General features: G+C 34.5%; 1 protein-coding gene, 1 long non-coding RNA gene and 1 pseudogene across 2 annotated transcripts; all 3 read left to right on the plus strand.

Moving 5' to 3' along the window:
• The first annotated feature begins 13,858 nt into the window (after positions 1-13,858).
• Positions 13,859-29,575, plus strand: LOC114259851 (putative serine/threonine-protein kinase PBL16). The gene is made up of 6 exons (XM_028199882.2): positions 13,859-14,400; positions 16,164-16,474; positions 16,575-16,710; positions 27,778-27,914; positions 28,302-28,425; positions 28,983-29,575. Exons 1-6 carry the CDS (start codon positions 14,334-14,336, stop codon positions 29,378-29,380), a joined length of 1,173 nt encoding a protein of 390 aa, XP_028055683.2. The 5' UTR covers positions 13,859-14,333; the 3' UTR covers positions 29,381-29,575.
• An 11,618-nt stretch (positions 29,576-41,193) lies between these two features.
• On the plus strand, positions 41,194-46,665 carry LOC114275131 (NAD-dependent protein deacylase SRT2-like; annotated as a pseudogene).
• A 10,209-nt stretch (positions 46,666-56,874) lies between these two features.
• LOC145807661 (uncharacterized) lies at positions 56,875-58,002 on the plus strand. Its single transcript, XR_014350930.1, has 3 exons — positions 56,875-57,056; positions 57,204-57,246; positions 57,813-58,002. It is a non-coding gene; the product is annotated as an uncharacterized LOC145807661 (long non-coding RNA).
• The last annotated feature ends 14,087 nt before the right edge of the window (positions 58,003-72,089 follow it).

Here is a 72,089-nt window from a genome sequence, read left to right on the forward strand (position 1 = left end):
TGATTTTTGGGGTGATTTGAAGCCCTTTTTTGGTCCAAAAGTTGCTGATTTGCTGCTGTGCTTCGAGGGTGAGCTTTTACCTCTTTTAAGCTTTGTTTTCATAGCTTGTTTTTCCATATTTGCATGCTGTTTTAGAGTTACCTCTCAACTAAAAAAAGTCATGTTTTTAAGTCCCTACCATGTTTGTTTGAGGTCATTTTGGTGTTGGGGGTGATCTACCTCCTTTTGAGCTTTGTTTTTTTGGGCCACTTTTGTTGACCTCCGAGCTGGTCTTTTCTTGGCCTTTTAGCCACTGAATTCTAGAGGAATTTCAGTGGTGGAGATGGGGTTTTGAGGTCCCAAATGGGTGGGGGTTGTACCCCCCCTTGCTTTTGTCGGTTTGTGTTAATGGCTCACCAAATGAGCATGTGTTTCCATCTTCTTGAGCCCTTGTTTGAGCATGTTTTTGTGACTTTTTAGACCTGCCTTGACTCTGTTTTTGCTTGGTTTGGTCACCCCTTGCATGCTTCTAATACTTGTAGTGTAATCCTACTTGAGGCTCACCAAAGTGACATGTTTCTCAAGCATGATTTGGCTCCTCTTCAGCATGTTTTTTGTGGTATTTTGGCATGTCATAACTCTGTTTTGCATTGGTTCAGACACCTCTTGCATGCTTCATGTACTTGTAGTGCAATCCTCTCTCTAGCCTTAATGTGTATCATGTGTTTAGACTATCTTTCTAGTATATTTTGGCTTAGCTCTGAGAAGATTTTGTCCATGTTTTGCCATGCTTTAGCTCTGTTTTAAGTTGGTTAGAGCATCCCTCATTTGCTTCTTGCACTTGTAGTGTAAATCATGCTTATTGGCCTACTTTGCTTGACATTTTACCCTTTCATTCTAGCATGTATTGCTTGTGTTTAAACATGGTTTTGGCATTGTTATGGCATGCTTAGGGACTGTTTTGAGGCATCCTTGGTCACATGACATTGTTGCATGCTTGTTGAATAGTTCACGGTTTGCATAATATGACATGCTCATGTTGCGTTAGTCTTGCTTGCATGTTTGCATCCCATCCCTCTTGATCAAACATGATGGAGGTTGGGGCCCCTTTGTATGTTTTGTGTGCATTTCATTTTACATTGAAATTGCATACTTGGCCTTTTGGGCCATCATGCATCGAAATGCGCAATTGATACCCCGAGGGTCGAGGGCCACGCTCCCTTGAGTCCATAACATGATAGGGAGTGTGTCCATGCATACATTTGCTTGAAAATTCCATGCCATAAACTCTTTGCCCTCTGCTGCTGTCAACTGCAGGTTTCAGCAAGAATATTTGGCCGGCCGGCAGTGTTGAGTGCCGACCGACAAATAATGTTTGGCCGAGAGCACAATATTTAGCCGATGAGAGTATTCCCATGGCCGGTAGTATATTCTTTTGGCCAGTAACATTCCACAACGCTCAAGGAGCAGTTCTGGGGACTTTCAGAATTTTTAGAGGGGGCAAGGCAGTGTAAACAGAGGCAACAGTGCTACGGCAGCGAGTTTCCGGGCGAGACGAGTCAAGCATGCATCATTCACGCATCCCGAGGCGGGGCTGTGGCCACATTCTTTCTGCATTTAATTTGTTAATTAATTAGAAATTCTGTAATAATTAATTATTTATTCGGACTGTAATATTTATTCGGACCCTCCGAGTGAGGTCAATTGTGTAATAAGTGTGCGTGAGTGTGTGTATGTCTCCCAACCCCACGTCTTTCTTCCCTTTTATTTACTAGCTTTCGATGGTTAGTCTAGGGCATGCTTCAATTAGCATATAGTATGATAGCATGTTTGCATCCATTCATTCATGTTACATGCATCGGGCTCGGTACATCATACTAACTGCACTTGTATTTCAATTCCAAGTTGAATACCTGTTAGTTGCAGCATTTTCACATGCCATCTTTAGGATAGCCGAGCCTATTGTAGTTGCATCTTGCATGTGTTGCATTAGCCATCTCAACATGAACTAGGATCATGCACATGATTACTAACTAGCTTCTGTTCTAGCTTGGAGTACTCGGTAAGCATTTATGCTTTAGCATACCGCATGCGTGTGAGTGTTGCCATAATAGCATGATTACCATGAGGTTAGCTGCTTATGTGATATAACTGCTTGAATGCCTGTGGATGGAGGTTGAATTAACTAAATTGGGATAACGCATTAAAACTGTGAGTTTTAAGCCGACTAAATAGTGGCAAAATCATCTTTTCTAAAGCCCACCTGAGGGTGGCGAAATCTACATTTTTAGCCTACTTGCAAGTAGCAAACCATTTTCAAAACAAGCATGAAATGTTTTGTTCCAATTTAGGTGATTTGGTCTATACTTGTTTGTTGTGCGCATAACATAGTAATTCTAGGCTAATAACCGGAATAAGAACACATAACGTTTTCAAAAACGGATATCATGGTTAGTAGAGGCCGATCTTCGAATCGGGCGAGAGGGGGTGCTCATAGCTGACCTTCCCCAATCGTACCCAAGTTCCCGACCCGAGGCAACTTTGGTAATGACGGACACGTGGCCTTAGGCAAACGAGTCAGGGTTTCCTAAATTTCCCAAAATAAAATATTTAGGTGGCGACTCTGTATCTGGCAAAGCAGTCCATGTTTAGCACTTCTTTCAGAAAATCTGTTTTCAAAAACGATTTGCCAGATTTGGACTCTTTGATGATTCATCGGTCTTGCATCGCACTTTGCGAGATTAGATACAGGATCGTGACACCAATTGAGTCCGAACTGTAGCATGAGGCCCGAGGGCGCGTCTACAGCAACTCATTATCTAATAAAAATAAAAGACAAGAATGACGTGATCGCCTACAAATATGATTGGTTCAAAGATTAGGAAGCATATTTTATAATAAATTCAACAGAAGCAAGGGTAAGATGGCTTTTCATAATATTTCACGAAACTACAAAGTTAGTAAGAGTTAGGTTTAAATTAGTTCATTATGGAAGAACTATCTTTGCAGTAACACCATCCTTAACGGAAAAAATAATTGTTCCAGGATTTGTCTTATGAATCAATACACGACTACCTAGAACAGGTAGATTCTGAAACATATTTATTTGAAAGAGGATGAAAATTTTTGAAAAAATATTTGATGGAGCAAGATCTAAAAGGATAGGATGAAATGTTTGAAAGGTATGATGCGAATTATGATCTTAGTGATGTTATGGGTAATAAAGAATGCAATGGATTAACAAAATCATGGGCAGTGTGGCAAAGTCAACGGCTGAGAAGACTAAACCTTTATGTGGCTATACCACCAGATGTCTCTTATTTATAAATTGAAAAATCTTAAAATTCCTGAGATATTGATTAGTGATTATGTATCAATTTTAAACAATAAATAATAATCCCAATCAAACAATTAAAGACAAATCAACACAGGATTTAAAGTGGAAAAACCACAATTGAAGTGCCTCCAATTGTGATTAAAAAAAAAAATTACGGGCAAAAGCCACATAACAATCCATTAAGAAAACAAAAAGGAATTACACAAGTGTACCTTCAATTACTTAGCGAATCTACGGCCGAATTGAACCGACCCCTTTGTACCTTTTCCATTACTGTCTTCACCTCAAAATTGTCTTACCTAACGTTGAATCCATAATGCGATGTTGAATCCATGACGATGAGCCACTCTGGAACCTACCAAAACTTCAGACCCAAGTTCCACATAATTCACCGAAAAACAACTCTCTCTTTTGTGAATAAACAAAAATAAACAAACCCTTGATTAAGTTTGTATGAGCACGAAATAATCTTCTCGTATAATCCTGTTGATCAAGTTTGCACTCCTCCAAACGTCATCGCTTTACTACCTGAAAACACAAACGTGAGCTAGCCGGCGGGTGTGTGCCGGAAACCTCTCCGATGCCTAAGTCAACAAATAGACAATAAGGACAAAAGCTCTGTGTATTTGTGAGTAAGAATTGTGATACCTCTACATAGGTCCTGCTATGAGCTTTTATAGATTCTACCTGGTATAATCCTAGTAGGACTTCAACTCTCTTTAGCAGAGTCCTCCTAGGAGTCACTAAGATAATGCTTTTCTTTTTACCGCCTCCTCACTACTTAACCAAATGAGATGGCCCAACCATGGTCTTGATAGTAACACAATCGAGCTAGCACTGCCTTATCTTACACTGGTTTTAACCGCGCTCACCTAGCTCGGTGATACCTTGGTCATTCTCTAGCTCGGTTCTTCTTCCCCTATATCTCGGTCCAGAGCACCCAGACCAGGCTAATGGCAGACCAACCTGGCCAAACTGACAGGATCAAGGACTGAGCTATGCAAGCCATTACATCGGCCCATAGCTCGGTCCATTTCTAACCGGTCTTAGCTCGACCCAAGTTTCACACAAATTACCCTCTTAAAGTTGATATGAAATTCACGAATCCATTGATCACTCTTAAATCATCAAGGAAACACTCAGAAAGCACCCTTCAATATAAAACACTTTGTATCTTGTTCCTCTCTGAAAATCTGGACTACTTAAAAAACCTAGAAACAACGAACAGTGCACTTTATAGAAAACAGTGTTAGGTTTTTATTCTTGGCAATCCCATTTGACAAAGCTCCTTTTCAGTTGTACTTGTATTCGCACTTTTATTTCAATGAGGTTATGAGTTTTTAGATGTGAATCCAACCCGAATTGTGCCTTACAGAGAAGTTTATGGTGTTAATTCTTTTGTGTTTGCCACTTCGCTGACTATGACGGGGATCGAGCTGCCGTTTGTATGCTTGAAGTTGCTGTCCGCTCAAGCGACTGTTTGTATGCTAGAGCGGAGAATGTTTGGTTCTAGAAGTTTGATCACCTGCAAAAATACTGGGTGTTGTTTTTTCCCGCCCAAGTGAAATTTCCTGTACTCGAGCGTCGATCTGCTCGAGCGGCCATTCCTACCCTTGAGCGGAGATTACGGAACAGATTGCTAGAAATATGTGTTTCAGTCAGATTTTAGGGTTACAGCTTCCAGATCTTCTTCTTGGATGTTAGGGTTTATATCTAGGGCTATTTTGCTAGTTTTCTTTGATGTTTGATTGAGTATTCAACTCATGATTTAAGAAGTATACATCAAAAAATTGTTTGTTTATTCTATACAAAAGATAGTGTTCTTCTTTGGGGATTCTGGGGAATTCGGGCGTGAAGCTTTAGTGGATTCCAAAGTGGCTCATCGTCATGATTCGACAATGGTGTTGTGGATTCAATGTTGGGCAAGACAGTTCCAAGGTGAAGACCGTGGTAGAAGAGGCATATAGGGGTCGGTTCAATTCAGGCGTGGATTCACTAGGTAATTGAGAGTGCACTTGTGTAATTCCTTTTGTCTTCTTAGTGGATTGTTTTGTGGCTTTGGCGTATAGTTTTTTTTATCACAATTGGAGGCGCTCTAATTGTGGGTTTTCTACGTCAAAATCGTTGTGTCGATTTGTCTTGATTGTTTGATTAAGATTGATATTTACTACTTAAAATTGATACATAATCACAAATCAATATCTAGGGAATTTCTAAATTTTTCAAACAGGGTCGCGCAGACCGCTCGAGTGCACATTTCATTGCTCGAGCGGTGTGACGAAAGGAGGTGCAACTAAAGGCGGTGCGAAATATATAGGTTGACCGCTCGAGTGCAACTTTCACTGCTTGAGTGTTAAAACTTTGTTCCCAGAAGTTCAGCCACTCTACAAAAATATTGGATGATCTATTTCTTTGCTCGAGCGCACAAATGACAGCTCAATCCTTGACATAGTCAGCGAAGTGGCAGACATGAAAGAATTAAGATCACAAACTCCTCTGCAAAGCACAATTCGAGTTGGATTCACATCTAAATACTCATAGCCTCATTGAAATAAAAGATCGAATAAAATTACGACTAAAGTGAGTTTTGTCAAACGGGATTGCCAATAACAAAAACCTAACATAAGTAATATGTGATCACCATGTGACCACACCATATACTTGCTTGTCTTTTGTTTGTCTTCTAACAATAATAAAATATAATATGTAAAATATTTTATGTTTATAGATTAGGTTGAAATCCAAACTTGAAATCCACAAAGTACCTATATAAAGGCCTTATGGAAAAGAAAAAAGGGACACAGATTACTTAAAATATATTTGAAATTAAGAAAGAAGTATGGTTCTTAGACTTTCTTAGAGCAAACAATACTTTAGCAATCTAACAGTCTACAAGCATCCATTTCCTTGTAAATTTTTGTTCAATAAATAATTTTTTTTCTTCATTTTTAGAAAAAAGTGTGTTACTACGATATGTTAGGTTATTAATCTTAGATCTCTTACATAATCAAAGAAACAACTTCTGAAATTATGGTCTGAGGTAGGAAATGAAATAGATTTGTGTTGAGCCTAATCTAAGAAAGGAAAGGTTGAGGTTATAGTCACCTCTGTAAACTGAAAGCTTGCCAACGCCAGAACCCTACACTGATTACGTTTAGGTAATGGTCAAAATCTTGAGATACTGTTCTTATTTTGGAAGCACAGTGAAGCCTCAAATCAAAACATCTTAAAATTATAAAAAATAATAAGTTTTTCCTTTTTATGAGTTTTTATCACCACTTTTATATTCAGGATTTGTCATTAGATCGTAATCAATTAATAGTACTAATTGTAAATTGTCAACAACGCCGTAATTTTTTATAAAATTTACTAAACACTGGTGTTGCTAAATATATAGAATTTATGAGAAAAAGAATTGATAAAATATCTTAAGAAATCGTATATTATTAACAACAAGCAAGTTTAGTATCCTAAAAAAAATAAAATAAAAAATTAAATTAAATAATTTCTACATCATTGCCACTTACCAAAACCACACCCTTTGGGCACAGTTGCAATACTAAAAATTGGGGCAATCCATAATTTCTAATGTGTAAGGCCATTAAAATAGAATTTTGATGTCAGAACAGCATAAACGAAAATTCTATTTTCATACATTTAATTATCTCAGTGAGCATATTCTCTCAGTACACACACTTATTAATTTGATTATTAATTAATTTTATCAATTCATGCACTAAAAGTAACAATTATACCTTTCACTCATAATCATTGTACACACATCACTTAACTCTTATTTCTACACACTTGTTGAGTGACCCTGCTTCTAGATTTGTAGATCCATTGTAGACGTCACATGAAGACTATTCAAGACCACATGTGAAGTGAAATGAAGTGAATACAAAGTCCTCTATTGAAGGCTTTCATTGAATACCCTATTGAATGTCCATTAAAAATACCATTGAAAACTCTCCAAAATATTGTTGAAGATGAGGCATCTTTTCATTTTGCTATTGCATTTACCATTTTCCGATCTCTGTGCACTCCATTGCCATAAAACCCTCTTTTTTGTTTGTTTGTTTGTTTTTTATGTTATTTTATTCTATTTTTATGTTTTTCAGTTTGGAGATTTCGGCACTGGTTTTTTGAAATTATATATTTAATTCAAAACTTAAATTCCGAATAAAAGAGATTAGTTTGACAAATTTGTGCCCAAAAAAAAGAGCTTTCGGCAATTGATGTTCGAATATAATGAAATAATTTGGCATTGGTTGTTCGACTGAAAATCGCGAAAGGAAAAAAAAAAGTTATGCACGAAAAAACTAATATTTTCATCACTAATAGAGTATAAATCTAGAGATTAAAACAATATAAGAGTTGTTATGAGAGTATTGATTTGCAAGCAATAGAGGAGGATAGAGTATATAGCAAGCAAAGTGAAAACAATGAAAAAATTAGGGTTTAGTTTTTTTTACTCAAAAGGTGTACATTGAGATTTCTTTTGTTTTTAAAAGATGTGTATGAGAATATTTTTATATAATATTATGGGTGCTAGTGAATGTCTATTATAATCATTTTAATTTGAGATATAATTGTTATTAAATAATATTTTATTAAATATATACATTAAAATAATTAGATGTATGAAAATAAAATGGGTGATTCTACTTACACCACTACTTTACCTCTTTACACCCTCCATATGATTTTTTTTCCCCCTCCAATTTTATCCATGTGTGAAATTACCTTTAAGGACAAAACACTAAAATTAAATATATTTTGTTATCTCCTTACACCCCTTGGTCTTCAATCCGTGCTCCTCTTTTTCCTTTCTTAATTTTTCTTCTCTCTTATACATCTCTTTTCAAAAAGTGAGAATCATAGTATTTTGATCATTAAAGAAAGCAATGGATGAAGAAACGGTGGTGAAACCATAAAAAAAGTGAAATGTTGAATTTTTTTTTATTTATCTGATAGGTTTTTGTTTCATTTTTTCGGACTGATGTTCGACTTTCGTTCGGTGGTTTGAAATTAAACAAAATAAAATAGTCCGACATCACATTGCCGAATAAAAAATAGAAGTCTAGTAACAATTACCGAATAAAAGATACATTTCTGGTAACTCCAAACTGAATTTTTTTAATTTGTTCGGCTTCTCATTACCATGTATGTATTTTCAGTTTCATTTTTTTACATTTTTTATTTTTTTGCCTGGAAGGATTATACTTATAGTCATTGTAACAATGCAAATACTACAATATTAGTGGATTCTAGTCATGAATTCATTATAGACGAGGTTTGTTAAGTTTTTTTTTTTTTTTTTTTATGAATACAATTTTTTTCCTATTTTTAATTTGTATTGAGTTTTATTAATAATTTAACGTATAAATGTATTTATTATCTTTAGATTTTTAGTAGTCGTGAAGCATTAATTAAATGGACTTCTGACGTTGGAAAGAAGACTAGATTTGTCATTGTTATAAAAAAGATTAGATGCGGGAGGCAATGGTAGAAAACCAAGACTTACATTTACTTGTAAAAGAAATGGTTACTATAGAGACAACAGGAAAATCAAGAGAGGAACGATTGAGGTTGACAGGTTCTAAAAAGTGTGAATGTCTATTTCTAGTAAGGGGGAAAAATTACCTACAAATTATCAAGACGAATTTTGATAACATATTTGATTGATAGATGCAAACAATGATAGATTTTATGGATACTTTATGGATAGTCATACACTTGATGTTTTCATGAATAATTTTATAGATACTTTTTATGTATGATTTTATGGGTGCGTGCTTGATTTATGAATTTTTTATGTATGCTTCAAGGAAAAAGTAAATCTTTCAATGTACAACGATGGGGGCCTAGACAACTCTATTTTAGTTTGGCAACATGACACTAGAGTAATCCCATTTGTATATCTATGTATCACTGAACATGCACTTCACAAGTGGCTCAAATTAATTTCTTGTTATCATCTAATTGGACTACAACACAATTCTGGGAAAAAAAATATTGTTCGGTAACATGGCACTTGAGTAATTCAAATTAATTAGCGTTGTATTACCGAATATGCCCACCACAAATTAAAAAATCATTGTTTGGAAGAAAGTATCTCTGTAAATATATAGTAACAAAATGCTCAAGAGATCTATTTTTTCCGGCAGCATAACACCGAAATAATATAAATTGTTTAGCACCGTATTACAAAAATTAGTAGTGTAAAGAGATGAAATAGTTAATTTATGATTAGTTTTAAAAATATATTAGAAATGAGAATTATATTTTTTTTAATGATATAATGAGATGAAAAATATAAAAAAATTAAATAATAGTACTGAGAGGGTGATTTATGCTCCGGTGCTGGGCCGAGGTGTGGACCGAACAAGTTGAGGGCCCAGCAAAGCATTGGGCCGAAATGATCGACTGTTCACCCGGAGTTGGGCTACCAGAACTTGGGCCGGGCAGAGTTTGGATTGTGTGCTGCCCCGGACCGTGCAGAAGGTGCTCGGCCAGGAGGCGACCGGTCAGACCGGGATGCTCGGTCCGAGGATTGTCGAGACCAGACAGACCGAGAGGCCGGCGCTCGGAAAGGCGCGGTCAGCCGAGGTAGTTGATTGACCGGCGGGGAGGCCGACCAAAGGAGGAGCCCGGGTTAAGCTTTGCCGAGATGCCGCCTAGCCCGGTCCTTCATTCGGTTATCCGGCCAGGCGCTTAAGGTATGAAGCATGGTATGACCGAGGTAGGGCAGCTCGGCTGCCGAGCTCCAGCTATGCTGGCAGGCAGTTGAGAGCAGGTGATGAACGGCATGGTTTATGCTGACAGATGGGATAGCAGAGCCACGTGTCAGGAGATGACAGGGAGTGGATATGGGGCACAGAAGGTATGTAGGCATGACTGCGCCCCCCCATACGGGACACACGAACACATCTGTAAGGATTTCTTACACTCAAACACTCTCTCCCTTCTCTCTATTCCCTCTAAGGTGTGTGCTAATTTGACCGTCGGAGGGTGTTTCCGGCCACACACCGCCGGGTAGCTCACCGTTATTTGCTCGCAGGTGATCGGATATCGACGGAGCTCGGAAGAAAGGAATACGGGCACACCGGAATATTTGCTCCCCGTACAAGTACAAATAGAATCACCCAAATAAAATTTATCCAGTATAACACTTTCCTTTCATTTTTCTGACCTATTTTTCCTTTCTATTATATGTTAAACTGTTCAGTCAGAGAAAGAAATTGTGGGAGAGAGACGACAAATACTGAGAGATGTCAGGCTTTCTCTAACATTGCCGAATGGTCTTTCCATCTTATTCCTATCGTTAACCATCATCATCATCGTTAAGTTGGGTACATGTCTCATTACTACAATTTCAACCGTCATAATTGTTTTGGCTGCTATGAATATGTTTAAGTAAAATTTAGCCTTTTTATAACAGAAACTCTAGGGTCATGTTTGATTCACAAGATTAATAGTGAAGTATTAATAATCCTATTAAATTAGTGTGGTATTCATCATCCAATTGAATTAATATCCATTAGATTAATAATCCCACCCATACCCCATTACTAATAATCCTATAAATTTGTTGGATTAATTATCCATTGGATTAATAATCCTAAACTAAAATGTTAAAACAAACATAGGATAATTGGGCCCACAGATTAATAATCCCAATCCCATGCTCTAATCCATCCAATCAAACATGCCATAGGTGTATAGACGACAAAATATATATTTAAATATAGAAATTATGCATTCAACGGTCAGTCAGACGATGAGTTAGCACTTGTCGATTATGATTGTTATGATGTTTTCTGATCGTTCAGGCGATCATCCGGTGGAATAATTTCTACATTTGGTTCCGTATTTGATTCTCTGTATGCGTAGTATTACTATTTTTATAATGTAATAAAAGTTCGTGTGTTTTAAAATAATTTTTTTAATTAAATAAATAGTTGTGAAGAAAAATATGATTGATTGTTTGATTCAATCATTTGCTTGTTGTGACTGTTCATTGTAAGATATATTGTACTTTTTTTATAGTAAAATTTTACTTTTATGTGATTTGTTTGTGAACTTGTAGTGAAAATATGTTTCTTAATTGATTGATAGTAAAATTTTACTATGAATCAGAATAGAATTTTACTATTTTTGTTCATTTTGACTTTTTATTATTATTGTTTATTTAATAATTTCATAGTCAACTTGAATTTTATTTAATAAATCTAGATGAAAGAATTATAAAAATATTAATTTTATTAAAAATTGATATATAGATTAATATACTATTTTAAAATTTAAAATATTAAATTACTCACTAAGAATATTTTAATAATAGTGTTGTGTGTTAAACTTTTCAAAAAAAAACTTTTTTATACATATTCTTAATACATTAAACTTTTACTATAAATAGTTTTTGATCAAATTCCCCTATATATAATAGAAGTGGTCATGTGTGTGCATATCTGCCTATGTAATTCGTATTAGATTTAATATGTATATTGAATATAGTGTATAATTATCCATATAATTACTATTGGAATATTTAAAAAAAAAATTGATAAATTGAGACATCAACGTTAACTCCCATCTTCTCTTTTAAGTAGATAGAAAATAAACAGATAAATTATATATAAAGTATAAATAGTCAAACATATATAAAGTATACGTAGCCAAGTATTGATGAGATGAGATTACCCATTGAAGTATAAATTATATATATTAAAATAATGAATGGAAATTAATGATAGGCAAAGTGGTTGCAAAGTTGCAATTGTTTTTGTGAAGGGGTAGTGGTAGTACATCACATCTATATATATATATATATATATAGAGAGAGAGAGAGAGAGAGAGAGAGAGAGAGAGAGGGCGTGGGAGTTGAGATAAAAGGGGATTGGGTGGGGAGGGGGGGGGGAAAGAAAGGTGAAGGAGATGGGGGAATAAGCAGGATGGATGGTAAAGGATGGTCAGGGGTGGGGCTATGTATAATTTAGCCTCTGTTTGGCAAGTTGGTTCTTGGGTTTTTTTGGCTATTTTAGTCACAAAAAACAAAATAGGCTATTTTAGCCATAACAAACAAAACATCACATCCAACCCATAATCATTACATTCTTCTCTCACAAAAAAACTCAAAAAAGTCAAAAAGCCAAAAAGCCCTTCCCAAACCAAGCTTTTAAGCCCAGGCTAAAATAGCCAAAAAAGCCAAAAAGCCAACCCACTTCCCAAACGGAGGCTTAGTGGTATTAATTGATACTACTGAATTTTTAAATTTTGTTAAAATATATATGAAATTTTGTTTAATAGTTTTAGATTTTAACAAAATGACCTTAGTATTTGGAGTTATTTATTATTTAGTGGTGTCAATTTTAACAAAATGACCTCAGTGAATCTAGATCAATATCACATAAATCACATATATTTGAAGCTATTTATTGTTTAGTGGTGTCAATTTTAACTCAGTGTTCGTTCATTTATTTGCTCTATCAATGCTTCATTCTCTAACAATTATTGTTATATTATCATTAATGCATTCGTTCATATGTTCTCGCTCTCTCTCTAAATTAGGGGTGTGCGTGGGTCGGTTGTGGCCACGAAATCTCAAATCCGCCATCCGTCCTTCAGATTGGCGGGTTGGAGAAAATTAATCCGCATTCGTCCGCCAATCCGGCGGATGCGGATAAAGCAGTTTGGCGGATGGATGCGAATCGGTTTAGCGGTTTGAAATTTTATAAATTTTCAACATAGTTCAACTTGTGCACTTTCTCAAAAAAAAAAAAAAGTATTACAATTAATGACTTAAAAAGTATTACAATTACTGCATGCCTTATCCAAAGAAGGAAAGTTTGAAACTTTAGAATATCACAATCACTTCATGCCTCATCCACATATTACAATTACAGCATACCTCATCCACATAAAGTATTACAATCTGTGATTTTTCAAATATAAAAACAACAATCTGTGGTTGTTCAAATATAAAAACAATTCAAACCACAAATATCATGAACAGAGCAATAGTTGAGATTGTATGTCTCTGTATTGTTACATTCATATATGTTTTGAAAACTAAAACCAACCAGCATATTTCATATTTTTTATTTATTACTTTTAGAGTTAGATTTAAAAACCAAAAAATATAGATAAATAATACGTTTATTTTTTTCAATTCAAAAAATATATTCAAGTCAACAGAATATTTGAACTCGTTTTCAATTGAAAACACAAATAAAATATTTAAACAAATTAAAAATACAAAATCTTATAAATTACTAAGGGTACTCGCGATTTGGCGGTTCGGTTGCGGCCAAAGGAACCTCAAATCCGCCATCCGTTTGTCAAATTGGCGGATTGAAGAAAATCAATCCGCAACCGTCTGCTCGTCATCACGCATCCGTCCAAAATGCGACAAATCAATTCGATTCAATTAATTTTGACGAATCAATATATCCGTTGTCCACCTGGACCACACTTAAAAAAATTCCAAACTACGCCCCTCGTGGGAATTAAAATGGGCCGGGGCGCACTGACTCAACAAAAACAAAGACTAGGAGCACAAAAGGGCAGCCATTTTTATATCAAAAAAATATTAAAAAATCTGCCTAAGAAGCTGCCCCCACCTCAACACTCACTCACTCACCCCATCATTGCCATCAAGAAAGCGCTCTCTCTACTCTCCCTCCCTCTCTCTCTCTCTTCCAACTAAGAACCACAATACAATCACGCCCACACAATTCCCACAAACAACAGCATTCCTTCAATATTTGTCATTGTCTCTCAAAGCACATTTGCCATTTCATATTAGCGTTTTTAGTTTTATTTTTATAAATTTTAGGGGTTAATTTGGTTTTTTCTTTTCTTCAATGGGTTTGGTGTTGGTTGGTTGTAAAATGATGAATGAAGTGGAACATGAGTTTTGATGATGGGTTGTTGTTGTTGCTGTGTTTGGTGAGTGAGTGAGTGAGTCAGGGTTCAGCTTCAGCCTTGAGCTGTATTCTGCTTTGAGTGCATTATGGGAAATTGCTGGTGTAGATGGCAGCCTCCTTCAATCTACAGAGTCTCATCCAACGCCAAATCAGGTCTGCTTCCTCTCTATATATAAATCCTTTTTTTTTTTTTTTTTCTTTTTTTCTTGTTTTGATTGATCGTTGGCTTCTGGATTTTTTGTATCCTGTTATTACACAGACGGTTCTATGTCGTTCAGGTTTTTCTGAACTCAATTAGTTGATGATATTGATCTCAACTCTCTGCATGAAGCGATCATACTCTCTTTTTTCTTTTTCTTTTCTTTTCTCTGTTTTTTGGACTGTTATTCTTGGTTTGTTTGAGTTTTTATTAATTCTTCCTTTGCCCAGATTATTTTGATTTCCATTTTGGAATTTCCAAAAAAAATAAAATAAAAAAGAAAGATAGTAAGTATTTTGATCTTTGAAAGTTGTATCTTCTAATTCCTTTTTTTTTTTTTTTTTAATCCTTTTTTTATTATTTATATATATATATATATATATTTTTATCCCAATATAGTGGGTGGGGTTCTTTATTCTTGTTTAGGCGTACAAATTAGACAATCTAAATTACTTTTCAAAAGTTTCCTTTTCACTTTAGAATGTTGATCTTTTCCATTCACTTTAGTCTTTCGAAAAAAAAAAAAAACTTCACTCCGAGTTGTAATTATAACATATTATCATTATATATAATTTTTTATAATTTCAATTTGACTCACTCCTACCATTTTTTCAATCTTTATAATTTGAAGTTTTATATTGATCTCAATCTTTCTCGAAACTCACTTGCTGGATCAATTTGATATATCGAATATTCAAGCTCTAATTTGTCACAATTATAATTATAGGTACTAGATTGAAATTTATCTCGGAAATTATAAAGACTAAATTGAAGTTATCCCAAATTATGAGGTTCAAAATGCAATTTATCTCTAAATTTAATATAATTGTTGCCTGAGAATTATTTTGTACTTTCTTTTTTCTTTCTCCTTTTTCATTTTCTTTATGTATCCATGGCTTTCCTTTTTACCTCCTTGATAATAGTTAATTATTATCTCTAAATTTTTATATACATATTTTACTTGGAATTCTTTCTTTTCTTTTTCCTTTTAACTTCCTTTACACTAGTTATTATTAACTCTAAATTGAAATTTAACCTTTCCCATTTTCGAATAAAAAAAAATGAAAAAAAAAAATTGTTGTAGAATATTTTATTACATAACTAAATTTGTAGTTCCTTAGATTGATGAGATCATAAGGTGATTGCTTTAATTATTTCCTGGCATGGATAGATATCTGACCGTTGAATTTAGTAAGCTTTGATTCTGGGCACTTTTGAAGTTTGATAAATTTCTTTTTCTTCCAATAAAAGTGGAGTGAACAAAATTAATGTGATTTTTGCCCTTATGTTGTGTTTAGTTGAGAAATTTGAAAAGAAATTTAGAATGAAAAAGGAAAAAAATAAGTGAAATGTAAATAAAATATACCTATATTTCATATAATTTTACACATTTTTTTTATTTTTCTTTCCAAATTCCCAACCAAACCCAGCGTTAATATGGACTTCTTAAGAGCCTATTATGTTCTATCTTTATCAGGGGATGGACTTATGTTCATAATGTAATCATGGGATTTAAGAGTCAGTTCTTCAATAAGCAAACCTTTAAATTTTACAAAGTTTATGCTCTAGGTCAAATGGAAATGCTCTTATTCCCCAGGACTTTTAAGTAAAAAAGTGCATAAAAATAGCTAAAGTTTTGTTCATGGCGGCATATGATAATTGGATTAGTGATGTTATGCTTTGTATCGCCCTTCTTCTTCTTCTTCTTCTTGGTCAGAGTCTCCAAAAGAGCAGAGCCCTTCAGTGGAAGCAAGGAAAGATGATGATAGTAAGCTACCATCAAATCCTGAAGAAGTAGAACACTTGCGTCGTAGTGCAGCGGCAAATCCATTGATTGTGTTCACTTTTGATGAACTAAAGACAATTACCGGAAATTTTAGACAAGATCACATGTTAGGTGGAGGAGGGTTTGGAAGTGTTTACAAAGGGTTCATCACAGAGGATCTTGGGAAGGGGCTTCAAACTACTCCAGTAGCCGTTAAGGTTCATGATGGTGATAACAGCTATCAAGGCCACAGAGAATGGCTGGTAATCTCTTAAGCATACTGTACATTTTTATTTTCCTTTATTAATTATTTTATTTTATTTTATTTTTTGGGTTTGCTGAGAAGAATATTGTGGAATATAGGCTGAAGTAATTTTCTTAGGGCATCTTTCTCATCCAAATTTGGTGAAATTGATCGGATACTGCTGTGAAGATGAACATCGGGTACTGATATATGAGTACATGGCTCGGGGCAGTGTGGAAAACAATCTCTTCTCAAGTACGTATATTTGATCTCTCTTTTACCATGGAAGATCCATGAACAGGATCTCTTTTTTCTTTTTTTCTTTTTTCATTACATTAATTTGTAACCAAGGGAAGTAATTTTTATTATTTTTCCATAACAAATATTTGAGAGACAAAGTCAAGGAGTGACTATTCAAAGCATGCAAAACAAATTCATATCTCCTTGGTACACACTTATCTTACCCTCCAAAACATTGCTCTTTTCTGCTATTGAGAATGAGAATAGCCGTTGAGATAGCAATTATCGCTGGGCCAACCTACAAATTGGGGCCATTACGTTTTGTGTAGTGGCAAATGTTGGAATCTAGGATCTATGCTTAAAGATGCCATTTCCATTTGATCACTAACTCTTTGTTTGCATTTGAAAGCAAATTGTAGGAAAGAGCAACTTAAGAATGGCTACTAGAGTCTAGAATTACTTCTAGTAACCTACTTCAGATTCCTTTATCAAGGTAAAGAAGGTGATTGTGAAGGCAGGGCACGACCTTAATTGTTATTTACCTTCACTGGGAAAGTACATGAATTGAAGAAATGTTAAGTGATAAAAACAAGATACAAATATGACACAACTGTTAGGAAATTGACTCTTCCTAACCAGGATTGAGAAGATACAAAATAACAAACAAAAAAGATAGACGAATCAAAGAAATCACACACGCACACACACAAGAACACAATGATTTATGTGGTTTACTCTAGAATATGACTACGTCCATAATTGTTGCGGTTTTTACTATGATTAAAAAATGATTACAATTCTTTACAATACAGGAGGCGCCCCCTCATCTATGTGTAAGCATAGAAATTTGGGCAACACAGAAGTAACAAGAAATTATCAAGACCCAACAGCAATGTGGACAAACCCTCCATTGGAATCAGGGCCCAGTGTACAGTACTTATTAGGGTCCAAAAGACTCAACGACGATATGGACATATACCAATAAGATAAGTTCTTAAAATTTGGTATGTAGAGACATAAAGGACATTGTTGTCACACCCCAAATCCGGGCATGACCGGCCGTGGCCCACAGGGACTTAGCCCAAGGCACACGTAAGCCTAAACACGAATCCAATCACATTGAACAACTGAACAATAGTCCAATAATAAATCACCAAAACTCAATCCAGACATGTCACAATTATAAACGGCAAAATCAACCGTAATCAAAAACCATCCAAACTTATGGGATATAAACAACCCACATATCAAAAATAATCCTAAATGAACTTCGATAAGAATAAATATAAATATGCACAAACTTGACATAACACTCTAAACTAAAGGAATGCCCTAGAGGTCCATGCAATTGAGTCCCCGCTATGCCATGAGTCCACTCTAAGTCCTTCTAAGACCTGGAAGTGATAAAAACTAAGTCAGCTGATAGCTCAGTGAGTAGCAACATGGATAGTAAATACAGTTTTGAAAACAGGGTTCAATTCCAAAATAAGATATATATCACAGAAACTAGATTGGCATACAGTTTGGTAAATACAATCTGTTTCAAAAAGAAGGTTCCACAAATCAACACTTAAAATACTCATGTCTCGCAAGAACATGATAAACGGCATTTTTCACTTAAAACAGATTATAACATGAACACCAATAATTTTTTTTTGGGTACCAATAAAAACAAATAATCTGCCACACAATTCTCAAGGCTATAAGCCCCATTGGATCCAATACCGAACTAAGAGTCATCCTCAGGGTGGCACCTGGGCCTTTTCTCAAAGACGATCCGATTGAAGGTCACCTAGTTGTTTTTAAAGGTCTTTTCCTTACAATCGTTGAGCACTAGAGTCATCACGGCCCAACCCGGATCTGTTCCCTAGTGGCCAGAGTCACCACACACAGTGGAATAATTTCCCTGGACTAAATACACGCATGGTCCCAATAATCAATACACATCAGTTTCGCAAAACATGGTAGTTCATCATTATAAATATGAGACCAAAACAAATAGTTTACAGTATGCCAAGTTCACACATGTTTCAGAAATAATTTGATTCAATTGATAATATAATAATTTATCAAAACAGTTTAATCATGAAACAACAATTTAATTTTTCCAACAGTTCAGGGTAGGGGAACATTTATAAAAATATGTAGCATGAAACTACTCACCTGAAACGCAATAATATAATCCTCGAATAGAGTGTAAAAGTCCAACTAGTGCCCTGAACCAATATGAAAACTACACGTCACTGCTAATTTAAAAATACTAAAGAATACGAACTGAGTAACCCCAAACTAAAGCGCACTAACACGGCTCAACCCAACTCACCGTTACTCTTAAATATTACCTAAGTTCATATTCTTCAAGGTTTAAAATCACCCAAGACATAGATTCCGATCGAAACTTAACTAAAAATAACTTTAAGATGAAACAGTGTTTTAAACAAGTTTTCCCAATCTATTCGCTAACTTTGAAAATTACAAAACCCACTCCACACTATTCAAAAAATTCCAATAACCTCCAGATATGATCTAATATATCCTAAGTTTCAAACCCAATTGGTTTCACTTGATTTTCTTATCAAAATAATTATCTACAATTTATTATATCCAAACAGGTTGTTTTCTGCAGCACTTTAAAGAAATTGACGGTTCTCTTAATATACACGAGAAATCAATGCAAGGCCAAAAACGTACGAAACTAGACTTGTAACCGGTTCTAATGACACTAATTTGATAATTTTTGGATTTATACCCAAAGAGAACAACACTCCCGAATTTACTGTTTCGGACTGGTTTCCTGGACAAATTTGAATACCTCAATTTATACGGATTTTGACTCCCAAAAATTATGAAAAAATTCAGATATGCAATTCAATATGTAATTGATCTACTGTAAAAATTTCAGATTAAAATTCATCCGTTTGATATGGTTTCTTGATTTTTAAAATTTGTGACTTTGTACAGAATTTTTGGACTGAAAATTACACCCAATCTTTACACATATATTTAGCTCCTCAAGTTTCTTAATAGGATATCTATATACACAATACATAAACCTACAACCTCTCCATCAATGAACAAAATAATTATAGAATAAGGATGAAGAACAAAAAGAAGAGAAGAAAACCAAGGAGGGCTAACCTTTGATGATCACACACAACACAACACACCCAAAAGTTCTTTGATTGCCACATCTTCTTCTTTTTTTCCTTCTCTCTAACCCTCTCTCGTGGCTGCTGTTGTTGCCCTATGTGGTGAACAAATAATAGAGTAGAGTAGGGTTTGTGTTTATTTTATTTTATACTAGTGGTGGGCACACATAGGTCAAATAAATAGATAAATATACAAAACATATGTATAAGTTACATGCAACTCAAATGGTAGGAGTCTTATATATTAATCTTGTGGTCTAGAGTTCAAGTCACCCCCTCCTCTCTCTCTCTCTTTTTATTTTTATTTTTATAATAAACCTTGTCTCTAAATTAAAGACTTTCACCATAAATTTATTTTAGGTTTAAAATTAATTAAAAGATCCTCCAATAATATTTAATTTGCACCTTAGAATTCACCACCAAAATATTTGAGATTGTAAAATTATTATTTAATTATTTACTTAATTTTTATATTCGGGTTCTCACATTCTCCCCCACTAAAAAAAAAGTTTCGTCCTCGAAACTAACCTGAGTAAATCATGAGAATAGATGTGGGTACTTCTCGCGCATCTCGTCCTCGCATTCCCAAGTCGCCTCTTCAGCTAGATGATTACGCCACAGTACCTTAACCAATTTAATGACCTTTGTACGCAACCTTTTCTCTTTCGAATCCAAAATCTGAACAGGTATCTCCTCATACAAAAAATCCTCTCTAATCTGAAGCGGCTCATAATCTATCACATGCGACGGACTGTGCACATATTTCCTCAGCATAGACACGTGAAACACATTATGCACTCCTGCCAACCTAGGGGGTAGAGCAACACGGTACGCAACCTCACCAACCTTCTCCAATACCTCAAATGGACCAATGTATCTAGGACTCAACTTTCCTTTCTTTCCAAATCTGATCACTCCTTTCCATGGTGATACTTTCAAGAATACCATATCCCCCACATGAAACTCTAAATCTCTCCTACGATGATCAACATAACTTTTTTTTTTTTTTCTACTCTGAGCAGTCAATAATCTCTCTCTGATGGTGATAATTTTCTGTGTAGCATCCTCCACCAAATCAGGTCCCAACATTTGCCTTTCACCAACCTCATACCAACACAAAGGAGACCTACACTTCCTTCCATACAAAGCCTCATAAGGAGCTACTCCCAAACTAGAATGATAACTATTATTATAGGCAAACTCCATGAGCGGCAAATAATCATCCCAATTACCTCTCCACTCCAAGGCACAAGCCCTCAACATATCCTCAAGGGTTTGAATAGTTCTCTTTGATTGCCCATCTGTCTGAGGGTGAAATTTAACCGAGTACCTATAGCTGACTGTAACGCACCCCAAAACTTAGACACAAAACGAGGGTCCCGATCTGACACTATTGACACAGGTGCACCATGCAATCTAACAATCTCCTTCACATAAAATTGTGCAAATCGAGCTAGAGAATAGTTCATCCGAACTGCAATAAAATGTGCTGACTTGGTTAATCTATCAACAACAACCCAAACTGCATCGTGATTACTACTAGTACAAGGTAAACCACACACAAAGTCCATGGTGTCATGATCCCACTTCCACTCTGGTATAGGTAAGGGTTGTAGTTTCTCCACAGGTTTCTAATATTCTACTTTAACTTGTTAACCACCAAACACTGAGCCACAAATTCTGCAATATCTCCCTTTATACCATTCCACTAAAAATGTTCATAAAGATCCCGATACATCTTAGTACTTCCAAGATGAATGCTATAACTATAACTAGAACTATAACTATGTGCCTCTGCCATAATCTCCTTCCTCAAATCACAACCAACAGAAACACAAATTCGGCTACGGAATCTAAGCAACCTGTCATCACTAACCACAAAGTCTGCATTCTTACCCTCTGCCATCTCTCCTTTAATACGCTCACACTGGTGGTCAATCTCCTGTGCTAAACGAATCCGTTCTCTAAAGGTTGGCTGAACTGTCAATTGACTACAATAAGCCCTATCACCAGGCGTAACAACCTCAAGCCTCAAACGTCTCATGTCTTCCACAAAACAACTCTTAATACACAAAGCAGCTGTATCTCCAATTGCGACCTTCTTACTCAAGGCATCCGCCACTACATTTCCTTCCCTGGATGATACAAAACATTTACATCGAAATCTTTTAGTAACTCAAGCCATCTTCTTTGCCTCAAATTTAGTTCCTTCTGTGTGAAAATATACTTCAAACTCTTATGATCAGTGTAAATCTCACATGACTCTCCATACAAATAATGTCGCTAGATCTTAAGAGCGAAAATCATTGTTGCTAACTCCAAGTTGTGCGTAGGATAATTTCTCTCATGTACTTTCAACTATTGTGACGTATAAGTAATCTCCTTCCTATGCTGCATGGGCACACATCCTAAACCTTGTCGTGAAGCATCACTATAAATCACAAAACCACCACCATCAGTAGATAAGGCAAGGATTGGAGCTAATATCAACCTTTGTTTAAACTCTTAGAAGCTACACTCACAATCATCATTCCACTCAAACTTTACCTCTTTCCTAATGAGGTTTATAAATGGCAAAGCAATACAGCAGAATCCTTCCACAAACTGTCTATAATATCCAGCAAGCCCTAGAAAGCTACGTACCTCTGTCACAGAAATAGGTCGCGGCCAATCAATAATTGCTATCACCTTCGTGCTATCCATAGATACCCCATCTTTACTCACTACATAGCTCAAAAATGATACACTGCTCAACCAGAATTCACACTTCTTAAATTTTGCATACAGTCTCTTCTCCCTAAGGATCTAAAATACTACCCTCAAATACTGCTCATGCTCCTCTTTACTCCTCGAATAAATTAGGATATCATCAATAAACACTACCACAAATTTTATCCAGTTGGGGTTTAAATACTCAGTTCATTAAATCCATGAATGTGGCTGGTGCATTTGTGAGACCAAAAGGTATCACCAAGAACTCATAATGCTTATAACGGGTTCTAAAAGCAGTCTTAGGAACATCCTCATCCTTTACTTTCAACTGGTGATAGCCTAACCTCAAGTCAATCTTAGAGAATACTTGAACTCCCTACAATTGGTCAAATAGGTCAACAATACGTGGCAAAGGATACATATTCTTCACTGTGACTTTGTTCGGTTCTCAACAATCAATACACAACCTCATAGACCCATCATTCTTCTTCACAAACAACACATGTGCTCCCCAAGTTGAAACACTAGGCTTAATAAAACATTTCTCTAACAACTTCTATAACTAAGTTTGAAACTCCCTCAACTCCAATGGTGCCATTATATAGGGGACTTTAGAAATAAGTGTTGTGTTGGGACCAAGTTAATGAAAAATTCTACCTCGCGATCTAGAGGAAGTCCAGGTAGATCCTTTGGAAAAACATTAACACAATCACTCACTACAGGCAACTCCTCTAACTTCTATTCTGACAGTTCAATACTCACCACACAAGCTAAATAATCATTACACCCTTTACTTAACATTCGATTAGCCTAAAAGGAAGAAGTAAAACAGATAGAAGACCCTTTCCTATCCCCCTGGAAGAAAAACTCAAGTTGTCCCAGCATAGCAAAAACTACTCCCATTCTAAAACAATCACATCAAAATCCTTCATCTCTAAAGAAATCAAATCCACTAGAAAAATCCTACCATCCATCTTTATCTGACAAGATCTACAGACATCTCTCAACACTACTGTTTCTCCTAATGGATTACACACGATAATACAAACATCAAAGGCTCACAAAGAATCAAAAATCCGTGTAAATATCTAGGTACCAACGCTTAACCTCAAACTGAAATCAAGAAAGATTCAACACAAGTTTAAACAAAACTAACTTAACCAAACACTACTAAGGACTATAAGGACTCGGACCTCGTCTAAATGATGAAATGCAAGATATGTAACTCGATAAATCTACAGCTCTGATACCACAATTGTCACACCCCAAATCCGGGCATGACCGGCCGTGGCCCACAGGGACTTAGCCCAAGGCACACGTAAGCCTAAACACGAATCCAATCACATTGAACAACTGAACAATAGTCCAATAATAAATCACCAAAACTCAATCCAGACATGTCACAATTATAAACGGCAAAATCAACCGTAATCAAAAACCATCCAAACTTATGGGATATAAACAACCCACATATCAAAAATAATCCTAAATGAACTTCGATAAGAATAAATATAAATATGCACAAACTTGACATAACACTCTAAACTAAAGGAATGCCCTAGAGGTCCATGCAATTGAGTCCCCGCTATGCCATGAGTCCACTCTAAGTCCTTCTAACACCTGGAAGTGATAAAAACTAAGTCAGCTGATAGCTCAGTGAGTAGCAACATGGATAGTAAATACAGTTTTGAAAACAGGGTTCAATTCCAAAATAAGATATATATCACAGAAACTAGATTGGCATACAGTTTGGTAAATACAATCTGTTTCAAAAAGAAGGTTCCACAAATCAACACTTAAAATACTCATGTCTCGCAAGAACATGATAAACGGCATTTTTCACTTAAAACAGATTATAACATGAACACCAATAATTTTTTTTTGGGTACCAATAAAAACAAATAATCTGCCACACAATTCTCAAGGCTATAAGCCCCATTGGATCCAATACCGAACTAAGAGTCATCCTCAGGGTGGCACCTGGGCCTTTTCTCAAAGACGATCCGATTGAAGGTCACCTAGTTGTTTTTAAAGGTCTTTTCCTTACAATCGTTGAGCACTAGAGTCATCACGGCCCAACCCGGATCTGTTCCCTAGTGGCCAGAGTCACCACACACAGTGGAATAATTTCCCTGGACTAAATACACGCATGGTCCCAATAATCAATACACATCAGTTTCGCAAAACATGGTAGTTCATCATTATAAACATGAGGCCAAAACAAATAGTTTACAGTATGCCAAGTTCACACATGTTTCAGAAATAATTTGATTCAATTGATAATATAATAATTTATCAAAACAGTTTAATCATGAAACAACAATTTAATTTTTCCAACAGTTCAGGGTAGGGGAACATTTATAAAAATATGTAGCATGAAACTACTCACCTGAAACGCAATAATATAATCCTCGAATAGAGTGTAAAAGTCCAACTAGTGCCCTGAACCAATATGAAAACTACACGTCACTGCTAATTTAAAAATACTAAAGAATACGAACTGAGTAACCCCAAACTAAAGCGCACTAACACGGCTCAACTCAACTCACCGTTACTCTTAAATATTACCTAAGTTCATATTCTTCAAGGTTTAAAATCACCCAAGACATAGATTCCGATCGAAACTTAACTAAAAATAACTTTAAGATGAAACAGTGTTTTAAACAAGTTTTCCCAATCTATTCGCTAACTTTGAAAATTACAAAACCCACTCCACACTATTCAAAAAATTCCAATAACCTCCAGATATGATCTAATATATCCTAAGTTTCAAACCCAATTGGTTTCACTTGATTTTCTTATCAAAATAATTATCTACAATTTATTATATCCAAACAGGTTGTTTTCTGCAGCACTTTAAAGAAATTGACGGTTCTCTTAATATACACGAGAAATCAATGCAAGGCCAAAAACGTATGAAACTAGACTTGTAACCGGTTCTAATGACACTAATTTGATAATTTTTGGATTTATACCCAAAGAGAACAACACTCCCGAATTTACTGTTTCGGACTGGTTTCCTGGACAAATTTGAATACCTCAATTTATACGGATTTTGACTCCCAAAAATTATGAAAAAATTCAGATATGCAATTCAATATGTAATTGATCTACTGTAAAAATTTCAGATTAAAATTCATCCGTTTGATATGGTTTCTTGATTTTTAAAATTTGTGACTTTGTACAGAATTTTTGGACTGAAAATTACACCCAATCTTTACACATATATTTAGCTCCTCAAGTTTCTTAATAGGATATCTATATACACAATACATAAACCTACAACCTCTCCATCAATGAACAAAATAATTATAGAATAAGGATGAAGAACAAAAAGAAGAGAAGAAAACCAAGGAGGGCTAACCTTTGATGATCACACACAACACAACACACCCAAAAGTTCTTTGATTGCCACATCTTCTTTTTTTCCTTCTCTCTAACCCTCTCCCGTGGCTGCTGTTGTTGCCCTATGTGGTGAACAAATAATAGAGTAGAGTAGGGTTTGCGTTTATTTTATTTTATACTAGTGGTGGGCACACATAGGTCAAATAAATAGATAAATATACAAAACATATGTATAAGTTACATGCAACTCAAATGGTAGGAGTCTTATATATTAATCTTGTGGTCTAGAGTTCAAGTCACCCCCTCCTCTCTCTCTCTCTTTTTATTTTTATTTTTATAATAAACCTTGTCTCTAAATTAAAGACTTTCACCATAAATTTATTTTAGGTTTAAAATTAATTAAAAGATCCTCCAATAATATTTAATTTGCACCTTAGAATTCACCACCAAAATATTTGAGATTGTAAAATTATTATTTAATTATTTACTTAATTTTTATATTCGGGTTCTCACATTGTGGTATACATGACTATGTATGTATGTACATATGTATCGTGTATATTACTTAAAAATGTAAATATTTTAGAATATTTGCAAACACACTATCTTTCCTCACGAATCTAATAATGTTAAAGTTCACACAAGGAAAATGAGAGATAATTGAATACATTGGCTTAACATCAAATTTGGCACATTTTAATCTCATTATATTGTGATTTTTCATTTACAAGTAACAAAGGACAATATTAGTTCTAGAAATATCATGTCTCAATGTTCGTCGGACACATGTCATAGAGTGTCTGAGTACAGAACGTGTATGACTTGTTAGATTATGTCAATCAATGAGGTTCCCGTGAGGATGTTTATCATGCAAGAGTGGATTGCTCAGCGGCGAGAGTTATTGGAGAAATCAGATTCTAAAAAAGTCATAGGAAATAGTTCCATCTTTTTCTTTTTCTTTTTCTTTTTTTCTTTTTGATGGAAATAGTTTCATCAATTCATCCATTTATAGCCACTTATTGTGTTTTCTCCGAATGGACGCAACTCTCACAAATGGATGTGAGAATGTATAGACATTACTCTTCCTTGTAGAGTTGTGTCTTTAGATTTGAATCCAAAACTCCCCATCAATCCTTCTCTTACGTGAAGGTTCTCACCAAATTATATGATATTATGTGATTAGACGCACCATTGGTATGGTGTGATCACATCTCACACCATCATGACTCACTTGCAGAGATATCCTTGTTGGAATATGTGTGAAGGTAGAGTCCCACATCAGATAAAAAGTAACAGAGATAGGCCTTAATATATATTAGATGGATTCTCTCCACTTATGGGCTTAAGCTTTTAAGTGAGTATTAGTTCCAAATAATGTATGTTCTAGGGTTTTTTTCTTTTTTTTTTTGGAACAAATGTATGTTGTAGTGTTTGGTATGTGGATTTTAGAGTTTCTCCCTAATGAATTGGGCTGGTGTTGTTGTGCGCTTGTTAGGCTTCCCAATTCCCTAACAATCCTTGCCTCACATACTAGAAGTAATTGTAAAGAACAATGAATTTAGATGGCCACTAGAAATGATAGAAGACTACTCTATCTAACCTATAACTACTAGTTAGAGAAGAGTGATTGTGAAGATGTTCGTAGAATGCACCCAATAAACTCCCTAGGCTAGTTTCTTAAATCTCACTGATTATGGAGTTTTTGGTGGCTACGGTGTAGGTCCTATCCTATGTTGTTTTTTCTCTAAACTTTTCTTAATGTGGATTTCATGCTTTAAGGTATATATATATTATGTTTTGCTCTTGTTTTTGTTAGATAATATCTCATGCTTCAATATATATATATATATATATATATATTGTTTCCATCTTCCAGGAGTATTGCTTCCTCTTCCGTGGTCCATTAGAATGAAGATTGCATTTGGTGCTGCAAAAGGACTTGCTTTTCTCCATGAAGCTGAGAAACCTGTCATCTATCGCGATTTTAAGACCTCCAATATCTTATTAGACATGGTTAGTTGTGGAAATTCTATAATCATACTTTGATAATGAGGTAATTCAATTTGGTTTCAAAATAATAGAATGAGGAAAGATTGCATATGATTGCCAATAAAATTTGATTCTGGTTTCCTAAACAAGAGGTGTGAGCACTGCAGAACCTTCACTGGATACAGTTATTATACAATGAACAATATCTTATTTATCTTTTTTTTTTTCTTTTCTTTTTTTAGTTATTGACTTGCCCTAGTTACTCCATCAGTCCACCTAAAACCACAAATTGATTCACACTATACTTGTATCCTTGTGCAAAATATACTCTCATATTTATTCAGTTATTGTCATCTCAACTCGCTAGCTTTGTTTTGCCATTATGGTTTGTACCATAAAATCTATAAACAGGACTACAATGCAAAGCTCTCTGACTTTGGACTTGCGAAAGATGGTCCTGTAGGAGATAAATCTCATGTTTCTACTCGCATTATGGGAACTTATGGTTATGCAGCTCCAGAGTATATTATGACGGGTAAGGTCACCTTACCCTTGCTACAATTCATAGCTTAGCTTCTCTCTGAAACAATATTCACTCTACATGCAGTTGTTTCACTCTGTTCCTCACTAGATCAAGATTAAGTTAAAACTTTGTGTACTTCTGATTGGAAGTATGAATGTTTTAGCTTTCTTATGCTTATTTTGAACAATAACAGTGCTGAACTTCCAAAATGTTGAATGTATTTCTCTTATAGTTATTGGTGACTACTCACTTCTCTTTTCTTCTTTAAAAAACTGCTTCAACACGAACTTAAAATCATCTTGTTATAACAATTGCCAATCGCATGTTTGAGCACTACATTGGCAACCATTATACTTTTCACCCTTAAATAGATATTCCACTAAAGATCAATTTAATGGCCACTGTATTTAAGCCCCGTGTCAAAGTTGTTTTCAAATTATTTAGTGCCCCTAGGGAACCAACCACATGGCCATGCCTCACACCAATCACCAATTGTTATCCTCTATGTTATATTTACTAACATAAAGTGATGGGTCTAACTAAAGTGAATAGCTTATCATTTTATGCAGGCCATCTGACTCCTAGAAGTGATGTTTATAGTTATGGAGTTGTTCTTCTAGAACTTCTTACAGGCAGAAAATCTTTAGACAAGTCACGACCAGCCCGCGAACAGAACCTTACAGATTGGGCCCTCCCTATACTCAAGGAGAAGAAGAAATTGTTGAACATTGTAGATCCAAGATTAGATGGAGATTATCCGACTAAAGCAGTTCACAAGGCTGCTATGCTTGCTTATCATTGTCTCAATCGTAACCCTAAAGCAAGGCCGCTAATGCGAGATATAGTGGATTCCTTGGAGCCTCTTCAGCTTCCATCTTGTGAGGTTTCAAATGAGAAGCCTACTCTGACTGTTGTCATTAGTGAGAATCCACAATCAGAATTTCAAACAAAAGAAGATGCAAACTGAAACATACATGCCCTTTATTTTTACTCTCTTTTTTTTTTCCCCTTTTTTTTGCTTTGTTTTTTTCCCTGCTTGTTTTCTTACTCTCATGGAGAGCTTTTGCACCATATAGAACTTCGTTTGTGTGTGTTACAAAAAAGAAAGATAAGACTTTTTCTCTTGAATTTATTTGGAAAAATGGTTTACAGTTGCTTGAAATTGGTCTTTTCTGGGGGTGCTTCAGCTTGCACAACTAATTTCTGTTGAAATATGATTTGCAATTACTTGCGAATGCTATGAGCGGAGAACATCATGTTGTGTGAGAGACCCAAAAGACTCTGTCACAATTGTTATGACTTGACCCTTCCTAACCAAGATCGGTGAAACGCGAAATAACAAACAAGGAAAAAAAAAAAAACGAATCAAACAAATCACACACACAAGAAGACAAGAATGTACGTGGTTCACTTTAGAATAGAGTTATGTCCACAGTTGTTGCGGTTTTCATTATAATAAAAAAATATACAACTCTCTCTTAACCTAAAAGAGGCGTCCCTCATCTATTTATAAGTATAGAATTAGAGTTACACAGAAAGAACATGAGAACTACGAAAGTATCGAAAAAATTTCAGTCGGGAGTTAACCTCCCTAGACCCCCTTCCCCCTTGGGGGAGCCCCCCAAACCGCCCATTAGACCCAATGTTTGAGTGAACAGAAATGTTAAGTGAATAATACTTATCAAGGTCCACCAACCTAACAACAATCATGCTAAGATAGCTGACGATTTTGAATATAGAGTAAAACAATTATACAAAAATATGCACATCAAAGAGAGAGAGAATCACAAATTCATAAGACACTAAAATTTTCATGGTTTGGTTTAAGCTTACGTCTATAGGCAAGAGAGAGACTCTATTAACACAAAGAGAATGATGTTCTAAAAAGTTACAATAGGGATAAATCAAACTATTATAAATAATCAAGTTCACCAAACCCAAATACTAGTTTTCTCAAAATTCTTTCTACATGAGTCACAAAACTTGAAGTTTCAACCAATAGACACAAATGAACAAATCTCAAGGACCCACCAAGAAGACCACCAAGCGATCACAAGGCACACAAAGAACCCCCAAGGGGGCACCCAGATCTACTGAAGAATTGAAAAGTTTATTAAAGAAGAGAGAATCTTAATATATTTAGAGTGAAAGAATCATTTCCAAAGCTAATCAAAAAGCCAAAATGGCTTTCTTGGATTTCAAATTCAAAAGTGGTAAGAAAACAATCAAATAAAATCTTTAAGAAGTCCAAATCGAAGTCCAAGTTGACTAAATAAGTCTTTCTCAAAAATCATAACCCAATAGTAAATAGAAAACATTAGAACCAAATCAATTTGGGAGTGAATGATGAGCCAAAAACTAACAGATCTTTCGTGAGATTTTTAGCTTCTGCACCAAATCAAATGCAAAACTAAGAAATATAAAATGAAACAAAAATCCATATAGGCAAGATATCAACATACCAAACAAAAAATTAGCAAACCAAACAAGTGCTTTGATGCAACCCAAACCAAAAAGGCTAAAAACAAAATGAACCAATTAAAATGCTTGAGTCATACTTGTCACGCCCCAAAATAATAGGAACCCAAATCCAAGAGTGAGATGAACTAAAGGATCAAACATAAGAGTAACACCAAGAGCAAATCAATCAGATTAAGAATTTGAGTAGGAGTCAAAATGAAATTGAAACCAAGAGAGTAGATAACCAGCACTTCGATATGCATTTCACACAAAACACGAATTTACAAAGTCTTTTGCAACGTCCGTCCATAATTCTAGGTGACATGATATAAATAAGATATGAATACATTTATCCAAAATTCTCATCTTTACAATATAAACAAGATAATTGCATTATGACTTACACAAATAAAAATAGGGCATTCCCCCTATCACATCTGGGTTCCTAGTTATTTACATACAAGCACAAAAAAGGCCCAAGGCGATCACATATAAGTAAGAAGTGTAGGGCCGTCCTTGCCCATCCAAACATGATGCACTATCCAATCTTGAAAACTGTTAACCACGACAAGATGAACCGAAGTCCAATAAGAAAATTCTATGCTTAAGAAAATATGCCCAAACATGGAATATGATCATGATGTTAGGTGATATACATTATGGATTTCCAAAATGGTGACATTTCCAATTTACCAATATAGTACGAGATAATCAAAATAATTTTTTTTCATAATCAAGTTTCAAACAAGGCAACTCATTAATGAATCCCTAGGTCAGTATCTGCCAGTGATCTTAAAATGCATGGACCACCGAAAAATCACCCCCATTTTACTAGTTATTAGTCGGAAGGAAAGCGGTACCGACTCCCGCACGAGCTTTTGATCTTTTACCGTGGACACTCTCACCAGCTTAATTCACCAAATATACTACCCGAATTTATTACTCAACCAATATCAAAACATGATTCAACAATAGTTCAATTTCTCAACAATGCAATCCTCCACCAATTAATAACAATTCATGTATATATAATAATCATACTAAACATCAATTTTTCTCAAAGGGGAAACAATTCCAAGCTTTCAATAAAAATAATCCCATTTTCATATTTCCAATTTCCACATTTCCGAAATAGGTTTAATTAACAATATTTATCATTAATTTCACAAATAAAAGGGTCACTTTCAATTTCTCCACATTCGTAAAACTCAAATAACTTAGGTTTTCCAAAAATTGGATCTTTTCCCTTCCAATACAATATACAAATTATATAATGTCCAATTTGTAGTTTTAAGAGAAAGAGTGAGCACAACCGAAGATTTTAATCAAAACCCAATCCACATGCAAGATATGCAAAACTTTTCACATTTCATAGAGATAATACTGCACATTCACAATATTAATCATATTCCAACAAAAGTAAGAAAATTCCTACCTCAAGCTAGAGAAGGAGAAGGAAGAAGAAGATCAAATATCCAAATTGTTCCAAACGACAATTGGGTTTGGTATAGTTGAAGCTCTCGACGCGCCCTACAACTTTAATTAATGGACTTTCGAAAATTTTCCACTCTAGCTAGATGAAATTAAGGCTTAAAGTTAGAGTGTGAAAGTACAAGGAGTAAGAAATCTCACTATGTTTGGGAACTAAGGAGAGAAAAGAAAAGAAAGGATTACTTAAGCAATAAGAGTAAAGAAAAGAAAAGAAATGTTTGTGATTTCTCTCCTTTTTGTTTGGATGAGGAAGAAGTAAAAGAAAAGAAATGATTGTGATTTCTCTCATTCTTGTTTGGTTAGATTTCATTAAGAGAAAAGAAAAGAAATTATTTTATGTTATATTACCAAAATAACCTTTTTATATTTTCAATCATTTTATTTCTTTTATTTTTATAGGGACAAAATTGGTATTATGAAAATAGTAGTTTTTTTTCTCTCCCAATCTCTCCACTTTTGGGAAGATTGAAAATGAGGCTTATAAGAGAAATGAGTTTCTCTCAATTTCTCTCTATTTCTTCCCATTTCTCTCTACTTAAGTTATCTAAACAAATAAGAGAAATACATATCACTCCATTTCTTTTCTTTTCTCTCCAAATCACTCAATCCAAACATAGTGTTAAGGATAGAGAGAGAATATAGAGAGAAAAGTAGCGTGAAAATATCTAAGCTCCATGGGAAGTGATTGAGATCCCTCCAATCACCATTTCACTGTCCCCCACACACACGTGATTGGTGGTGATTAGAGGAGAACGAAAAAAAAAAAAGAAAAAAAAAAAGGTCAATCAGAGAGAGGGGGGATCAAAGGGGGTACCTCCTTGAGGGGTCCAACTCATTTTCCATATAATAGTGTAGCATAAAAATCAGACCAAGAACATGATTTTTCAAGCACTAAAGTCGAACATATCGCTCGAGTTGTCAAAAGTTCGCTCGAGCGATGAATTTGTACTTGTAGTATCTCTATTTTTTAAATAAACCGCTCGAGTGGACAGTTGTTCACTCGAGCGGTGCTTGGATGCGTGCAAGATGTCTATTTTTGAAAGGAAAAAAAAAAGCTATCCAAGTTTGTAACGAGTCGAATAAAATTTGATTTATTTATTTATTTTCTTCTTTTCACTATCTATTTTGTAATCTTCTTAATATATTTGTGGGCTTACTACAACAAGTTGGGTCTTGGATGATGAATTTTTTTTGTCTCCAAAGAGCTAATTTCGTCACTATAGATATTTGTGAGGAAATGTTTTCGTCACCGGATTCGTCATTGAATGTTTGTCACTAAAAAGCATCGTGACGAAAAATAACTTCGTCACCAATGAAATTACTTTAGTGACGAAACTTTTTGTCACCAATAAAACAACATTTTGTCATTAAAAATCCTTATTTTCGTCACCAAATAGTTATTCAGTACCACATTTATAACTTTAGTTGACGAATAAATTTGTCACATATGTTGATCATTGATGAGGAAATAATTTTGTCATAGTAAGATGTAAAGTTGACGAAATTTTTCGTCTCCAAACGTCATACATGGGTGACAAAATATATTTCGTGGCAAAAAAAAAAAATATATATATATATATATGTGACGAAATTTTAGTCGCCAAATAACAAAATCAATGAAAATTTTCATATATAAGCTGCAATAAATTTTGTCACAAAAAATATTTATTAGCGACGAATAATCACTTTGTCATAATAATAAGTACAAATGACGAAAAAAATTCATCACTAAACTTGTCCCATATTTTATATTTCAATTTAAATTATTATTTTACAAATATCCCTACTCATATCCCAATAGCCTTTCAAATGTAGTAAGAAATCCATTAGCTAATATACATCACTCCACAAAAAAAATTCACTAAAAAATTTATATTATAAATCAAAATATATCCATCAAACAAATTTAATAATAATCCATTACGTATAACAAAAAAAACCATCAAAGCAAATCTCAAAATAAACTAACATGGAGTCCAAAAAAAAAAAAAAAAAAATCAACACTCGATCTTGATTTGCAACTAAAACTAAGTATCAATTCAGAAAAAAATAAAAAAATAAAAAATTTAACACTTGATCTTGATTTGCAAGAATGCTTCCAGACGTCATCAAAAAGCAATCTGCAAAGAAAATAAAGAAAAAAAAACATTAATATATTATCAATTATATGTAAACTCATATTTAAATTATTTTATTTTATAAACCAATTTAGTAAAGATGCATATAACAATCCAAAACTTCAAAGAGTTGAGGTGATCCTCAATGATAACCAACACGGATAACAGAAGATGACAAAAGATTGTAGGAATATCATGTATCACTAGCACTAATGTCAACAAGAACCGGAGAGAATCATAGGACATGTTTGACACAAACTAATCAGCCCACGGTTTTTACAGGAGTTAACATTTTCATTGAAATCTAAACATGTTCCTGTTTTATTTTTAACCTCAACGAGGTAAAAAGGTCAAAACACACGCATGCGAGCAAACATAAAAACAAAAACAAATACACATGAATAGATATTGAAATAAAAACACAATTAGACCTCCAAACAGTTTGGATTAATTACATTTTATATGGTTTTGTCCAAAAACACTTTACTTCCTTCATGTTTAAAAATATACACATTAACCCTCCTAAAATTTGGAGTGAAGTGCAAACGTTGCAAATTCTGGTTAAGTTAACCGTGTGTGTACAACACGCTAAATTGAGCTTGTGTGAATCTAAGAAATATACATAATGACACTTTTGCCCATTTTTAAATTTGCCTTTTTTTATTCTTTTCTTCTTCATTCCCTATCCCTCCTCCTCCTTTCTATAGCAGCAGACCCACTCTTCCTTTCCCTTCTTCTCACTTCCTCCTACACCTCACATGCCACCACCAACCAATAGCCTCATGGGCCACCATGGCTATCAACCACCTCTAAAACAAAACCCAGCAGCCACTTCCCCAGACACCTAGGTTGGGTGACTTAGCAACCTCATAGACATAGTCCACCATGACACCACTGTGCATGGCCAAACCCAACCCCACACCTAGTGGACAAGCACCTTTCATCCGTCGCATCTTTCTGTCCCTCTCGGGGAAGTAAAATTTAAAACTCATCTCCCTCTAGCAGTCTAAAAAATAAAGTTCTAAACACAAGTTCTAAAGGCAACAAATCACCTTTAAGTTTTGAACTATGGAAACTCCCCCCCCCTCCCAAAAAAAAAACAATGAAAATGAAAATGGGGTAGAAAATTTAGGGGAAAATGATATATAGTTGAGTACGAGACTGAGGAGAGACATTGTCATTTTTTAAGGCAGCAAAGCTGAGAACAATTACGATGTTATTAATGAAATCATTAAGCCAATGATGTGCATTGATCCATCACTATAGCCAAACTTTATGTTAGGAACAAAAGCAATTACTAACAATTAATAATAGACTACGTAAATTAGTACTGAGAAAAAAAATCACTGTAAATAAACTAATTGTTGACCATGGGACAGACCATGGGACAAGAAAGGAAAGACAGGAAGAAAAACAAAAGAAAAGAGTCTCATCTAACACTCTATTGTTGACCTTGAACTATGTTTTTGGAAGAATTAAACAAAAATCAAGTTGGATTTTCTTCAGTGAGTCTACAAGGCAACAGTTAACATTCAACATATTCTATCAGTTAGATTTATCATATCATACACAAAACAACTAGCAGAAAAACACTAATGGGACATCCTTTCTCAGAAGAATCTTTTGGTGCTCAATCACAATCGAAGTCCTTAACATTAATTGTCTAGGATTTCCATTTCAGCTTTTAACAAATGGCCATTATAGTTATCAAGTCTAAGGTATGTCCTTCCAACAGCTAAAATGCAGAGGGTTGGAGTCAATGAATATGACAAGCTGATAATAATAATAATAATAATAATAATAATAATAATAATAATAATAATAATAATAATAATAATAATAATAATAATAATAATAATAATAATAATAGAATGCACTGCACTGCAGCATCAGGTACAAGTGCACCCAATATTTTCTTCAATGATGCCAAGATAATAAGAGAGGTTGTGCAAGAGTCAAGTAACTATTTTATGAAAATTGTTTCATGATCACAAAAACAGTGGGAAAAAATGAAGATAGCAATATGAAAAATATGTGGCACAAGGTTTATGAAGACTTGAAAATCAGGATGATTTATGCATCTGGAAGTTTATGATCTGGAAGTTTATGAACAGCTGGTAATGCCAAACACCTTGCAGGTAATGCCAAACACCTTGCAAGCAATGCTATGCATAAACAAATTTGGATTCAATATAAAGTGATCATTATCTAGTTAAAAAAAATGAAAAAAGAAAAAGAAGAAGAAGACATCACACAATTTCATTCTTCTATATAATTCTGTTCACCTGAGCACTATGTCATCGTAGTTGGGTTCTAAATCTTCACTACATGAAGAAGCAAAATTGTACTGCTTAAAATTTGAAAAGCACTTGAAAATGGAAATAAGTTTTGTTTTTCCAGCATTGTCAATCATTCCCTTGTAAAAAAGCATGATGTGACAACAACAAATTTAGGTATAAAAGTTTCCACGAAGATATTTAACTTTAAAATCATTGTTTTAGGAATCCCAAGTGAAATAAGATATTCAAGAAATTACAAGATTTGAAAACACAGGATTCAATACTCCATGACAAATCCTATACATTTAAATAATGATCTACAACAAAAGTAATCTATGGTGAGGAAAACTAGTGAAGAAAATAAATTTCGTCACTAAATAAAAATAATTCGTGAGGAATTTATAAATTTTGTCACATATAATAAAAAAATAAAAATGATAGGTGACAAAATTTATTTTCGTCAATAAATACTTCTTTTTAAGTGAGGAAAAATTAAGTTTCGTCACCAAAAATTTTCTCACTAATTTTTTTTGTATGGCGCCAAAATTTTGGGACTTTTGGTGAGAAAAAAATTTGTCACTAATTATAAAATTATTTGTGAGGAATATATTTTTGTCACCAAAACGTTTTAATATTTTTGATATCTTTTGGTGAGAAAATAATATTGTCACCAATTTTGGTGGAAAATTTTTGATATATTGAGCAGCAAAAAAAAAAATAGGGTATTAATTTTTTTTTACCCTTTTTATGTTTATCATCTCTCTCTCTCTCTCAAAATAGGGTATTAATTTGACTTACCTCTTACTCCTCCACCACGCCGATCGCCATCTTCGTCGCCTCTATTAGCCTTGCCGATTGTCGCTGCCATTAGCAGCCTTGCCGATAACCGCCACATCTTCTTCGCTTGGTGATTTGGCACGTGATTTCTCTTTGCTCTTTTTCTGGTGCCTCTTTCTCTTATTCTCTGTTTTGGTGTAGTGATGAAAATTAGTGAAGAAAACAAATTTCGTTACTAAATAAGAATAATCTATGAGGAATTATAAATTTTGTCACGTATAATAAAAAAAATAATAGGTGGCGAAATTTATTTCCGTCAATAAATACTTACTCTTAGGTGAGAAAAAAATTAAGTTTTGTCACCTAAATTTTTTCCACTAATTTTTTTTATGGTGCCAAAATTTTGAAACTTTTGGTGAGAAAAAAAATTGTCACAAATTATAAAATTATTAGTGAGAAGTATATTTTCGTCACCAATATTATTTTTTTTTGTTGAGAAACTTGGTTTTAAATATTTTAAAATCATTTGGTGTGAAATATATTTTCGTCACTAATAATTTTTAATATTTTAAAATTTTTTAATGAGGAAATTATTTTATTACTAATTTTGGAGGAAAAATTTTCATATATTGAGCGGTAATGAAAAATAGACTACAAAATTTTTTCCCTTTTTCTTGTTCTTTTTTTTTTTTTTTTTTTGGTTGTGTTGATCAGTTTTCTCTCATCTCTCTCTCTCTCTCTCTCTCGCTCTCTCTCTCTATGTGTCAAAACAAAACACAATTTAGCTCTCTTCGTTTAGTACCGCTTGTCCTCTTCTAGCACCGCCGCCGACGTCGTTCGTTCTCCTCCTTCAGTGCCGTTGCCAACATTGCATCTTCGAGCCCGTCCGCCCTTCTCCTTCAGTGTCGCGTGTTCTCTTCCATTAGCTCTACTTATTATTCGATTTCTCTAATTTTCTATTTTCAGGTATGGGTCCTCTCTCTCTCTCTCTCTCACACACACACACTCAATTTCTCTATTTTTTTATCTTTGTTTTCCCTAATTTTTAGAATTAACGTTTTCCCTAATTTTTGAAACTAATGAGACACGTAGTGTACACATGATTCAGAATTACCTATTAGAAATTTCGTTAATTTGTCTCATCTAGTTTCTCCTTTGGGAGATTATGTTGGTCAAATTTGTTGATGGTTTGTCACAATTCCTGTTATCGTTTAAAGAATGAGCCAGATCACTTAGTGTTTTTCTTGTCTAGAACACGACTTAGAGCTAATCGTTTAGTTGGTTTTGAAGATCTCTGAAATTGATATATAACATTAAATAGGCTTGTTGTGGTGTATCAATTGTATTTTTAGATAAGTGTTGCATTTTAGATTAAAATTCTTTCTTACTTAGATTTTTGTAGGAAGGTTGTCGTCAAATATTGAGACTTTTGCAATCTTTTGACCAATCGATATTGATGCTATCCTCTCTCAGATAAAAAGAGAAAAAAAAAAAAAAAACACTACTCTTAACTTTTATACTTTCAATTCCTGTTTCTAGAAAATAAACTATCCATAGGGGCTTAATCTTTTCTTTTCCCTTATTATGTGCTTGCTTTTCCTTTGAAGTATGGATGGTCTTGTCTTTCTTTTTTGTTATCTCTCTTATTGTAACAACCCAGATTTTTAATTGTTATGTAGAATTTATACTAATATTATTTAATCTCAGTTCGGAAAATATATAATTTATTGTATATTATTATGTGTAATTTTATAAAATAATATAATTATTAAAAGTTTAGGGGTCAAAATATAAATAATAATAATATAGATAATACAAATAATAATAATAATGGGTGTGGTATTAAAATAAATAATTAATTTTCTATTGGTATATGATAAAATGTAATTTAATTAGAAATTAAATTATTTATATAATTATATTAAAATATTGGGTTAAAAGGTAATTATCTTAAATATTTATTTAGGATAAGATTGAATCTATATATATTAATGGCGAATCTGGAGAGAGACGCGTGGCAGGCCGTGGCTTGGTGACCACGGCTGCCTCTGTATATAAGGGGCGAAGCGCCCAGGAAGAGAGAAAAGAAAAAGAAAAGGAAAAGAAAGAAAGAAAAGAAAGAAAAGAGAGGAAAAGAAGAAAAGAATAGTGGAAGCTAAAAGGGTCTTTGATAGTGGAAAGAAAGAGTAAGGCATTAAAGTTAAGGTGAGTTATATTATACCTTGAGTTACCAAAATGTATTTTACTTATACTTTAACTTACCAAAACCTATTTTACACAAGTTATATTTTATTAGTATATTTATAAAACTTATCTTTTATAAAGATTTCAGCTACGTGGTTTTATTTCTGAACCCTATTTGCTTAAAAGGAAACCCATGGATGTGTTTGTTTCTATTTTAAAGAATATTTGGTTGTGGCCTTATATGAAAATGTGTTTTGTAAGTACCACCACGGGAGTCCCATGCCTTGGGGGACTTAAATAACCATTGGCTTAGTGAGTCCCATGCCTTGGGGGACTGAAATAACCATTGGCTTAGTGAGTCCTATGCCTTGGGGGACTGAAATAACCATGGGCTTAGTGATTGACCACTTTGTGGTCCAGTGTTTGTCGTGGATCCATTGACCAGTGTGGTGCTTGGCACTTAGTGATGTACCGTGGTTATGGTTGTATAGTGATTTTCATATTATATGATCTGAAGTATATATCAAATGATTTTCGTATTATATGTATCAAGCTCTTTTGGCCTAACTAATTATCCATGGTGAATTTTATGCCTTATACTCTTAGTATAATATTTCTCACTCTGCCATGAGCTTATAGTTTTTTTACCACTTTCAGGTGGCATGTCGGGACCAGCGTGTGGAGTAGGCACAAAGCACTTTTATTGATGTATTTTTTTTTAATGTAAAAATCGGCCTTTTTGGTCAATACCTTTTGTAATAAAAATAGAAGCTCCAATGATTATTTTAGTACCCTTATTTAAATATTTCTTCCGCTTGCGTTTATTAAATTGTTTAAAGATTTGGCCGGAGGTAACCTCGGTTACTTGCCATCACGATGCCTAACCCTTGGGTACGGGGAGCGGGTTGTGCCACTTATTATATCTTTTCCCCAAAATTGGATCAGTCTATGCATATGAATATGTTGGAGGCTGATCGTCAATTGTTTATTTATATGCTTATTTTACCTTAAAATGTTTGTGTGCTTCCTTAATGGAGCAATGGGTTTTGTGGTAGCTAGGGGATTATATTGAGTATCCTTTTTTCTACATCGGGGTCACAAAAAGAAGGAAATGCTCTGTGGGTTTGGAGAAGATGAGATGGGTAACGTCCTTGGTATTCCATGAAGTAACAGGGTAAGTTAACTTCCTTCTCATTTGTATTCTGCATTTTTTGGTTTATCGAACATTTGCAGTAATATTTTTAAAGTGGGCCATATTGTTTAGTTGTTCTACTGGATGACGAACACATGCTACAATTTTCTAATGTTTGAATAATTAATGGGCTGCCAAATGAAATTCTATTTTGAACATATAGACCGTCAAAGGTGTGAGGGAAATGTTTGGGACTACAATGAAAGGCTAGTGCCTATTTATTTATTAATTTTTATTACCAACTCTTCAGCTCCTATCCTGCGATGTTCTATACTTTTGGTATAAATGTTTGTTATTCTGTTTTCTGTCTTTACAGATACGCTTTAGTCAAGTAGTAAAAATATGCGGTCTTCAAGCAAATTGAAAAAAATCTTCCCTTTTCAAGGCTCTGTAAAATTTGTACAAACTACATGTCGAATATCTATTAATGGGACTTTATCAATAACTAAAGAAAATGTGTCTTCGAGCTTTTTGAGGGACAAGAAGTTGGTTCCTGATTCAGATCCCCCAAGCATCAAAGATGTTGAGCTTTTACACCAATTCTTTGATTAGAGGTTTCCAAATTTGATATTCTCTTAATCAATAATGCAGTTCAGAACTATGTGTATGTTTCTTACTAGGTTCTGTTGTATTGATTCTGTCCTTATTGTGCAGTACCAAACTTGTCGTTTTGACTGGAGCTGGAATAAGCACAGAATGTGGAATTCCTGATTATAGAAGGTTCTGTTTCCAATTTTTTAAAGTTTACGTGGAGCATATTAGTCCCTTAAAATTTTGATTGCAACCTTCAATCGTAATTTACTTGTAAAAGTATGTCTTAAGGAAGCATGAATTTCGCAACGGTAAGCTTCTTGTAATTTTACTAATTAACAATTGGCATTCTGATTATTTTCTAGACATGAATTGTAATTTTGAATGTTAGTTTGAATTTTATTGGATCTTGTATATTTTGCCACTGTGGCAACCAAAAAGTGCTTGCAGGTTGTCGCAAAAGCAAAATTTGTAAATCATTTGCAGTAACTTTTGTTTTGTATTTATTCTTTACTGGATTTGTATATATTTCAGAATGCCGCATTTTGGTTGGCAGTAGTTGACTAGGTTTACCTTCGCCTTCTATCTTAATGTGTAGTATGTGGGCCTTCTTCACCATCAAAGGTTTTCTTTCACCATGTCTTGTTATCGAATTTATTTGTTTTCCTTCTGAATCAATTGTGTATGGGTCTTCTTGTTGATTATGATCATTATCTAAAAAGAATATAATAGAATTTCTATTGCTTATTTGGTTTTGGGGGTATTTAAATCTAAAAGAGCGTTCATATTCGGAGTACTTTCTAACATAGCCATTGAATTCTCAAGATTGAACTAACCAACCAACACCCTACTTCTAGTACTTAATGCACTGTTAAATTTAGAGTTTGCAACATAATCTTTTAATTTATAAGACATTATCATTGCTACTCTAAATTCAATGCTTACAGGAATTTTTTGTTATTTTGTTTTCATTTATTTATTTATTCTTATGAATATGTTGGATTCTTTTGTTTCAATGCAGCCCAAATGGAGCTTACAGTTCTGGTTTCAGACCAATTATGTCACGACCCCATTCCGCCCCTAGAAGAATGGTGCCATGATGGCCAGTAATCCGAGATTACCAAAGGCCAACTTGCAAAGATTCACACACAAACAGAGTATATATATGGGGCTTACATGTGCGAAAGCAATAATTTAATCCTAATTAGTCCATAAGAGCTGTGCGTAAATCAAATGAAATGACATCCATCATAGCGAGGTCTTACAATTCGAATACAAATGAATAAGTACATAATACATCTTGATCAAAAGGCTTCTCAAGCCGACATATGTAAAATACAATGAATCACAAGCCAAGAAGCATAGTCTTCAAGATGCTATCAAAAGTATGAATCCAAAACATCATGCCAAACGCATCCAGGTGTCACCGCCATCCTGCTCATCACCTACATATATATGTATATAGAGGGTGAGCTTGGATACTCAGTGAATGATATAATCAATAAAGGGGTTTGCATGAATGATATCCGAGATCTTTATCAAAGCGATACACATTATATCTTGCACAAAATTAAAGACAAAACAAGTTCATCTAACAAATCTTTCAAGCTTCATCAATCAAAGTCTTTCAAGGCTTTCAAGTTTCAAGGGATAACATTAACAAAGGTGCTACAAAAGCTTAGAGTCCTCTAGCACGTAAGGACTTGTGCTACAAATGCTTATAGTCCCCTAGCACGTACGGACTTTCAAAGGTTGTGCTACAAATGCTTATAGTCCCCTAGTACGTACGGACTTTCAAAGATTGTGCTACAAATGCTTATAGTCCCCTAGCACGTACGGACTTTCAAAGGTTGTGCTATAAATGCTTATAGTCTCCTAGCACGTACGGACTTATCAAGAATGTTATCAAAACCAAAGCTAATACTTGATACACAAAATAGGGATAGTCATTCATGCTTAACAAATACTTTTCCAAAACAAACAAGGCAAAGCTTTATCAAATGTCATAACATAGCTTTATTAAAAATATCACTCACATAGCTCTTCGGACGTCGGGGTCAAAACAAGAGTCCAAGTCTTACAAACACATGGCAAAGTCTATTGAATGCACTCTCAAACAAGCTTTACATGAATGCAAATGATCTCGGCATTCCTTCAAAACTAAGTCGGACCAAAACAAGACACTGTTTCTCATCTCAGGAAAACATAATGGGCACCAACCAGGTCTTGGTCGATGTCCCACACCTTCTTGCTGAGGTGTGGTCCTGATGGCCACATTCAAGGAAATAAAGTCGGGAAAATCTGGGTTTCCCTCTACTGAAGAACATGAAGAACATGAAAAACATGAATGCTCAATCATAATTTGTTATTACGAAATTTGGAATTTCATGAGATGAGTTCGAAAACATGGACTTGGATACCTATACATGAAGATTTCATGGAAACAAACACAAAAACATGAATCTTGATGCAAGCTTTCGGATCAAACAAGGCTTTTATTCAAGAACATATGAATATCACTTTCCCTTTCTAAAACCAAACTTTAAATCAATGCATGGCTTACAAATCGTGCTCGATCATGCAAGGCAGCTAGATGAACAATAAGAACAACAAGAGTAGATCAAGATTCTAATCTCAAGACACAAATCTAACGGCTCAAGGTGTGAAGATCAAGCTTGGAAGATCTATTCCCTCTCTAAGAACTCCTCCCTTTTCTTCCTAGAGCCTCTCTCTCTAAAGACAAGGATATCATACAAAATGATGTGTTTCTCAACAGCTCACTGACTTAACCCTCTGCCGGGACACGTGGCATTGGCTAGTTGGCTCTTCTAAAAAAGGTGACTGAGTGAAAAGACGAGACTATGACAAAGTGTGTTCAACAAGCAAGATGGCATAAGCACTCCGGCAGGTAATGATCTCGACTAAGGACAAGGCTTCGGCAAGTAAGGTCTCAAGGATCTCGGCTAGGAAAGACAACACTTGACTTAGCTGTGTCACACCTCGACCTAGGTGTGCCACACCTCGGACTAGGTCATACCAATCCAGGAACAAGATCACTAGGTGCAAGGGTAACATCTCGGCCTAGACAATAGACACCTCGGCCTTGGTGATGAACACCTCGGCCTAGATAGTGACATCTCGGCCAATATGCCAAGGTGCTAGTGGAGGTTAACTAAAAGATTCCAAGATAGTCCTAGGTAGAAGAGATTCAAAGGTGCGACCTAGGCTTAGGATGACCTCGGCTAAACTCACACCAAGTGAGGAACAAAGCATGCAGTAACACTTAAGCAAGACAAAGACAAGATTTGAAATGCAAGCTTAACAAGACAAAGTCATATAAATGCATGAGAGCATGACTAAGACGAAGTGAGGGTTGTCACAAATTACCCACAAGGTGATCTGAAGGCATGTGCTCTATTATCTTGATCTGTTATCATGTTTCTTTGTGGAAGGGGTAACTGTTTCTATTTGGTTTTAGGAGTTACCTTGATCAGAAGGAAACTAGAGTGAGGAGTAATAATAAAAAGAATGAAACAATTGGGAGTAGCTCCTTATGGAGTCAAAACATTAGAGAACAACTGTGAAAGAGATGAAGATAGCCTGACATTTATTAATTATTATCCAACAAAAATGCTACTGTCTACATCATCTATTTAATCCAAAGGCTCAACAAGGAATAAAATATCAATACTAAGAAGATATATTGCAACCTAAAAGAACATGGATATAGTGATGAATCAAAAGATATTGACGTCATTCTTGAAAAAACTTCAAAATTAATAAAAAATGAAATATTTTGGATCACATGGATGCATCAAGGTTTGAGAATAGATATCACGCATGCATTGCAAATTTTGCAAATTTTATGTTTTTTGTATTAATTTATTTGTAATAACGAATAACTTAGATTAATAAATTTCCATGTTTTGTGCTTCTTGTGCAACAAATAAGTTTTTGATAGTTGGTATCAGCTCCATTACATCAACAACTTGTAACTGTGTTATAGGATTGCATACTCACTAAAAATTGAAAATTATGCTCCATTAAGTTGAATTTTTGTAGCTCGCTTTAGTGATCGTAACATTAATCACTCTTAAAAAAGCTGGAACTAGTACGGAACAGAAATGACTTGGGTATCCCACATTTGGAGCTGGAAAAAAGGATCTGTGAAATTATTGAGACTGCCATTCTTCTATTTGAAACAAAGCACTTTAATATTTTGCTGAAAATATTGTGAAAATAAATAAATTTTCTTGTACTTATTTATGTGAAGTCATTTGTGGCACAAATGCTTCCTATTCATTAAAAAAGATTCAGTTCAACCCGTGCACATCATAGTGGCATTGCCTTGTTCCTTAATTTCATCCATGTTCTTTGTTTTCTTGATTTTATTCTGAATTTAACTGATGGAACCATAGACATGAATCTTTCTGATACAAATCTGATGTAAAGTGAGGTTTTATTCATCTGTTCCTTCCATTCTTCCTTAAAACTGCATGAAATTTAATGGTTAACATTTCCTCTTGGTGTTTCAAAAATTTGGCATAATTGATCAGTTACTTGAAATTGTCCACTATAATTGTCCTTGCTTACATTGAAAGGCTAAAACTCCATGATTAATTTATGCCCTCTTGAGATCTTCTGTGGATAGGAGTTTCTCCGTTTAACCCGGGCCAGAAGGCGGTATTGGGCAAAGAGCTATGCAAGATGGAGACGTTTCACTACAGCACAGCCTGGTCCAGCTCATATTGCTTTGTCATCTCTTAAAAAAACCAGTTGGATAAATTTCATGATTACACAAAATGTTGACAGGTAACCGACTTCTTTATCATATTGAATTTCAAGACTCTATAGTACCCTGAGCAAAACTGATGGACCTAATTCATCAACATCTTGTACAGGCTACACCACTCTGCTGGTAGCAACCCACTTGAATTACATGGAACTATCTATAACGTAGTTTGTATAGATTGCAGTTTTTGTTGCTACCATCAATTGTTTGAAGATCAATTGAAGGCCCTTAATCCAAAGGTTAGTCTCTTGATGTACAACTTATTGATTTAGAATAATGACTATATAATCTATTTCCCTGACACCATATGTTACATTACAGTATTTATCTATTAGAGCTCAAGAAGTGAGCCCATCACTTAAAATCATTATTGTTCTATTGGATGTTAAATTACTAAAGTTTGTGATTTTGTCCATAAGATCATTTTAAAAGAACAAGAAACAAACTCACTTTCAAAATCGCTCAACTTCTTGAATCAACAATCAATTTTCAAAGCTATCGAAAGATAATTTCGAAAATCATATAGATCTTGCAAAAATATATATATATAACTCTAAGAAAATCCCTACCTCAAGTTTTGAAGAAGAAATGAGATGAAACCCCAAAAATCAACGGTGTCGAACCTCGATCTTCACCGCACACAACGAAGCCCTCGAGAAGTTAACCAACTTTGATGAAGAACTTATGGCAGAACTCTAATGGATCTTGAAAAATCAAGGTTTTGATCTAATTTGGCGTAGGAAAATGTAGAGAGAAGGGGGAAGAAAGGGTTTTTAGAGAGAGAGAGAGATACAAAAGTAATCTGAAATATCAGATTCACAAACTGATATAACATGGTCCGCTCGAGGGTGGAAAGCCCCGCTCGAGTGTCAAATACACTTTCCTAGTACTTTTGCAGACAGGTCAAACTTCTGAAACCAAACATTCTCCGCTCAAGCGCATAAACGGCTGCTCAAGCGGACAAGCAACTTCTAATGTATTTTGCATTTTTGCTCTGGGGGCGCTGCCCCCTGGACTCTAGCGAGCTGATCGGGCAGCTCGATCCCCGCTAGGGCACTGCCATTGGACCCGTCAAGGGGCACTGCTCTCTGGACCCCAGCGAGCTGACCAGGCAGCTCGATCCCCGACATACTCAGCGAAGTGGCAAAACTGGGATCGCTACATGTCCCTACTGCCGCTTCTCCTTGAATCCCCTGCATAATTGTGATAATAAAATAATATAAAACCCTTTTTCTTTTTCTTTTTCTTTTTAAAATAAAGGGTTATTAACCTAATTTCTTAAAATTACTAAATTATCCATACAAATTAATTTAACTACTACTTTATCCAAAAATAATTCTATACATAACTTGGGTTTTACATAAATAATGCAAAAAAATGCCTATAAGGGCATGAGGATGCAAATATGCACTTATAAGTGTTAGTCAAAATTTGCTAAAAACATAGTCTTCGCTCGAGCGCACACTTGGTCACTTGCGCAGTGTGGCTTGACTGTAAAAGTATTGGTTGCTCAAAATGTGCGCTCGATGGTTACTCGAGCCAAGTGCTGAACAAACGTGAGTTCGCTTGAGCGCACACTTGAACTCTCGAGCCAACTGCCAAAGGATTGTAAAAATACAGGATGCCTACGAAGTTCGCTCAAGCCAATGTTCTTTCACTCAAGCAAACTGGGCAAATTCTAGGTTTTCCAGAATTGAGTTTGAAGTTCAAAAACACTCATTTCATGTTCAAAGCTTGCATGGTTAGTCTCAAAAGCTTCGAAACTCTTTATAAAACATGAATACTTGGAAATTACGAAGCCATAAACCCCAATTCTCTTTCAATTCTTCAAAACAAAGATCAAATCACTATGTTTTTGTCATGCATGTAGTAAACTCAACTTTTTTCTTTTCAAAACATGTTTATATGAGATGTTAGTGTAAAATCATGAAGAATCTCAAGAAATAACATTTGTAAGACCCATGCATGTAAGAATTTGTAGAAAACTAAGTTCAAAGATGGAGAATTATGCATGCATGTACACAATTCACTCAAACTCACTACACTCATGGTGATTCTAATCCTTTTCTTTCAAATTCATGCAAATGGTCCTACAACTTGGTGAATTCATCTTCCTACATGGATTATCTTCATGAATTAAGGGTAAAGATCATACCTAGAGCTTGGAGTTGGCCTTAGATTAACTTAATCCTTTCAAACTCTCTCGAATCTACCTTCTCTTTCTCTACAAGTGTTGTCTCTCTTTTTCTCTCTCAATTTTCAGCTCAAGAGTTGCAGAAATGAAGTCCTAAGCTTGATTAGGACATATATATAGGTGTATGAAGGCTTAACTAATTAAATGAGACTGACTAATCAATTGGGCTTAAATCTAATCAATTATAATTAATTTGTTCTAATTATTTTGATCCGAATTAAATTTTAATTAAATTTGGCATATGATTTGAAATATTTCAATTAGCCTATTAAATTTGTCAAATTTGGTTTCTGGATCCGTATGGGCTTTCAATTTTGAATTCTAAGTCGGTATTCTAATAGATAATTCACAAACTAACAGATAAGCATGAATTAAGCACATAATCACACAACTATGCTCAATGAAATAACATATAAAAATAATATGGAGGTTGGAGTTGTCACAGTCTTCCCCCCTTAGGAAGTTTGATCCTCCAAACTTAAGTTACCTCCATTTGGAAACAACTCTAGATAACATTGTCTTATTTCATCCTCGTTTTCCCATGTAGTTTCATTTCCGTAGTATTCCTTCCATTCAACTTTTACTATAGAAATTGATTTGTTTCTCAACTACTTGACTTGTCAATCAACAATCTGAATTGGCTTTTTATTGATGACATTTTGATTTATTCAAAGAGTAGGGAAGAACATGAACAATACCTTAGAATTATCCTACAGACACTCAAGGAGAAACAATTGTTTGGAAAATTCAAGAAATGCGAATTTTGGTTGAATAAGGTTACATTTTTGGGACATGTCATTAATAGAGAGAGGATATTTGTTGATCCACAGAAAATTGAGACAATTGTTAATTGGCCTACTCCAACTAATGTAACAAAAATTTGTAGTTTTATAAGTTTGGCAGGTCACTACCGGAGATTTGTCAGAGACTTCTCTAAGATTGTTGTGCCATTGACACAATTGATCCGAAAGAGAGAACCATTCGTGTGAATAGAAATAGAGAGAAGATCAATTTCTTAAAAAGGTGTATGACGAGTTTGAAACTAAGCCCAGAACAGGATTCACCATTGAAGAACAAGTATTGAAATTTCAAGGAAGACTTAGTATTCCTAATGATGCAGAACTGAAAGGAAAGATTTTAGAAAAGGCTCACAAGTCAATGTTTTCTATGCATCTGGGAAATACCACGATGTACCAAGACTTGAAACAAGTGTACTAATGGCCAAACATGAAAAGGGAAATTGCCGACTACAATTCTAAATGCCTTCAATGTCAACAGGTGAAAGCTGAACACTAGAAACCCGCAGGTTTACTTCAGTCTCTTCCCATTCCAGAATGAAAATGAGAACATATAACCATGGACTTCATTGTCGGTCTACCATGGACATCTAGAGGTATGAATTCTATTTGGGTTATTGTTGATAGATTGATAAAATCTGCTCACTTTCTTGTTGTGAAAACTTTGTTTAATGCTTATAAACTTGCCAGTATTTGTATTGATGAGATCATTTGATTACATGGGGTTCCGGTATCTATTGTGTCAGATAGAGATCTTAAATTTTTTTCTAGATTTTGGCAAAGTTTGCAATAGGCAATGGGCACAGAGTTGAGATTCAGCACTTCCTTTCATCCATAAACCGATGGACAAACCGAGAGAACTATCCAAACATTGGAAGACATGCTTCGTATATGTGTCTTAGAATTTCAAGGTAGCTGTAAAACTTACCTACCATTGGCTGAGTTTGCTTATAACAACAATTTCCACTTGAGTATCGGCATGGCACCCTATGACGCATTCTACGGAAGGAAGTGTAGGTCTCCAGTTTGCTGGACCAAGGTTGGTGATAGAGCTTTGTATGGGTCTGAACTTTTGCAAGAAACAATCGAGAAGATAAAAATCATCTAGCAGAGGCTTAAGACCGCCCAGAGCCGATAGAAACGTTATGTTGACCAGAGAATGAGGGATTTGAAATGTGAATTGGGAGATCATGTGTTTATTAAAGCAATGCCAACGAAGGGGAAATCAAGGTTTAGCAGAAAAAGGAAGTTAACTCCGTGCTACATCGGGCCATTTCAGATTCTAGGAAGCTTGGCCCTATTGCTTATTGCATTGCTTTACCGCCAGGAATGGAACAACCTTTTGATTTCAACTTTGTGAGGCCCGGTTAGCAATTTTTAAGTTTTAATTATTTTTTCTTTTAGTTATTAAATCTGTATATAAAATTTAATAGTCAGGTCTTATTTGACTAGCCCATACTTAATTATTTTGGCTCATATTTAATTATGTAAATGGTGGGGATTACCTTGAGTCCATTTAAAATTATTTCATACTCTGGTCTCACTTGGTGAATTATTTTAGATTAAACTTTTTTTTTTTGACCTAATTGATTAAATCATGACTCGTTTGTAATTACCAATTATTATTATTATTTTTATAGTGAGACAGAGTTACAAATGTTTATGATGTATACCATTAAATAAAAGTTATATTTTGTGATAAGAAAAATTATATCGTTTTATAATATGTTACAAAATTTTATAATGTTGTTATAAAGAATGTATTTTTTTTTTTCCTTTTGAGATTTACATAACATTTCTCTTAATGTACAATTATTAAAATATCTTTGCCATTGTTAAAAAAAATTATATATTGGTTGTTACATGTCCACGTGGTCCTATTGAGACCACGCTTGAAATTTTTTTTTGAGTAATGCTAGAGACCCCAAATATTCTACCAAAAATTTTACCAAATGTCTCACATGGGTGTGGGACCCACACAATGTGGGTCCCATGTGGGTCCCACACCCATGTGAGACATTTGGTAAAACTTTTGGTAGAATTTTTGGGACCTCTAGCATTTTTGTTTTTTTTTCTCTTTTCTTTCTTTTCTCTCAAGGTAGAGACCACTTTTCTTCGCCTTTTCATATCTTTCCGTCAGTATCTCTCTCGGCTCTTCTCTCTCTAAAATTCTGTTGGTAACAAAAGCTTTGACTTTAGAATACAATTTGTCCATGTGGTGCAGATATTACATCTCGCCCAATAACGGCACGGGTCAAAACTCGACCCTTTTACTTTGATCGTTTTGATATTGCATTTGTTAATATTGTTTTTGTACTTCATTTTATTGGGCTGTGCACAGGTTACCATCGGTTTTGTCCCTAAAAGATAGAACCAGTACTGTTTGTTTGCTGGTCGCGCCTGTGATGTTCATAATCAGGCCCCGTGAGCTAGAGGGTCGAGCCTGCGATAGGCTGTGACCAAAAACCATGTTCTGATATTTTGGCTCAAGAGAATTGTGTTGCTCACTATGGCCTGCGATGATGGCCCGCGACCAGCATGATCGCGGCCTCGAGGAACTTGACCACGGCTGCAAAAGAGGTTCGTGCCCACAATGGTGTTTCTATATAAGGCAGTTGTGCGCGTGCAAAGTCACTTTTTCATCCTTTCTCTCCCTCTTCTCCCTCTGCTCTGCCATTTCGAAAGCTCTAAGCTTGTAAACCTTTGGTTTCATCTATTTTTAGCCACTTTTGACCCCTAGTCCTTGAGGCATAAAGCTTGGGCTCGCCGAGGGGAATGTTTTAATCTAGATAGATTGTCTTTTCGTCATCAATGAAATTCTTGGGTTCTTCTCTTCACTTTCAGAAGTAGGGATTTCTTGTTTCTTTGCAATACATTGCTATAGATAGATAGATTGTACTATTTATTGCATGAAAATCATGATTGGTGAAGGGATTTTTGAAACACATATAGAGATGGGTTAGGGTTTTGATTAAGATTGTAACCTCATGTGTTGGATTTGTTATGAGAATATCATGCTAAAAGAACTTGATGGTGATGATTTAAGTAAAAGGCCCTAATTTTTTTATTTATTTATTTTTTTTTCTAGTTAACAACTTTAAGATTAAGATAAATTGGGAATTTGATATTTATTGAGTCATAATGAGGATTGTGAATAGAAAAATGAGAGATGGGGAATGAAAGGTAAGAAGAGTTGATGGTTTTAAAGTTATTGCATAATTTGACTCATTGAGACTTGAAAATGTCAATTATTAACATCGTGGACTCGGTTATGAAATTTAATTGTAAGAATATGGGAAATTAGGGGCACCAAATTAGATGATGTTGATGATATGAAAGTTTGTTTTAACTATGAGATATTATTTTGATTCACTTATGGAAGTTGTGTATTTACTACTTAGAGGTTTTGTCTTTGGCCATCGGTGGAGAATGGCATTGTTTGTTGTTGAATAGATTATGCGAGCTATGTGCTATTGAATTATTTACGTAATTTAGAATAATGTGGAAACTTGATGTGGTGAACGATGTGAATGCTATATAGCGGGTCCGTTTCCTTCTGGTTAGCACCCGGTAAAGAGTTGCGCATTGACATAAGTTCTGTTTTCCTTCCGGCTTGTGCCCGAAAAAGCTATGTTAAGGTTCTATTTTCTTTCGACTTGGGTCTGGTAAAGCGTAGCACCGAAGATAGGTTCTATTTCCTTCCAGTTTGCACTTGGTAAAGCATGTGGACTATTAGGCTATATGGAGGTTTCGTTTCCTTCCAGCTAGCCATCAGTAAAGCGTGGTGCTTTGAGACAAGTTTCGTTTCCTTCTGATTAGCGTCCAACAAAGTGTGTTGGAATGGCTTGACGAAGCCGGGATTATGAGATATGATCTTGATTAGTTGTTTTGCGTGATAATGTCGAGATGTATGTTTCGATGGTATTGTGGTAAAGGACTAATGCGTGTAGTTGGATTTATAACTATTTGTTTATTATAATGAGAGTTGGGCATGGTAGTAGCCGTAGATGTTAATTGTTGTCTTTTATTTATGAGATTATTCGTATGTATACAATTTTAAATTTGTAAATTGAAGTCGGAATTTTTTTCCAGGAATTAAAGATAAATTGGAAGATAAGACATGGTTTTGATATCTTATTTTGTTAAAGAGAATCTTTTGAGAAAATATACTTACGTATGTATATTTTAGTTATGAAAAGATAACATTATTTATGTATTTACCATTTGAGCATTTATGATCCTATTTATCTATAGAATACTATTGTTTAGAAATTTTGGGATTCCTATGAACTATATGTTCATTTTATGTTGTTGTTAACTTTTCAAGTACAAGTTGCAAAGTAGTTCAAGATTAAAAGATCTCCTTTATTTGTTGGCCAAGAGGCCTAGTTCTTGTAGGCAGAATGCCAGGCGAATTCGGGGTTGAAATTCCTTAAGGAAGGAAGATTGTAATGAGTCGAATCAAATTTGATTTATTTATTTATTTTCGACTTTTCGATATTTGTTTAGTCATCTTCTTAATATGTTTGCGGGCTTGCGTATTTTGATTGGAGTTAGATTCGTATGAATTTCTAAATCATGTAATTGTATAGTTATTATTATAGTTGCGGTGTCGTGGATCGTTTTATTTAAATTGGTAAAAACAAATTATGTTACCTTTTGATTTCAACTTTGTGAGGCCCCCTCAGCAATTTTTAAGTTTTAATTATTTTTTCTTTTAGTTATTAAATTTGTATATAAAATTTAATTTTTAAGCTTTATTTGATTAGCCCATACTTAATTATTTTGGCTCATATTTAATTATGTAAATGGTAAGGGCCACCTTGAGTCCATTTAAAATTATTTCATTCTCTGGTTACCAATTATTATTACCATTATTGAATTACGACTTGTTTGTAATTACCAATTATTATTACCATCATTCTGATTAGTATAGTAAGAGAGAGTTACGAATGTTTAAGGTGTGTACCATTAAATGGAAGTTATATTTTGTGGTAACAAAATTTATATCATTTTATAATATTTGTTACAAAATTTTATAAATAGTGTATTTTTTTTTATTTTTTTGAGATACGCATATTTCGCTTAATGTACAATTGTTAAAATATCTTTGCTATTATAAAAAAATAAATCGTATATTATATATATAATATATATTGGTTGTTATATATATATGGAGTACTCCTTTACTTGTTTAGATGATTAAGTAGGTGAGACATGGTGAGAAATGATGAGAGATGGTGAGAAAATGACTCTCACTAAACTTATGTTTTGTTTCTCACAAAAAGTGGTGAGATTTTGTGAGAAAGGAATTGAGTTTAATGAAAATTTTATAAAATACCAAAATTACCCTTATAAAAAAACATTACTTATTAATATGAAAGGTTATTTTGGTAAAATGAGATACAACACTTTCCTTTGTTTTCTCTTATTTGCTCTATCCAAATAAGATAGGTGAGAAAGCATATTATTTTCTCTTTTATTCATCTAAATATAATGGTGAAAAATCATAATCATTTCTTTTTTTCTCACCTCACAATCCAAATAAAGAGTTCGGCAGTGACCACTTTTCTTTTCCTTTTCATATCTTCCCGTCTGTCTCTCTCTCGGCTCTTTTCTTTCTAAAATTCTGTTTGTGACAAAAACTTCTACTTTAGATTGAAGATATTTAGAGTTAGATTTTAATAAAAAAAAGTTGTAGAGTACGTCGAGCTTTAATTTCACACCAGCCAATTTTGTTTTGGAGCACTTTTCAAATCCGGGTGTTTTGCTTCTCTTCTTCTAATTTGAAGTAGGGATTTTCTTAGCTTTTTGTATGTATTTTAGCAAGATTATGTGGTATTTTGATAGTTATAATTGTTTGAGATATTAGGGTGTTGTTATTATTATTATTGAACAAATTAGGGGTTTACTGAATTTTTTTGAAAGTTTCTCAAATTGTTCTTTAATAAATAACCCATGGTGTATGAATTTAAAGTTTTTGTTCTTAAATTAAGAAAACTCCAATTTTTCTTTTTCTTTTTTTCTAAATCCTAAAAAATGTGAAAAGTTTGAATGTGAATTATGAGTTGAGAAATTATGAAAACTCTTGGAGATCATGATCTATCTTGAAAATGTGGCAAATTATGAACTTCCAGGAAGATTATGAATTATCTTGATATATTGAAAATTGTGGAATTATGCTATAAATATTGCCTCGTTGAAATATTTTATTAGAAATAATTGTTTTGGTAATCGGTGAAAGATTACATTAAATTGTTGTAGAATTGATATAAATTTAGGAGAATTGAAGCAGTTTGAAAAGCACGCATTTCATTTGCATTCTTAAGAATTCATCTTATCATTTTTATCGCAAATTTTTTTTTCTTTTTTTGTTGAGAAAATGTGTTGTGTTGATCCATTTTGGAAAGTTTACAAAGGATTGTGTAAAGAGTGTAAATAATGTGATAAATCCAGATAGTGGGTATAGTTGTAGATTTGAGAATTAAGTTGGCTTGAGATCCTCGGTGAAAGTCCAAAAAATCGTGCGGTGTAGGTTCCAATTTCTTTTCGATTAATAACTAATAAAGTGGATAATTAGGTAGTTTTTCGATAGATTACTAGCAGATACTGTAAATCAAAGGTAAACGCAGCAGATGAAAAATTATGATCATATCTTTTTCTGCAGAGTCTAAATTGAAGGATCTTATGGGTAAATCACGTGCTTCCTGAATCTGATCAATCAACCCAGCAATGGAGTAATATTACAGAATGAATATCACCCACACAAGTCACAGTGCAAAATGGCTCTTGATCGTTGTATTTTGGGAGAGAGTCAGTATATAGGAAAAACATACGACATACGTTGTTTTTCTCTTAATCACCCATATCCCATATCATATCCCATATCATATCAGATATATAGGATAATATCTCATCTATCCATATCAGTTGATATGATAGATATGGATATCCTGAGTGGTTATCCAAGTAAGTTTTGAATTCAAATTCAAACTTATATGGATAAGGTTCAAAAGGTTCAAAGGGTCATGCCACATGGGCGTCCAATTTCTAACATCTCCCACTCGGACATGAGTTGGCATGACTCTGCCACATCTCTATCTCAATCTCCCCAAAAAATGAACAATCTTATACTAGCCACTGTACCGTGCGACTGCTGAGAACACCTGCACATGGGAGCTCTATACTAGGAACTCAAAATGAGCCAACATAGAGATATCAACCCAAAAAGAACAGAAATAGTGTCTCATATACCCCAGACCCATCTAATTATACGAGTCCAAAAAACATCACTAATCCCTAAAAAAGAGCATGTTTGACCCTCTCAATTCTTGCAATATATTCACACTGAATCCGCCTCTCATACAAAGCGATGTGAGTTGCAGGCAGTGAATATACAACAATGGTGTAATACTTAGGGCTGGGCATAGGTTATCCGACCCGCCCAAACCGCCCTACCCGAACCGAACCGCACGCGCGTGGGCGGTTTCGCAAACACATTAAGGTAGGGTGCGGGTTGGATTTTATATAAATTTCAGGTTGCGGGCGGGTTGCAGGTTTGAACCGCACCCGCCCAACCCGCCCGCATTAAATTAATTAAATTTTTTTCCCTCCTTTTCCAAATCTAGCCGTCCATCTCACCCACCTCATCTATTACAAACAAAACAAAAAAACCCTAAATTCGTCTCCCTCACTCTCTCAGTCTCATCTCAACTTATCACTGTCTCTCTCTCTCACTCTCTCGTTTCGTTATTCTGCACTGATCACTCTCTCTCACTCTCTCTCACTCTCTCGTTGTTCATTTCATCGCACCGCCGATCTACTCACAGGTAAACTCTCTCTCTCAATCTCTGTCTCTCTCTCTCTCTCTCTCTCGCCCCAATCGTTGATTTTTTTTGTTTTATATATATATACATATATATATATTAGATATCTCTCCGATCTGATCTATCTCCCTCACTCTCTCATCTCATCAGATCCACAATTTGGTTTTGCATCTCTGCACCGATCGACTCACAGGTAAGCCTCTCTCTCCCTAATCTCTCATCTCTGCACCGATCGAATCTGAGTGTTTCTTTGGAAATAAATCTGATTTTTTTTTGGACCACAGATCTGTTCTGTTTGTTTTGGAATCTGTGTGTTTATTTTGTTTTGGAATCTGATCTGTTCTGTTTATTCTGCACCGATCACTCTCTGTGTGTTCGTTCTTAAGAAATTTGTTGAATCTGTGTATGTATGTTAATCAGATTCATGTTGATTTTGTTGAATTTGTTCTTAAGAAATTTGTGTGTGTATGTATGTATGTTAAGAAATTTGTTTGAATTTGTTCTTAAGAATTTTTGTTGAATCTATGTATGTATGTATGTTAAGAAATTTGTTCTTAGTTGTGTTGAATATGTGTATGTATGTTAATTTTGTATGTTATTAATTGTGTATGTTAATTTTATTAAATCTGAAATCTGAATCTGTATGTTAATTTTATTAATTGTGAAATTCTTAATAGCTGATTACTTCTTGGAAGCACTTCACTTTAGAGCCAGTGGTTAAAGCTTTTTAATTGTTTGTTATTCGTTGTTTGGAATGAGGCACTTCGTGTTGCTTTCATACATGTGGAGGAGAGTGGTGCAGCTGATGGAACGGTTTTAAAGGAATTCTATTCAAAGCTTGTTAAAGCTGATGTACATGGGAAAGATCAGGTATGCAACATTGTTCCACATAGTTTTTGTTTTCCTGTCTATATGAATCAGATCATTTACTTGCATCATCTTCACAAAAACCTACAAACCCCATTATCCTGCACAATGTTCCATATAATTTTTGTTTTGCTGTGTATATGAATTAGACCTTTTACTTATGAATTCTCTATTCTTTTATCCTTTCTTTCCTTTTCCTCTTTCTTTCCCTTTAGTATTATTTGTTGGGAAAAATAGGTGATTTGTTGGTACATCCACGAGACCGTAGTCCAAATTCAATCAAACAATTAATTGAATTTGTTGTGTTTTTTATTTTATAAGTTTTAATTCATTAATTATTAATGTTGGAGCATTTTAGAAAATATAAGAAAAAAGGTCCAAAATGAAGATTGACAAAATGGGAGAAAAAAAAGGTTTAAAAATAAATTTTTGAAAAAAAAGTTCAATCTGCAAACTGCCCGCAACCACCCGCACATCCGTGAACCCTATCCGCACAAACCGCAAATCGCATTGCGGGCGGTTGTGGGTTGACTTTTTCCCAAACCGCATAGATGCGGGCGGGTCCAAACCGAACCGCAAACCGTCGCAAACCGAACTGCGGACACCCCTAGTAATACTAGATGATCTTCCCTTTGCCCTCATGCCATTTAGTTTAGGATTGACCGCTTTCCCAGTGATGTCCCTTAAGGCCGAATCATACGTGACCGCAGGCAACATACCAAAGTAACAGAACATCAACCCCTTACCTTATGACATAGTCAAAAGTCACAAAAGGGTACACAAATGAAAGTCATATCAATAATGACACGTAAGACTCACACGGTGAGGAAATAAGGATCCATTCTCTCACCTCATTACTCGGTCGCCAAACATATATAGTATGAATACATACTACAGTGGAGTAACTCTTCCAAAAGAGTGACGTCATACTCGATACACCGTACAGATATTAGTCTAGTCGTTTTTTAGCGCCTAACTCGAATTCTCTATTTGCTCGCCTTCTAGGCCCCAAATGAGATCTCGCATCTGGCTAATCATAACAGGCATAACATGGAAAGTGGGTACTAATATCCATGTTTGATTCTTAACACGACCTCATCTTAGTTGTAACCAAGGCGACATACATAGTGGATTATTTAAGCCTCTCTTGGCTCCAAATAAAAATAAACCACTAGTCTTATCCTTGCTCGCTCCCAAGCGCCAAGAGCGATTGCTCATGTGAGTGAGCCAATCTTACCTGCTGACATCATCATCTGCTAATCATTATGACACAAACCATAATAGTGTCAATATCCCATCATCTCAAAATAAGTGATCGATTTTTAAAAAAAATTGACCACAGCTTGCTCAATTCTAGATTCCAAACATAAGCCTTATCAACACCTCTTGCGATAAGTATATACAACGGAATCCACCATGTGCGCCTCACATGAAGTGATTTAGGATCATAATACTAGATTCCAAACATAAGCCTTATTAGCACCTCTTGCGATAAGTATATACAACGGAATCCACCATGTGCGCCTCACATGAAGTGATTTAAGATCACTACCTCTTGCGCAATAACCTCTCTAAAGATATTTTGGTGATCAATTTGCGTTCATTCTTGATGCGCCCAACTAGCGCATATGCACCCAACTAACGCATTGAATCTTACAAGGAGCAAATTAATTTACTACTAGTAAAGCATTCTATCCACAGTCTAATGAGCAAGGTCAATGTCTAAACAACTCAGTTGACCATTTACCAAAGATAACACTTTTCATGCCGAATACGTCCACAAAGGGTACTTTAGGTCCCACAACAAAGAAAAGATCAAGGAATATAGGTCATCTGTTTCTCCTAAAAACAATCGGAGGATACACTCAATAGTTAAGGCTCTGGCTTTTACCGATAGGTAAGTCAATGGGTTTACAATTTTGCATCTAAAATCATTCTAGGATATTTCTTATGTAATTCATCAAAGACAAAACAAGAATTCTTCCAAAAATAATCCCTAAGGATCGTACATCCGAGCATATAAATTACATCACCCATGTTCATCATATCTAAAACAGAGGACTGCCCACCATAGGTGGTGACAACCCTATAAATTCTTGGCTCATAATGACTAAGTAAGGAAAAACTTATTTTGGACCATTGATCATGCCTCAGTGGTCTTCATCGATCATCGTTGGCCTATCATGGCTTGACGAAATCTAAGAACCACTATTTGGATAACTGTTTTAGGCTGTAAAAGATTTATTGGAACTAGCAACCTTTTTGCGCTCCTAACTTTTCACCATAAAAGCAGAAGGTAAATCTCTACGAATCTACTTATCAAATTCTCTAACGAGAAAGTTGGGTCACAATGTCCACAAATCAATGTTCCGAACTTATGTCAATCATAGCCTAAGTCAAAATAACCTCACTCCCCAGAAGGAAGTCTTTTCATGGTCTACACTTTCCTCAATGGTGCGACTTTTCGGTATCTAGCGAGCCTTATGCCTCAACAATGACTATCCAAATTACGCATAACTTTATAACAATTTCGCGTCATAATGGAAATTCAACCAAATTATAGAAATGGTCAATCCTCAAAGACTTTGTCTTAAACTGCACAACATTAATCCACTTTCTAAAAACAGGGGACTAGAGCCTTTGGCATTATCGTAGGCTCTTTATCATCTTGCGGAGCAATCATGAATGTTTCACTCTCAATCACCAGTGATGACGTGGAAAATTTTCACATTCGCTACCACGCAACTAAGAATGTAGAGTATTCTTCTCTAATGGAGTAATCCATTAGTAGGCACATCGCTCCCACTGTCCCTAGGATATTGGAAATTTCTTTCCATTCTCAACTAGGCTACATAGAGCGTTATGCTTAGAATTCTCTATCTTATAGAGTTCCAAAAACTCTATTCACGTCACCTTTACTAAGAAAACTTTATGTGACTTAGTTACACTCCCACAAAGCTGCTTACCTATATGCACATGACCCGGAGGGTTTATATGACAGCATACAATAATGCGCCTCGTGACCCTATGTGTTTACAAGACAGCATACAATAATGCGCCATAGAACTCTAGGTCTTAACTTCGTAACCTTATGATAAGTAAAAATAAAGATAAGCTGCTTAATGGTTACAGATCGCCCATAGATGGCTCTCCACTAACCCATTACATAAATGGAGTGTAAAAATTTTATATGGAGGGCATTTAGTTAGGGATATAGGCAACAAACTAAAGTGCAATTCCCAATTGGGAAGCATTTTGCGCCATTATCCACCTAACATTAACAATACTTAATTCCTTATCTCTACTACACCATTGTGTTATTGAGTATTAGGAATAATCAATTTTCTAAGCATCCATTTCTCTTCATAGAGTTTTTTTTTTCTAAAATAACTCAAATAGATACTCGCTACCTTGGTCAAAACTAAAAGCACGAAAGCTGTTATCTAATTGATCTCAACCTCATATGTGCAATGTCAAAAATCATCTCAAAACTTTTGACTTATGGGAGATCAAATAGTCTTGACTCAGATGCGTATCGTAATCTATAAATGTGTTGAGATTGAGGCTTAGCTATCATACCCTTACACATATCTAGTCACAAATATCATAGTGGATTAAATGCGCCAAAACAAATGACCTTCTACGGCTTTCCTACTTACTTGTGCGCACCAATTTCGAACAAAGTTACACATTCACATGAGAGCAGGATGTCATAAGCGATTGGGCCCGAGAAGGCCTACTCAAACCATCGTGTCATCATCTCATTAATGTGATTAAGTATAATAAGCCACTAGTTCATGACCAATGTCATAAACTAATTCCAATCATCTTAATGTGTGAGTTCTCGAAGACAAGTTTTAAAGGTTTAGGCCCAGCTAGGTAATGACTCACGACTAATTCATATTCACTAGATCATAAAAGGATGTCATGGAGCTATCAAGTGCGCCTAAGTCGCAAATTTAACTAGTAAGTGCTAATCCCTTGCATCTTCAAGTCAATTTTATTCTCCATACACTTTAATGCATCTAGTTGAAAGATGACGATACTCCTCTTGCCATATCTATTTCTCGCTTCATAGTTACTTGCAATTAATTCTACTATCCACAAGAAGGAGAGAATAAGCTATCAACTATGACAGCTCCTGAAGTAACTTAAGCGCGAATTAGGCTAAAGAGTCTAATTCAACACAATGCTCTCATGAGCCATGCGTCAAATTCTTAGAGTCATAATAACCTTGTCGGCCTTGACCTTTTCATTATTATGCTGCAACGTTTGCGCTTAGTGGTAAACATTATTCAAAAACGTTAGCCTAGCTAAGGAATCATACAAAGAAGCCACTCCTCATGTCTCACACTCAAGTGTGGAAACAGTAAGTGTCTAGGCTTAGACAAGTTGACAATGCTAATAGATTTTGCAGCCACTAAGCACTAATCTTTTCACTTAGTGTTAATAGATTTTGTAGCTTCTAAGCGCTAATCTTTTCACATAGTATTAATAGATTTTGCAGCTTCTAAGCACTAATCTTTTTACTTAGTGTTAATAGATTTCGCAGCTTCTAAGCACTAATCTTTTAACTTCACGTGATATTTCAACGCACACTATTATAGTGCACGAAATTTTTGCTCCATCCACTCCCAATAATTGGGTAAAGAGCAAAACACTGCTTATACTGGCTACTCATTTTATACTTAATGACTAATTTATTTAAGCTCGCATTTCTTGGATGACGTGACTCTTGAATGTTACTTCATCCAATGATGTAACATTATTTACAAGTCAAATTACAAAGTCAATCTCCGCAGCTCAATAGTCAAGATCATATACAGATCTATTGAGGGCTTACTAATTTCATAACTCCAAAACTCGCCAACCAAAACTATGTAGCGTGCCGCTAACCATAGCGCACACATTAGTTTTTATTATGCCAAACAAGGAAACAAAACCACGGCGACTTTGAGTCATGTTTCCTTACTTTGGCTCAATTAAGGTTTGACCTAAAGTCTCCAAGACTTTTGCTCATCTAAAGAATGGGATTTGAACATCTTTAAGTCTAGGTCAACCAATTAACTTCCATCAGCTAAGTCAATTTAGAGAGAAATTCGTATTGGGATTAATTTGATTAGCATAATATAATTTTGTCACAAATATCTAAATTAAATAGTGACAATATTACACAAGTCGCAAGATCGAAAATCCACTATGCTCGTAATCATCTCTTGCGCCACAGGTGACAATTATCCAAAATTTAATTTAATTTATGCACAAAATATTGGTTTTCAGGAGTTAATCTACAAAGATTTCTCTCAACCAAATAACCTCCCACTGACTATGGCATGTCTAAAAGCATGATAAAAAAATTTAATTCCATACAATAGCATCATAATGTAAATTCACAACCAACTATGCTATGTCACAATTAATAATGGAATTTAAACAAATAACAATTAATCATGCTATTCCAATTACAACATATTAGAAACTCTAAGCAAAAAATAACAATATGCTGTATTTAATATTCAAATTATGCCATAACAGAAACTATATCACTTCTGAAATTTTCTGGAATTTTCTGGTATTTTCTGAAATTTTAAATAATTAATAAACACACATAAAATTAGAAATAAATATTTCAGAATCTGGTAAAATGCTATAACTATGCCAGTAAATAGTAAACTACAACAGTAGTCTACAATAAAAATTCAGCCCCAGAAACTTAATCATGCAACACCAGATGCATTTTAAAATAAAAATAATGAATTATTATTTCAGGAAAAATATTTTTTATTTTCATAAAATTTTGAAAATTTTACAGAATATAGAAAATTTAATTCTGAGTCTAATGGTCCCAACCACGCTTAAAACAAAGCTATAACGAATTAATTATGACCATTTAACGCGATTCAGAATTAAAAACAAAAACAAACAGAGCCTAAACTTCAGCAGCTAAGCCGGCGGAGAAAAACAGCGCGGCTCAGCGCGAGGCCCAACAGGCGGCTCAGAAGCCGGCTCAGCGAACGGCTCAGAGAACAGCCCAGTGAGTGGCTCAGCGCACGGCGCGCGTGCGTAGCACGAACGGCGCGCGAGTGGACAGCGCAGTTGACGCGCGTGTAGGCACGTGTATTGTGTGCTTGGCGCGTGGCAGCGTGTGAGAGCGCATGGCAGCGCGTGCCCGCCGCGCGTCATCTGGCGCGTGAGGCATACGTGTCGCCTTCTAGGGTGTTTTCTGGTCCGATTTTGGTAGTCCCGAACTCCATTTTTCACAACAAAAACATTTATGGCATCAAAAATCACATTTAATGAATATAAAAATGAGGTGTACCACACTCTCAATCTAATGGGCGTTGAAATTTTCCTTCTTTATAAACATTCATGTATATAATGTGTACATATATATATATATATATATATATATATAAAATATACACATGATTAGAGAAAACACGAAAATACCTATTCATGCTCTGATACCAATGTAAATCAAAGGTAAACGTAGCGGATGAAAAATTATGATCATACATTTTTCTGCAGAGTCTGAATTGAAGGATCTCGTGGGTAAATCACGTGCTTCCTGAATTTGATCAATTAACCCAGCAATGGAGTGATATTACAGAATGAATATCACCCACACAAATCACAGTGCAAAATGGCTCTTGATCGTTGTATTTTGGGAGAGAGTCAGTATATGGGAAAAACATACGACATACGTTGTTTTTCTCTCAATCACCCATATCCTATATCATATCAAATATATAGGATAATATCTCATCTATCCATATTAGTTGATATGATAGATATGGATATCCTAAGTGGTTATGCAAGTAAGTTTTGAATTCAAATTCAAACTTACATGGATAAGGTTCAAAAGGTTCAAAGGGTCATGCCACATGGGCGCCCAATTTCTAACAGATATGCACCTAGAGATTTTTAGTATTTTACTTACTGCCCGATTGTTTTGACAAAAATGAAGTTTGTTGTATTGGTTATGTTTTGGGAAGTTGCATGGAATACTCTTGGGAAAGAAAAACCCATAGTTTATGCATGGCATGTCATTGCATCCCTTTGTGGAAATCATTTTTTAGGTATTAATGATATGCCTCTATCAAAAAGATAGCTCCAGGATTTTGAGAGCAAGATGCTCATTTCTTTTTGTTTATTTGTAAAGTCTTGGGCTTTTTTTGTATTGGGTGGAGATTCCCCTTTTTGTTGTGAATAGGGAAATGTCCCTTTATATATGCAAGTCTTTAGGACATTTTATTTGAACAATCGAACAATGTTAAATATGATGTTTTGCATGTTTCATTTCATGCCACATAGTGATTGAATATAGAATGTATGAGATTCTTAGATTATCATGAAGTGAATGAAATGCATCAGTAGATAGTGGTTCATTATATTTTATCGACTCAATTAAGAATCTGCTACATAAATGTTTTTATTTACATCTTAAAGGTTTTCTATAAAAAAATAAATTATATTTGTTCTTAATTAAATAAAGAATCAATTTCTTTTATTTATTTAGATCCTTTAGAAATTGGGCCGTTACAAGGTCTACACATTGCTCAAGTGATCAAAAGTTTGCTTGAGAGAGCTATGTTGACAGCTTTGGTGCCCGAACTTCAAATATACATAACCCCCTTGTCCGAACTCCGTTTTGGGTCGTTTTTGTGTCTAAATCGGAACCTTGGAAATAGTATTTTGGTTTTGTAGGTGAGGATCTAGGCGAATTCATCTAGAAGATCCACATTGTTCCTAGATTTCTAGGAGGAGAAGATCTTATTGATCGTGTGTAGTTAGGTCAGATTTTAGCTCATACAATTATTTTATGCAATACAATCAAGTACGTACTTTTCAATTGTTGATTTTAATTTGTTTTAATTTTATTATGAACATGTTAGGCTAATTTATTTGCTAGGATTAGGATAAAATTGCATATCTAATTATTCATAATTGTTCATGTTAATTAATTTCTTTGATAAATATATACTTTAATTATATAATTATTTTTCTTGTTCATTGGTCTATTCTTAATTAAAAATAAGTAAAATTAGATTTTCATTGTGTTTCGTTGGATTCAATTTATGATTGTCGAAATTATATATATTTTGTGTTTTGATGGATTCAATAAATATTTTGATTTTAAACTATTGTTTGGCAAAAAAAAAATATTTTGTGAAAATAAATAGAGGGGGGAATTATAAATAAAAACTCCAGAGTTTGACCCTTCAAACAAAATAAATCTTGAATTTTTATTTTTTTCAATTAAAACTCTAATATTTTAATTTACTTTCAATCTAAATCATTTGCCTATTTTTGTTGAGTAAAACTGATAAAAAAAAAAAGAAGAAGTATTTTAGTCATTAAAATCTACGTATACATAAAATAGAGGGGGGAATTATAAATAAAAACTCCAAAGTTTGACCCTTCTAACAAAATAAATCTTGAATTTTTATTTTTTTTTCAATTTAAACTCTAATATTTTAATTTACTTTCAATCTAAATCATTTACTTATTTTTATTATAGTGATCCCGGGTTTGTCCCTTTTATGTACAGTGTTCCGGTCATAGGTTCCGTGGAGTTAGTGGTGGTATGTCTTGTTGTCATCTTTTAATTCCATATGTCTGAGTTTTAGGATGTGTTGGGCGTGTTTTGAACATGTTGGTTGAGCCTTAGTCCCTTTCCTTGTTGCCCAGAGTTTTGGTGGTACGCTCGAGCGAGTACCTTTGCGCTCGAGCGGAGTTAGATTTTTGGTTGTCCGCTCGAGCGGGCCATTTCACGCTCGAATGGAGTTTTCACACTTCCAAAATCTGTGCCTCTGCAAAACTTCTGCAGATGTGTTTTTCACGCTCGAGCGGGTTTACTTACGCTGGAGCGGGTCGTGCTCGAGGGGGTATATTGGCGCTCGAGCGGGGTGTTCATTGTCTGTGAAAATACTAGGAGAGGAGAATCTACGCTCGAGCGAACTGGTTTTCGCGCTCGAGCGGATGTATTTTTATTCTTGTGTCTTGGCGCTCGAGCTGGCCTTTTTGCGCTCGAGCGGGTCCAGTTTTTGTGTTTGACACTCGAGCGTCCTGTTGTCCGCTCGAGCGGGAGAGTCGTATATCAGTTGGCAGCTGTGATATTTTGAATCACTTTTTACACTCTCTCTCTCTCTCTTACTTTCTAAAAATATCTTTTGAGAGCTCCTCCCTCTAGAATCTCCATTCTCTCTTAGGATTGATCTAGTTGGAGTGTTCTCCTACCCTTTGGCCTTTACAAAAAGTGTGTTGATCGTCGAGAGCTACATTTTGATCCGAAAAGTTTGGAGTTTGGAGCACTTTGAGTTTGGTCTTCTTCTCCGTTTGAGCTCCAACTTCGAGGTAGGGATATCCTACTCCATCTTATGAGCTTCGTCTTTAAATTTTGGCATTTGATATGTTGGGGGTTGTCGGGTAATTTTGAGAAAGTTTGGGGTCCTTGTGTAATTTTCAAAAGAGGGGTTTTCAAGTTTAAAACCCATATGAATGGAATATGTTGGAAGATGCAATTGTATGTGGATCATTGATGAAAATGGAACCCTAGGGTTGATATTGAGAATATGGGGAGAAGTCCTAATTGTTATGATAAATTAATTTGTATAATTAATTTAGGGAAATGAGAAATTGAATAGGAAATATTCAAATTAGAAAGGTATGGGATTAAAGGGTGTAGTTGGATTAATTCATCACTCACCTAGACAAAATGTTGATATTTTATCTAGTTGGTACATTTATTTTCTGTTTAGAAATAACTACTTTGGGCTATCGGTGGAGGATAGTCTTGATTGTTGTAGACAATGCATGATGATTAGGCAAATTAAAACTAATCAATTGAGTATGCTATCGAGTATGGTGGTTGGTATGAGACATCAAAATTTTGTATTGATTGATTGAACTTGTATATGATAATTATTTATATACATTGTATTGTGTGGGAGGAGATGGGGGATGTACTCCACGGTTTATTGGAAGATGGGAGATGGACCTCTAAACCGGATTTTGTTTGACATTGATACAGCACTACCATGTGTATCATTTGTGAATTATAGAAGTGTTTTGTTTGACATTGATATAGCACTAAAATGTGTATCATTTATCTTGATTGATTAAATTTGTATATGATAATTGCTTATATACATTGTATTGTGTGGGAGGAGATGGGGATATACTCCACGGTTTATTGGAAGATGGGGGATGGACCTCTAAACCGAATTTTGTTTGACATTGATACAGTACTACCATGTGTATCATTTGTGAATTATAGAAGTGTTTTGTTTGACATTGATATAGCACTAAAATGTGTATCATTTGTCTTGATTGATTAAATTTGTATATGATAATTGCTTATATGCATTATATTGTGTGGGAGGAGATGGAGGATGTACTCCACGGTTTATTGGAAGATGGAGGATGGACCTCTAAACCGGATTTTGTTTGAGATTGATACAACACTAAAATGTGTATCATTTGTGAAGTATGGAAGTGTTTGTTTGATTTGATATAGCACTAAAATGTATATCAGTATCATTTGTGAAGTATGGAAATGTTTTTGTTGACTTTGATACAACACCAAAAACTGTATCCATTATGAATTTCGAAAGTATTTTAGTGATGAGTTATCATCTCATTAAATTATGTGGCCAGACTCTGAGCCTTGTTTTCAAACTTAAAGTTAGATAAGAATTGAAAAATGAATTGTAATATGGACATGATTGTCATGAAACTGTAACATGATATACGTTGGAATATAAGTGTGGACCATCTATCTAATGCTATTGTTTTAGTCATTGCTTATAGTTGGTTTAGTGTATTTCTACTGGGCTATGGCTTACCCTATATGGGACTTTATTTTCAGGTACCGATGGTATGCCGTCTCCAAGAACATAGCTTGAGAGGCTAGAGGCAGACATACTATTTTGTTGTTTTGTTTTCTTTAGATGTATTTCATGTAAATTCAAGCCAAGGGCTTAATATGTATTTGAGTTAGTACTCTCTTTTTGTAACCAAGTGTTGACTTGGAAAGTTGTAAGTCTATAGGGCAGTTACTTTTGTTGTCAACGTGTAATACATTTTGTAAGGATACTCTGATGATTGTAATATAATATCTCTTTCCTATAACTTGACTGTATGATATTATGGGTTTATTTTGAGGGCGTTACATTTGTTGAGTAAAACTGATAAAAAAAAGAAAGAAAGTATTTTAGTCATTAAAATCTACGTATACATAAAATGTCTGACACACCATTTTTCATTGAATTTAATAATTGATATGTCAATTTTTATTTTTTTTTGTCAGTTTTGGTTAACAAAAATAGACAAATGGTTTAGATTGAAAATAAATCAAAAGATCAGTATTTATTTTATAATAAGGATTAAACTCTGGGATTTTATTATTAATTTTTTTTATAATTTTTTCTAAATAAAAAAGTTTTCATGATTATATCATCCGCAATAAAAATAGTTTGCCACCAATTTATTGTAAAGAAAAATTGAAGAATTAATTGATATAAATATGATGTATGTTATGGATTCCACTATCGTAATATTTTATTTATTTGATCAAATTCTTTTTAATATTTACAATTTTGTTTCTTTCATTCTATTAAAATTCATAAATTTGTTCAACTAGATTAGATAATTTAGTTTAAGTTTAATTGATTATTTGTTAACTATCAAATCCCCTTGAATTCGACCTTGTTTTTACCTTATCTATACGCCAATAAATTTGTGCACTTGAAAGTAATGAAAATTAATACATCAATCGTTGCCCACTAACCACTACCATTACCACCGTTTACCAACCACCTCTACTGCATAATTTACACTCCACCATCACTGATCTACCTTTACTATCTCTAACCTACATTCTACTGTCGCCGACTTATTGTCACCATTCATCAATCATCTCCACTCTCGCCAATCTTTACTCCACCATCATCGTTTAGCAACCACTACTCTCGTTGCCAATCTATACTCTACCGTCATTGATCTAACACCATTGTTCATCAACCACCTCCACCATTGCTAATCTACACAAGCACCACATCATCAATCGCCTCGTTCGTTGCTACCACCGTTCTCTGTTACCATTGTCCTTGTTAACTGTTACAACTCAAACATGCCCCTATAAGTTTAGCGTCGTAACCGGCCAATAATTCGTGATTACCAAGCATATTCAAGTATAAAATCACCAATATATATACAAATTATGTTTTTTTCCGAAACTTTTGAGATTTCATTCTTAAAGTTCATAAACCATGCAAGAAAACAATTGTTTTGTTCATGAATTCTTGAAAACATGACATGCATGTAAGGATCATGCAACCTAATAGGTGTTTGCACTAAAATTATGCCATGCATGTGAATATATTACACCAACTCTTTCAATTTTCTACTTTTATGATCATATATGGATTCTCAACTTTATTTCTTCTCCAAGAACTCCTAATTACTCATAAATCCTTTCTATTTGTACTAAGATGCTAAGGAATTAGGAGTGTATCATTTTAATTTCATGAATTTGATATGAAATTTACCTTAATTTGGTGATTTGTTGACATATAGCTCAAGCTCCTATTTTTCTTCTTCCTTTTTAAACTCAACTCTCAAGAACTCTCTTCCTCTCTTTCTCTCTATACGTGTGTCTTTTTAAAGTTCACCAAAATCCATTACTTCCTTTTGTTTCCTATTAGATAGATGAATAGAATAACTCTAATTTAATAATAATTTATTTCCTAGGTTAAATTGTATTCAATTAACTCAAATTAAATTAATCTCATCATCTTATAATCTCAGTTACACTATATTAAATTATACTAATGTGAATTAGGCTCTAATTCCTATCCAAATATTTAAGTCTAACTTGTTAAAATTAGCAAATCAAACAGGTTTAATTTTCATTCTAACCTATATGTTCAAACAATACGAGTCAATAAATCTCATAACAATCAATAACACTTAATCACATAATTAACATGTAGGAACATAATTAGTAGTTCCAATTAAGACTCAATTCAATTACAGACAATTTCAATAAAATGAATCAATTTTCAATTAAACTTCCCAAATGGTTCCAAAAATTCCCACGAGCCCATCCATGCACTCAATTTCAATTTGTGCACCCAATAAGATTGTCGATTTCGATTTCAATTTCAAAGTTGTAACCTTAACAGGTAATTTTTCAATTTGGACATATATGCACAAATTAAATTACTAGGCACTTAGTTCAGTTATAATTGACAAATAATTAATTAATTAAAATCACGATTAGCAAGTCTGGATCGTCACATTAACTGCCATTTTTCGATGACCTCATTTAAATCTACACCGATCTAATTATTCCAATGGTGAAATTAGTTCCAAATGACTCTAAACAACGATGAGTCTACATATCTTGCCTCCATCCCCTTCCTCTTTCTCTCAAACTAGATCAGCTGCAAACTAGATCTAGATTCATTTATTAGTGATTAATTTATCAATCTCTTGTTTTGTGTGTGTGAGTGAGTGAGTAAGAGTGTGAGTGAATTATTTGTAATGTTTTACAAATCGATCAATGATAAATTTACAAGTTTTACTCTTTTTTATGTGTAAGTGAGCGAGTGTATTTTTATGAATGAATAACTAAGTGAGTGTGTATATATGTGTGTGAGTGTGAGTAACTGATTAAATGGTTTGATATATATTATGAATGATAAATTTATCATTGATAATTGAAAACATTTATCATACACAAGAATTGAGAAGGTGGTGGGAGTAGTGATGTAGTGGACATGGACATTGTTTTTGCAAAAAAAATGGTTGAAGAATTGTTGAAAAATATTGTCAGAAAAATTTTGCCAAAGGTCAAAGGTGGTCTTCGCCGATTGTCAGAGATGGACGGCGATTGTAGATGGCAGCCGAAGATGGTAACTGTCAGAGGAAGAGAGGAGTCATGATAGTATTGATACTGGGGATGAAGAAGATGAGGGGATGACATTTTGATAATATTGATAGGTAGAAAAGGGAGTAGGACTTACAAACAAATAATTTTGGTCAATAAGACAGGCTCCTAAATGTCCCTGGAATATATCGTTGATGGCCATTGGTTTGAATGGGTTACAATTTTTTGAAATGTAAGATGGTATCTAAAATTTGGTTAACTCAATAATACTGGTA

The sequence above is a fragment of the Camellia sinensis genome, chromosome 14 (assembly GCF_055761805.1).
Source record: "Camellia sinensis isolate YWXY chromosome 14, ASM5576180v1, whole genome shotgun sequence".
Taxonomy (NCBI): domain Eukaryota; kingdom Viridiplantae; phylum Streptophyta; class Magnoliopsida; order Ericales; family Theaceae; genus Camellia; species Camellia sinensis.

Bases quoted from the DNA above. Each gene is read 5' to 3' on its own strand.
- LOC114259851 (XM_028199882.2), top strand. From the start codon at position 14,334: ATGGGAAATTGCTGGTGTAGATGGCAGCCTCCTTCAATCTACAGAGTC. The intron at 14,401-16,163 runs GTCTGCTTCCTC...CTTCTTGGTCAG, and splicing joins CTCATCCAACGCCAAATCAG to AGTCTCCAAAAGAGCAGAGC. The intron at 16,711-27,777 runs GTACGTATATTT...TCCATCTTCCAG, and splicing joins GGAAAACAATCTCTTCTCAA to GAGTATTGCTTCCTCTTCCG.